A 72,089-nucleotide genomic window follows, 5' to 3' on the forward strand; every position below is an offset into this window, starting at 1 on the left:
CACAGAAGAGCAAATGTTCCACGGAACACTTCGAGCAAGTGACCAGAATGGTCTGGGCAAGGCGCACATACATCTTAATCGGAATAAAAGTGCCCAGACTGTCAAGCTGTCAAGTGCCAATCTCCATCAAAATCACAACTATGGATATTTTCACAAAGATATTGGCTTTCCAGTGCATTAGGGGTATGATAGGAATTGTGTGGGAAGTAATATTCTAAATTGAACGGCTCAAATAAAATTGGGTTGGGGATGATCGCTAATATAAATTTTATCAAAGCCAATTCAACTGGAGCAAAACATTGATGAATACTTCAGAGCAGACACATGACAAAATTTACAGATGTCATTCAGGATCATGAAACACATGAAGACAGGGTGTAATGGAGATGAACAGCACAGTGGAAGCTACTGTCTCCACAACCCAAGACCAGAGTAGAAGTGTAAAGAATCCTGTCATGTGAAAGGATGTGTTCTGGGCTGACTGTGAAAATAGCCAGCACACTAAATCTTAACAAGTGCTGAGACGTGTTTATACCATTCAGAGACATCATGTTAAAGATACTCGTTTCTCACATTTAGTGAGATGTGTCACAGTGCAAACCAATGTGCACTAATGTGTCCTCGCCAACTTCACCTTATCATCAAAGTACTCAATGACCCTCTGAAAGAATCAACATGGTGTGGTATCAATCAATACCAGTTAAAGTAATGTGTTAAACATTTTTTTCTTAGTACCAACACTGAGTTTTCATTTCCCAGAAATGACCCATTCATTTATTCACAATGATTACTACGGAACTCCTGTGTGTCAGCAGCGATTTTAGGTGCTGAGGTTCCAGTTATAAACAATACTAAGATAAAAATATGCCCTGTTGTCACAGAATTTACATCTCATGGGGCAGAAAAAGAGCAGACTGAAAAACGACTACAATCTATGATCTGTCTGATGGTGATGAATATTATATCAAAACTAGGGAAGGAGGTAAGAAATACTGAAAGACCGAGAGGGTTATCACAGAGCAGCAACACCTCAGTAAAGGTCTGAGGGAGGGATGAAGAGGCCAAGCTATGAGATTACAAGGAGAAAAGCATTCCAGACGTTTCAGGAGTGCAACGTCCCTAACATAAGAACAGATATAATTGGCAAGCCGTTGTTCTACAAAGGGACTGTGGCCATCACAGTCATCAGCGTACTCAAAAAATGTATGTTTAAAAGAATAATTTTACTTTTACTCACTGCAATGCACCCAGCAATAGGATTTGAAGATTTGAAGGTTTAAGTGAGAATGAAAAAAACAACAGTTACTGTGAATTGTGAATTATATATTTCTGCATCAACACTACTTATTCAATTTCTCCTACTAAATAAGCTGTATAAAAGAAGAAGAGCATGGGTTTTGGAATAGCATGCTGAGATTGTATGCTACAAAGTCATAATTCTGGGAGGAGACTCATTCAACTACTACCTACTTACAGAAGAAACTATATACTTGCGTCCCATAAAAGACAAGATGAAATCAGAACTCAAATCAAGAATATGCTTCCTCCTACCAATACTTTCCCTTATTTCACTGAAATTCAACACTAGGGAATACTATCTAGGAAAGGCATGAAAACTGAGTCTGCATCTTTAGAAAACGTACTTCAATCCATCGTTTTATTCAAATGTGGAAATGTATAGCTGTATGAGTGAGTTGGGTTTGAGATCATTACTTGTTTTCCACTAAACTGAAGCTGAAGTACAAATGAACAGAGGAGGGAATGTAAAAGCAAAATGTCCCTTTCATATACTTGACATGATTGCAGAATACTACAACATTCTTTTATAAAACACGTGTGATACACCCACCACACACTTCTGAGAAAGACCACCGTGATTACTTTATGATAAGAGAGCATTCCTGAATTACCCACATCCAGCTTTGCTACATACAGTTTAAGGCATTAGACATCAATACAATGTGTGCATTTCTCTCCAGCTTTCTCCCTGCTCCCTAGGGTGATGGCTTCCTATTTTATAATGCTTTGTTTGTAATTTTGTTTCAGAGTGTACTATCACTAGCCACCCGAGATATGTTGGTCTCTTATTAAATAATGCAAAGAATCAATGAGAAAATGAAGGATGAAGCAAAAACTCATCTTTAAGCACTCAACATCTATGATATTTTCAATGCAGTAATTAATTAACATTTGTTAAATTAATGAATTATATTTGTTCATTGTCAAGGGGAGGCAAATCTATTTTATTTCTCTTTCAATGATCTCATCCCACGAACTCTTTTGAGAAACTGAAAGTAGCAAGAGTGACACTCTGCATCTCTGAGGTCTGGGTGATAAGAGTTCATAGCTTTTGCCATCACCCTTGTTAGCACCTACCCGCCATTGTGCGAGGAAGCCCAAGTAGTGATGAGGAGATGCCAGTGTGGAGGACAAATGAAGTCCCTGCCTCAAAACTCCGAAAGTCAGGTATTTAAGTGTTGTTATTTGGACCCTGTAGGCATCTCAGTGCACAGTTCACAACGAAAAAGAAAAGTTCTCAATCAACCAACAGAATTATGAGGAATAATGAACTGTTTTTCCTGTTAGTTCTGAAGTTTGGGTCTGTTCTGTCATACACCGATGGATAACTGAAACAACATGACAGTGCTTGATTGTGCTGCTTCCAGAGCCTACCCGGGGTCAGGCCATGCCCTACACCTGCGCAAGTAAAACTGCCTATAAATAATTAACATATTCCTCATGACAATAACGAGAGGTATATTTTTTATCCTCACCCAAGGATGTGTTTTTTTACATTGATTTTAGAGACAGAGGATGGGAGAGAGAGAGAGAAACATAGATGTAAGAGAGAGAGATCGATCCGTTGCCTCCCATACACACCCTGACCAATAATCAAACCCACAACCTTTAGGTATAGAGGATAATGCTCCAACCAACTGAGCCACCCGGCCAGGGAACACAAGGTATTTATTTCTATAATGGAGTCAATAAACTTTCTAATTTGAATAAAACAGTCCAGGTACACCATAATAAGCTGAAACTATGAAGATAGCTTTTTGAAAAATGTCTCCCATAAAAGAAGACAGTAGCTATTGGGATTAATTATAGTTAACATCCACAGCATGTTGGAAGAATGTCATTTTAGAATTGATTGGAATTTCTCATTAATATTTTCATGCTGAAAAAACAATTTCTTAAGGCAAAGCAGTCCAAGAGGGGAGGAAAAGAGTAAGCGACATAAGAATTTCAGTCTGTTCCAGGTATACATGATTTTGCACTGCTTCCAATTATCCCTCAGAGAAACAGATCAAGGAAATGATCAGAGAACAATAATTCAATCAGCCACTATAGTTAGTACACTTTCCAAGTAGCCATATAAAAATATCAAGATAAAGCTGTTAATGATCACATCTATTTAAGACACAAAAGCTCTTAAGTTCATACCAGGAAAAGACATTTCAAATATTAATCTAATAAAAATATTACAGAAGAATGCAGAAGTAGCCCTAAAAAACAGTCTCAGGCTTTGAGTGAGCCCCAAGACCGAGCAATACTCAAATATTGTGGATACTCACCTCCAACTCTGTCCTCACCAATCTGAAAATGACTGGTAAATATCTGTAAGGGAGTACTGTGGCAAATTTTCACCCTGCTCTATGCAAATATCTGACACTGATCTGAAGCGCTAAGCATAAGAGGGCCACTGCACAGTTAGTGACAATAGTCAATCCTTTTTACAGAAAATTTTAAATTATAAAATTATATTATTTTAAACAATCTAATAATTATTATTTTAAGTGAGTTCTACCATCGTCAAAGACTTACATAAAACCAGATTAAGAGTTTAAACCAAGTGATTACATGATATAACACAGGTGAAAGTAGATAATAAATCATAACCCACTATAAAAAAACACATTTGAAAATCCTAGAATATGAGGTCAACAGTCATGTCTAACTCATCTCTTTAAGGCCCAGTGATTGGTCCATATTATAAATTCAATATATAGTTTCATCTTGTGTGAAAGTTCTCTCATAGGCAATATCTCTCTTTCTGAAAAAAAGACTCAGAAAAGTAAAGCTTTGCTAAACAGAATGAACAGTTTTAGAACTGAAATTGTATAGGGAAAATGGAGCAATCAGAAACTAAAAGAATAAATATAAATCTTTAAATAAAAATGAAAAGAAAGCAGTGCTTACTGTACTAGATATTTACCAACAAGTTTACTTTCTCAAAATAAAAATCAAGGGTACTAATCAAATTCAGGTTTATAACTGTTCCATCAGAAATACAAATAAAGATGAAATAATTCATCCAGACCAGTTGCATTGGTGAGAAAAATTTTATATGAACTGTTTTTCATGATAAGAAGAAAACATCAGTAACATGCTTTTTTATGTATTCTACTTGACTTTCAAATTAAATAAACACAGAAGACTGATTTTCACTTAAATGATCATTTTCAAAACAGTGACGTTGAAATTGTTAAAGTTTAATTCCTATTCCACCAAAATAAAATACTGTCTCAAAACAAATGCTAAGCATTATAAAAAAAAACGCCTCTTTTTATATTATTAACTTACCTATCAGTAATATTATCCCATGACAAAAGTAGCGATGGCCAACATGACAAGGAAGATGGAATGCAATTCATTTCATTGAGGGGAAAGGTCCCATTCATTGTTGGAATGAAGAAAGAGAAGAAGGAAGGAGCAAGTGAGGGAGAGATGGGCAAGAAACAGAGAATGAGAGAGAGACAGAGAAAGAAAAAGAAAGAAAAATACATTAGTATGTTATATTAATATATTATGCTAATAGGCTATGCAAAATAATTTCTTCATTAAAAATTAAAGTAATATAGGGTTTCATTTCACTTTACTGGCTTTAAATACATATGTATTAGATATGATAAATAATTTTTATAGACTATGGAATTAAAAGCAGCTCTAAATTCACTTACCATTATAATAATAAGAATTTGTCGCTCATGTGAAATGGTAAGCATTTCAAAGTTATTCAGTAAACCTCATCAATAAATATTTCTAAAACAGTTGATGAAAACCCTATGAAGGATATAATAAGAAGTTTCTACATAATCTATATAGTGATTCTGAAAAATCATAAATACAGATTTTGAGTCATAATCATATAGTAAGTGAAACCCATAAAGCAAACATGTAACTGATATAGTCACACAAATACAAAAGAAAAATAAAAAGGTTTAATAAATCTAAAGATGTTTTCCTCTTTAAAAAAGAAGAAGAAGAAAGGTGTTTAGGAGATACCTGCCATAATAGCTGCTGTAACATATCTGCTCTCTCTCTTAATGACGGGGTTGGCATTGTCTTTTCTGAATACATTAAAGCTTCGCCAATAAAATAATGGAAAATATGCTCAGTAAATAGGCATGGACACTTAATGCAAATTAGATATTTCTGTTTTGGTGCACTATTTAGATTTAGTAGGTAGGATTTTAATCGGAAAGATTTTATTTTCTAAGGCTTGTTATGGTTTCTTTGTTTTTCTTTCTGATCACCCCATCAATTAACAGCTCTGTAATCCTAAATCACAAATAACTAGTAAAGCAATTATCTAATACAGATAAATGTGGATTATACAAAAAAAAAATCATGTGCTATGCCTATTTTAATAAAAGTGTAGGTTACTATAATTTCATGATTGTATAAAATAGAAAATAAAGTATATTTTCATTTAGCAAAGAAAGGACCACAAAGGCTATAAATATATATTTAATATTTACAATTTCAAACCTTCTTCATGAAAAATAAAATTCTGAACAATTTAAGATATTTAAAATTTTTAAAATATTTTACATAAAAAGAATCATGTGTTATTTTTCTCCCTAAACATGTGTGCTTATATTTTGACTGTTTAAATCTTCTATTGTTAAAATATGACAATAGGCCCCAAATGGAGTCACTGATGCTATGCCTTATATCACCAAACTGAGACTTAATAGTTTTGGCTCTCCCCAAAATAGAATCTCAATTCAGGAATGTTCTGGTTACCAGTGGAAGTGTAGTATCCCTTTCCACACTTGGTGCTTGCGGTGGAGGTCCTTATGATATCTCAAGAAAAAGAATTTTCGCCCTGGCCGGTTTGGCTCAGCGGTTAGAGCGTCGGCCTGCGGTCCGGAGAGACCCGGGTTCGGTTCCCGCTAAGGGCATGTACCTCGGTTGCAGTTTGTCCCCGGCCCTGGTTGGTCGTGCGGGTGGCAGCCACTCGATGTGTCCCTTTCACATCGATGTTTCCCTCTCTCTCTCTTCCTCTCTCTCCCTCCCACTCTGTCTGTACAAAAAATGGAAAAATGTCCTCGAATGAGGATAAAAAAAAAAAAACAAAAAAACAAAAAAAAAGAAAAAGAATTTTCTAAGACTTGCATGGAAGGATGAGTGATTTTTATTTGCATGGAATTACATCCCTGCAAATGGGTTTCCAAAGACCCATTTCCCTTAATCCCTGAAAGAACTGCAGCTGGGGATTCAGTGGAGCTAAAAGCAAAGCCAGTGTCCAGAGTTTCTACTCCATGTTGGAATTGGGTCTGGTTTAGCAATAGGCTAGTTGCAGTCCATTAGTCCATTGTGTGGAGTCCACATGGCTGTGGGCCAATTCAGGGGAGCCAAGAGAGTGGCCCCCTGCAACAAGAGTCTCAAAAACACAGGAGAGCAGACCAAGAGCACCCAAACCGAGGGAGCCAGGAACCAAGAGAACAAACTCCTTCGTTTAGGAGATTAACTATTCTAAATCTTCCTGTGCTTGCAGTAGCCACCTACTCCGGCCAATGACCTGTTCCCAGGTGTGACTACCAGATAAGTATCTTCCCTATTTCACTCAGACTTTACCGGGCATGTGTCTATTCTCCCCCTGTTCAGTCCCTTCCCCCTGCGATCTGTGGGGAACAGACTGGTGGCATCACAGGGAGTGTTGAACTGCAGCTTCCTGGCAGAACTGGACAGATGGCATGCCTATACTATTTGGCCTTCCCTTTGCTCCTTTCCTGTTATTAATAACTAGGTTAATTACAATAATATCTGCTAAGCATTAGTTAGATAATCTGCCAGATAGACCCCTGCTGTGGGGGTGAGGAAACTTTTTTCTGCCAAGGACCATTTGGATATTTATAACAGTATTCCAAGGCCATACAAAATTATCAACTTAAAATTTAGCCCACTGTATTTGGTCCGGCTAACCTGGTGAGGCCTGTGATGTTAGATGGCACTGCTATTTCATGGGCCTTATACAGACCGCAAGCCAGAAGTTCCTCTTAGCTAAAATAACCTTATCACAGCCAACTCACTTTTCTTGTCTTGTATAACTTTCCACTTCAACTCCATTCTGCCTATAAAAGTCTTCACTTTGTACAGTTCCTTGGGGCTCCTTTCCATCTGCTAGATTGAATGCTGCCCAATTCAAATGGATTTCTGCTGAAGTAAACCCTTAATATTTTTAATATGCCTCAGTTTCTCTTTTAACACTTTATTACATCATCAAATTGTATTATGGCCATTTGCATTTTCTTAGAAAAAAATTCTAGATACAATGATTCTAAAGACCAGATTAATATTAGTCATGAATTCATTAGAAAATCAAATTAGCAAATGGATGTGAAAGATAGATGGTTAATAATAAAGTTCAATTATGATTATCCATCACCATTAGAAGATATTTCAACTATATATAGATGTTTGAAATGACACTTTCATTTCTCAATACTTAGGGTTATTGAACGTTCTCTGAATTATTCTGATATCTTTTGGTCAAATAAACTGGAAATGGCATTGGAGCTATCAATACAAACTTACAAAGTATGATTAATTTAAACTAAGAGCCTCAGTCAAGTGATTGAGAAAAGATAACAGAGTAATACAAATAATGCAGTTCTTTAAAATCACATAATTCACAGGTGTTATCTCTTAACTGGGAGAACCAGGTTTTTCAGAATGATTTCACAGCTACCTATTTTATTTTATTTATTTTTTTACTGCCTAGACATGCTTTCTGATTCTGAAATTTAATAGAAAGTTAACTCAGATATTTCAGCTTTAAACCAAACTTTCTACAGAGTTAGTCTTCTAGGAGATAAAGAAAAAAAGAGTTAAAACAGCTAATTTGTGAGTTGCTTTGAGTATTACATAGAAATGTTGGACTAATCCTTTCCAGGAATCAACCAAAAAATAATTATAATGGCTACCACAGCACAAATCTATTTGTCACTTATAAAAATTAACACCTGATTTTACTTCACAAATCCTTTCTTCCCACAAGCATCCTTCTCTGAGTAAAGGCACTGTTACTACTCCTTGCTAAAATGCTGTGTCATTCATTCTTAATTTGTATTAGTGGCAACAATGAGGCCCTAATCAGGTTTCACATGCCCCAATCCCTACTTACAAAGCAAACTTTCCATGTCTCCACCTCTTGCATCTTTTCTTTTTTTTAATCCTCACCTGAGGACATTTTTTCATTTTTTGTTCAGATAGAGCAGGGAGAGAGAGAGAGAGGAGAGAGAGGGAGAGAGAGGGAGAGAGAGGGAGAGAGAGGGAGAGAGAGGGAGAGAGAGAGAGAGAGAGAGAGAGAGAGAGAGAGAGAGAGAGAGAGACATCGACGTAAAAGGGACACATCAAGTGGCTGCCACCCACACAATCCAACCAGACCTGGGGACTAGGTATGTGCCCTTAGCGGGAACCGAACCCAGGTCTCTCTGGACCACAGGCTGACGCTCTAACTGCTGAGCCAAACTGGCCAGGGCACCTCTTGCATCTTTACTGCTATACTGCTCATGTTTCAAGTTTCCATTACCGCACCCCCATCCACCCACCTGGATTACTGCCTTTGCACTTAACTGTCTCAGTCCGTATTCATGCTCTTCTCCAATCTAATCTCCCTATGTTAATCAAACTCTTCTGTACATATAAATCAAATATTAGTTTTCTGATTCTAGCCATCCAATGGCTTTTGAATTGGGGAAGGAAAAGGGGGGGAAATCTCAATTCTTACTAAGTCTTGCAAGAATCTACTGAATTTTTCTGTGCAACTTCTCACTATGTTCCCCAAGTAATTTTCCCTTGCACCCCCTGGTTAGTCCTTTCTTGATTTAGGGCATTGTTATTTATAGCTTTCCACTGTTGGTGTAGGTGCCTAGCTAGTTCTTCATCAGGGAAGGGAGCAAATGGGATCAGACATTAAGCCTAATAAACAGGGACATTGGACCTGATCTGCCAGGAAGTTAAAGCATTCCCTGGGTCCCCGGGGGACTGCTGGATCCTCTACTGAAGGGACTTGATCTCTGAACACCACCAGACCTGGCAGGAGGATTCGGCTTTCCAATTGCCCCAAGGGGACAATCAGCCTGACAGCCCCAAGCACCCAGGACAGGAATAAAACAGTGGGGGAAACTCCTTTACTAGGCACATGCACAATAGAAACCAAAATGGCAAAGGGGGAGGTAAGCGCATGCACAGTAGAAACCATGGGACAAAGCAGAACGCTGAGGCATGAGCAGAAGCCAAAATGGTGACGTAAGGGGGCAGAGTCTAGCCAGGGAAAATCTGGGGAAAGGATCAGACTGGATAAGGGCCTAAACCCTGGAAGGTGCAGGAAATGGACTGGCTAGTGGGAGGGCCTGAGAAACCCAGGGAGTTGGTTGGATTGCTTGAATGACAAACTTGCTTATTTCCAAAAACCAAGAAAATACATGGAGAATTATCAGGGAACATGGGGCAGTTGCTGCTAGATCCTGCATGCTCTCTTCATCCTCAAGGTATCATTTCCCTTCACCCCAATAAATCGTGCCACTAAGCTTAAACTCCCCACGAGAGTGTGCCCTTTGAAACTCCTTTCTCCGGACACCACAAGCGCCCATTTTCACCGGCAACACTACTTCCTAGGGTGCTCTCATTTCAGGTTTTGGTATGACTAGCTCAGCTCACTCTTAATCTTTAGGCCTCAGTTCAAAGTTTATCTCCTCAGCTAGCCTTTTCCTAGTCTCTCTATATAAGATGGCCCTCCTTGCCTGGCTGGTGTGGCTCAGTGGTTATGCACCAAGAGGTCCCTGGTTTGATTCCCGGTCAGGGCACATGCCCAGGTTGTTGGCCTGATCTCCAGTGGGGAGCATGCAGGAGGCGGCCAATCCATGTTCTCTCTCATCCATGTTTCTATCTCTCTAAAAATCAATAAAGAAAAAAAAAATTTTATGATGGCCCTCTTTTCTCTCATATCACTGTTTCTTTTATTTTATAACATCTTTCTCCATTCATAATTATTTTATTGACTCATTTTGTTAATTATCTCTCTTCCAGCTAAACTGTTCTCTCCTTAAAGGCAGTGGTCAAATTTTCACTGCTAAGCATCCTGCAGAATTCCTTATACCCGGTGGGCGCTCAGTACATATTTGTTGAATTAATTGAATTAAAAAATAAAACCTATGCACATAGCCATCCTGAAATGAGAGAGTTTTTTGGGAAGTTCATTATCCCTCACAGAGTACTAGTCTTGTAGCAGAAATGATGCCCTTTCTCCTCTGTCCCTGGATGATTTAACATACGGTGACAGATTAAACGTAAGACACCCAGATAAACCTGCCTTTCAGAGAAAGCTGATTTTTTGCAGAGTATAAATATGTCCCAAATATTGCATGGAGATTCTTATACTAAGAAATTATTCATTGTTTATCTGAAATTCAACCCTAAGTCTAGTGACTTTTAATTCCTATGGGTAGGCTACTTATCAGCCACATGGATTCTTAGGATCAAGGCTTGCTAGAAAATATGACTATGCACAAAAGACCCTTGCTTAAATTTCATCGGAAGACTGGTCGATAAAAATGTTTGTGGCAGATAATTTGCAGGGTATCTGGTATATTTATTTATCTAAACATACACATTACTACTCCAAGGATTCAGAAAGATGCAGGATTCAGGATTTAATAAATCAGGATATTAGTATAATTGTGTCAAATTACCTAGGCTTCCAACAAAAGATGACTCATGGCATCGCCTTTGGAGTTATGTTTTGTTTTGTTTTTTTATTCTCACCCAAGGACTTTTTTTCCATTTTTTGTTCAGTTAAAGTGAGAGGAAGAGAGAGAGGGAGAGAGAGAAACATCAACATGAAAGGAACACATCGAGTGGCTGCCTCCTGCACAACCCAAACCGGGGCCGGGGACAAACTGTAACCAAGTTACATGCCCTTAATGGGGAACCGAACCCGGGTCTCTCTGAACCACGGGCTGACGCTCTAACGGCTGAGCCATACCGGCCAGGGCTGGAGTTATGTTTTTGCTTCACTCTAAGGAAAACTGCAGAAATAACTAAATAAAGCCAACTTAGCACGTTTCAGAACAACCCTCTGCAGGTCACCCTCTACTGCATTGTTCAATGGTCACTAAGTGAAGGTTCCCCTAATGTGCAATTTCTGACCCCGATGCCGTGGTAAACATCTAAGTGGATACCAGGCTGGCTGCCATGGAGAACCTTGGAATTGAAAGAAAAAATCCTATTAACATCTCTCTAAGCAAGTTTGCATTACTCTGATATGTAGCTACTGTGAAATATATATATAAAACTCTCCATTACATTGTCATATTTAATTCCATTATTTGTTCACTTTCTTTCCCATGAATAACAAAGAATGAGAACCTAAGGACAAATAGTTCCCCTCTGGGATGTTTTTTCTGTATCAGCACAGAAATGTTCTTGTATGTTAATAAATACAAAATGCCATCATTTTTACAATTCATTTGTACAACTTTGGAATACCCTCTCAGCCCCAGGCATTACTTTGCATTAATTATTTACATTGCTCCACACTCTCAAATCCCCATCCAAGAAAGCAGAGTGAAGATACATTTTACACTGAAACCATTAGTCATGTCCACTACTCTTGAGTCTCATGAATAATATTACAGGATAAAAACTTAAGGGAGCAGAGGATCAAATAGGAGGAGTAAATTAAACAAAGATATTTTATTTGTACTGTTTATTTATTCTGTATATCTTCGCAATAAAATATGCATTTGAAAAATAATCTAAGTTATAAGATATATATGAAAGGAGACTTCAAATGACTGTGAATTAAAAAATAATAATCTCAGCCAATAGCATGTTTGATGCATTTGTCTTCAGTTTTCAGTTAGATTAATATTTTAAATGTCATATATTCATCTGCTAAAGTATTAATGAAATACCTGCAGCTTTAGATGAAATTGATGGTGCATATAAACCAATGCACTTGCTTCTATATAATTATCCCAAACTTTATAAGTGGAAACCAACTGACTTTATATTTATATATAACTACAACTGTGTGATACGCAATGTACATGTAAATTATATACTAAGAAGAAATTATTTTAATGTGTCTTGTTACAGGGCAATTTTCAAGCTTATGAACAGAACAGGACTGAAAATAAAAACTTAAAAATGTTCTTCTTATTTAAATATTTCTCCTAAAGATTAAAGTTCAGTTAGAAAAAAAAGACATATATCTAAAAAGAAAATCATTTTGTTATTGGGTGATTTGTAAGACGTCACACACTATTATAATATTCATAAATAGGGTGCTATTTGCCTCTAAGAATTTTTTTAAATTTTAACCTGACACTTTATGGTGAGCAAAAAAAGTCAATAAATTAAAATGTGGAAAAGCCACCTTGTGTATTTTCTATGCTAATTTATTAAGGTGACTGAAAAATAAAAGACAGAAATCTTGATTCATTTGCTTACAATGATGAGGATGTTTGAAAATACAGAGAGTTGAGAGTTGAAGTTCTTGCAATATAGTAATACAACTTGTATATAAACCGGTTGCTACACTAATTAGCACAATTCTTCAGTTACCAAAATATTCTGCTTGTTTAATGTTGACCTTTCTCTAGACTCACATTAGCATGCTCATGTAAAATAATTTATCATGCATTTTATTTCAATGACTTCTACTCCACACACTTCAAGCTATGGAAAATATTTCTGAGATATTCCTTGGTTTATTTCTCTTTACCTATCAATTTTCTAAGATGCCTACTGATGCAGACGTTCAAATATTTTCCTGAGAGTGCACGGCTCCTACCTTCCCAGCAGCGGCCAGCAGGGGCAGCAGAGGAAGGTGGGCAAGGGGACGGTGACATAGCCACATGGACCCTTACCATCTAGGCTTGCCAGAGAACATGACTGTGAACAGACCCTTGCTTAATTGTCGTCCGAAGTCTGATAGCTAAAAATGACACCCTCTGGAGGCAAAGCCATTGTCACCTGACTTGACCATATTCTATCTGTGACCTGGAGCAATTTACTGGACTTCTGGATGCCTCAGAGCAAAAATGGGGGGAAAATGACCCCAATCAAACAGGGGTAATTGAAAGATCAAATAAGATTTTTCCCGTGGGTCTTTCACTACCAGTGCCTGGGACACATAGAGTGTTCATTACAGTTTAGTTTTTATCCCTATTTTACTATTACCAACGCCTCACCATTTACTAGGTATTTAAAGTAGTTACCTAAGAAAACATACTCAAGTCCTTTTCTTCCTCCAATTGAGAACCCTGCTCAAATAGTAATAACCTCATGATCATTATCCAGTGAGATTTCTCAGCCAGTGTTTAATGCATGGTTATTAATCACACCAAAGGCCAAAAGTGTTACATTATAAATGTATTACCACACCCTTGTCTAACTGACCAGGTAATCTATTACAACATCAAATTTTAAAGCGGAAATACGTGTCCAAGTACCTTTTACATAAAAGAAAGAAGTTTGTAACTGATCTCTTAAGATTTTCGTAAATAAATAAACTTTATTTTAGAGCAGTTTTAGGGTGATGGGGAAACTGAGTGGAAAGCATGGGATCCCATCTACCCCATTCTCACACCCCTGCAACCTCCCCCAATGTTAACACCCCCACCACAGGGGTATATTTGTACCAGTGAACCGACACTGACACATCATCACCCAAAGTCCACAGTTTACTTCCAAGTTCACGCTTGGGAATTGAGAAATGTATAATGACATGTATCCATCACTGCAGTATTATACTAAATAGTTTCACTGCCCTAAAAATTCTCTGTACCTTGCCTATTCATGCCTCTCTTCCCTGGGACCTCAAGCAATCACTGATCTTTTGACTGTCTCCACGTTTTGCTTTGTCCAAAATATCATATAATTGGAATAACGCAGTATATTGCCTTTTCAGATTGCCTTCTTTCACTTGGTAATATGCATTTAAGTTTACTCCTTGTCTTTCGATGACTTGAGAGTTCATTTATTTTAACACTGAATAATACTCCACTGTCTGCATATACCACAGTTTACTTATCCACTCACCTAATGAAGAAAATCTTGGAGGCTTCTAGGCTTTGGCAATTACAAATAAAGCCTCCATAAACACCCATGTCTAGATTCTTGTGTGGACAAACATTTTCAATTAATTTGTGTAAACATCAAGGAGTGTGATTGTTGGAACATCCTCACCAGTGTTTGCTGTTGTTAGTATTTTGATTTGGGGCTACTCTAATAGGTGTGTAATGGTATCTCATTGTTTTAATTTGCAATTCCCTAGTGATAGTGAGCTCATAGACATACTAAGCATCCGTATATCTTCTTTGGTGAGGTTTCTATTCATCCCTTCTTCCCATTATTTTTCCATCGGATTGTTCATTTTCTTTTTGTTGACTTCTAAAAATTCTTTGCACATTTTAGATAATATCCATGGTCAATTGTGCCTTTGCAAATATTTTCTCCAAGTGTGTGCCTTGCCCTCTCACTATCTTGACAGTGTCTTTTGTAGAACAAAGGTTTTTTGTTTTGTTTTTTTTATTTATTTTATTTTAATGATGTCTAGCTTATTAATTCTTCCTGTCATGGATTATGTCTTTGGTGTGTGTCCAGTCACTGTCATAACCAAAGCCACACCAGTTTTCTCCTGTTTTATCTTTTAGGAGTTTTATAGTTTTGCCTTTGACATTTATGTCTATGTTTCACTTTGAGTTAATATTTCTTTAGGGTATAAAGTCTGTTTCTACATTCACTTTTTGTATGTCGATGTCCGGTTGTTCGACTATTTGTGGAAAAGGCTGTATTTGCTCAACTGTATTGCTTCTGCACCTGTTTTACAGAGCAGCTGACTCCTATTTATGTGGATCAAGCTTTGGTCTCTTTATTCTGTTTCAGTAATCTCTTTGTGTATTTTTTCACCAAATACCACATTGTTTTGATTACTGTAGTTTTATGGAACTTTTTTTTCCCTTTATTGATTTTAGAGAAAGGAAGTGAGAGGGAGAGAAAGATAGAAACATCGATGAGAGAGAACATCAACTGGCTATGTCCTGCATGTCTCCAGTGGGGATCAGGCCCACAGCCTGGGCATGTGCTCTCACTGGGAATCAAACCGGCGACCTTTTGGTGCATGGGCCGATGCTCAACCACTGAGCCATGCTGTGTTAGTCCTCCAACTTTGTTCTTTTCCTTCAATACTGAGTTGGTAATTCCAAGTGTTTAGCCTCACCATATAAACTGTAAAACCAGTTTGTCAGAATTCACAAAGGAACTTTCTAGGATTTTCATTGGCACTGCATTGACTCTACAGATCAAGTTGCAAAGAACTGACATCTTGTATTGAGACTTGCCATCCATGAACATAGAATATCTTCATTTATTTATTTCTTCTTCTGTCTTTCATTAGTGTTTTGTAGTTTTCCTCATATAGACTTGCACATCTTTTATTAGATTTATATCTAAGTATTTCATTTCTTGTTACTATTGTAAATGTAATGTGTTTGTAATTTCAGATTCCACTTGTTCATTGTTGGTATAGGAAAGTAATTGACTTCTGTACTTTAACTTTGTATCCTACAACCTATTATCAATGATTAGTTTCAAGAATTTTTTTGTCAGTTCTTTTGGATTTTTACATAGATGATCATATAATCTGAGAACAGTTGTTTCCTCCTTTCCAAACTGTGTAATTTTTACTCCCCATTGTGTGTTATTAAATTAGACAGGACTTCTAGTATAATGTCAAAAAGCAGTGATAAGAAGGGGCACCCTTGCCTTGTTCCTGATGTTGGCGGGAAAGTTCACGTTTCCTACCATTCTGTATGATGTTAGCTGTAGGTTTTCTGTAGGCATTCTTTACCAAGCGGAAGAAGTCCCCCTCTATTACCAGTAGGCAGAGAGTTTTAAATCATTAGTGGGGGTTGCCTGGCCGGTGTGGCTCAGTGGTTGAGCATCAACCCATGCACCAAGAGGTCCCCGGTTCAATTCCCAGTCAGGGCACATGCCCAGGTTGTGGGCTAAATCTCGTCAGGGGGCATGCAGGAGGCAGCCAATCGATGTTCTCTCTCCTCAATGTTTATATCTCTCCCTCTCCCTTCTCTCTCTCTCAAATCAATAAAGAAAAAAATTTTTTAAATAAATCATTAGTGGGGGTTAAATTTTGTCAAATACTTTTCTATATCTGGATTTGATCATGTAATATTCTGTTTTAGCTGGTGATATGATAAACTGCATAAATTCCTTTTCTAAAAATTGAATATCTTAGGATAACATATCTAGGATAAACCCCACTTGACCAAGGTGTATAATTTCATTTACACATTGTTGGATTCAATTTGCTAATATATTATTGAAAATTGCATTGATGTTAATAAAATATATTGGTCAGAAGTTTTCTTGGAATGATTTGGTTGGTTCTATAAATGCAGACCAAATAGAATGAGACAGGAGGCACGGCCTGTTTCTATACTCTAGAAGAGAATGCTCAGAATTGGTATAAATGCCTCCTTAAGTGTTTCGCAGAATTCACCAGTGAACCCATCTGGGTCTGGTGCTTTCTGTTCTGGGTCGTAATACATTTTGATTCAATGTCTTCAATAAATGTATGCCTACGCAGACTGTCTATTCCTTCTTATGTGACTTTTGGCAGATTGTATCTTTCAAGGAAGTGGTCCATTTCATCTAGGTTATCAAACTTGTGATTATGAGTTGCTCACAGAATTCCCTTATTATCATTTCAATGTCCCTAGGATCTGTAGTGATAATACTAATTTGTGTTTTCTCTTCTTTTTTTGTAGCTTGACCACAGGCTTATCAATTTTTCTTTAATATTTACAAAAACAGCTTTTGATTTTGTTGATCATCTCTACTGATTCCTTGTTTTCCGTTTCTTTGATTCCTACTCCATGGTTTACTATTTCTTCTGCTTACTTTGGATACATTTATCCTTTTTTCCTAATTGTTAAAAGTGGAAGCTCACAAGATTTTTAAGGACAATATACTGCATATGTGGTATCTTTTATTTTATTTTTGATCCTCTCCCAAGGACATTTTTCCATTTTTGTTCAGATAGAGTGGGAGGAAGAGAGAGAGAGAGAGAGAGAGAGAGAGAGAGAGAGAGAGAGAGACATTGACGTGAAAGGGACACATAGAGTGGCTGCCACCTGCACAACCAACCAGGGCCGGGGAAAACTGCAACCGAGGTACGAGCCCTTAGTGGGAACCGAACCCGGGTCTCTCTGAACCGCAGGCCGACGCTTTAACCGCTGAGCCAAACCAGCCAGGGCCATATGTGGTATCTTTTAAATTACTCAAACTAAAAACAAAGAATAACGTGTTGGGTAAAACCATATCCTACCTCCTTTGGCATCTGCCCTTTTTCCATTTCAAAAGCTATTGTCTGATCATGACTGAAGGTTTTCATTGCTGTCTTAGGTATATTTGCAGGTTTCTCTGAAAACTAGACAAGAACATTCACTTTCCAAAATTCCCTGGATATTTAGGATATTCCCCTTCCTTGGGAACTTCACACAGGGTACCCCCTCGTCTGAAGTGCCCTCCATTCCATCTTTCCATGGTTAGCTCCTTTTCACCCCTCAGAGCCTTCTTTGACCAACCTTTCTAAAGTTGCATCTTGGACTTGAATTTGGACATGTCCAAATTCTTTGTCAGTTGAGGGACACAAACAGACACTACCTGGGCCGTAAATGATGAGCTGCAGGCCTGGGTTGTTCAAACTCTGAGCATTCATTCCAAAGAAAGGCCTCTTAGCACAGCTATGGCAGAAGCCCAAAAGGTAAAGCCGAAGACAACTTCTGGAACCTGACAAATTCAGATGAAAACCTATAAACCTGGGTGGCATCATTCCAGGAAACATTTTCATCACACACTATGATGGTGATCTGGACCAACTGCTCGTGACTGAGTGGAACGCTAACGCTAGCAATGTACCAGTAACTTGTGAGTCTTGCTTTTCTGGTTCCATCTACTACCAAAGACATCATTTCAGAAGAAATTTCTAGAAACTACTCCCCACTCGGCCACCAGGTTGTGAGGTTGTATACAATTCCTGGCAGACTAATCACTGCACAACTTGACATTATGATGACCAAATGCTTAGACAAGTCTCTAGCAACTGCAAGTCCAATAGGCCACGACGCGCTACACAAATACATACACCTTTGCTTTTGAGGACAAAGGCTATTAAACAGAATTGAAACAGACAATAGTTTTTGTCTCTGAGGAAAACAGAGCAGTTGGCATCCCAGAGTGGATCTAAAAATGCCCTATGAAATGACCATCTTAAGACAAGAAAGGTTACAGGTCTTTGGGATACTCAGACTAAATTATGTCTAAGTGTGACTACCATTAACCAGTCTCAGTACCAGCCTGTGACTAAGAGAGACGAACTGGCTTTGTCCCCAACTGTCTTTAAACCCAAAAATAAGTGAATCACAGCCAAATTTCATGATGCTTATCTATAGTATGTGTAGTATTTGCGTAAAGGCTGATTCTTTTGGGAAGGCATCGCAAAGACTTCTGTAGTTCGAGCTAATTTGTGTGATGGAAATATAAATACTACACTAAATGTAGATGCTCATAAAAATATATTGTTTTACGGTAAGAGAGCCTAGTGCGGAGCAGGCAGGTAGACTGAGAAGTAACAGTTTAACTCAGCAGGCCTGGGTTGTGCCCACCTTTCACATTCCATGGTTCTCCTAGCCCACGGAATAATCTGTCTAAGAGGGTTTCTGCAAGCCTGGGGCCTTTGGCCAGTGGTGCCAATTTGGAAAAGCCATGTGATTTATGGTGAAAGTCTGTTTTACTCTAGAAGGGGGCTAAAGCCAGTCATGAGGATGCTGCGTGCCCTAATAAAATCCCTAGACACCATGGCTTGGATGAACTTCCATCACTGATAGCACTTTGCGTGTGTTGGAACACATCTTCGCAGAGAAGTACATGTGTCCTGTGTGACCCCCCATGAGGGGAGACATGTTGAAGCTTAGACCTGGCTTCTCCTGAGTTAGCCCCTTGCATCATTTCCCTTTGCCGGTTTCGGTCCATATCCTTCCAGTCTAATGACCTATGACACGAGTAGAAAGCTTTTCTGAGTCATCCTAGTCCTTCGACTGAATGATGAGGCCTGAGAGTTTACGTGACACATAACACACTAAATAACAAGGCTGTTATCAGAATTAAATAAAGGAGTACATTAGGGTTATTTAAAATAGTGCCTGACATATGATAGAGGCCAATATTTTACTCTCATGATTACGACATCAAGTCTTTATCTGTTGCATCCAGAGAATTTATAATCTATAATCACGATGTTTATTTATCTGAAAATAGTCCTTTCCTCCCATCAGAGAGAAGGGACACAATGACAGGGTTTTCATGGGTTTGACTGGCCATCGGATCCCTCACATTCTCACAGTGCCAGACAGAGAGACAGTGGTCACATAATTAATATTTCCTCAATAAGTGAACTAACAAACATAACATCACTAAGAAGCAAAGAAATTGTGATGTAGCTCCAGAAATATCTCTAAAAGATAAGTTTTCTTTAAACATCTGAAGTTAAATTTGAAAGGCCTCACTTGGTTTTACCGTACACTCCAAATTAGAACTAGGAACAGTATAAACAAAAACAAAAAACAAAGTTATAAAAATAAAGATTTTGGCTTACTTTTAGAAAAGCACTCTCTAACCGTCATTTGACCAAAGATGGCACAGGTGGTCCTTGGGGGTTGTGCTTCTCATTAGAGAGGTCCAGGCAACATATCTTTTTAAAATTTTTTTACAGAGATATTATAAAAGGAATTCAATCATTCCATGTGTTTAAAGTTAATAGCTTTTAAATTTCCTTTCAAGTCTCAGATTCTGTTTCAATAGGCCAAATCCAGTTTTTCTTAAAAGAATTTGTAATCATCCATAACATCGAATATTCTCCTTCTAGCATTTTTTTTCCAATTTCAACCCACAGTATAGGAAACTCCATCATAACAAGATACGTGACTCCAGAAAAAATCTCAATACTGTAAGTTAACAAATGGCAAACCTGATAAAGCTAAACTCGCCTAGAGGACTCTAGCTGATTCCTCCATTTTAGGTTGTGTTTGGTGCCACCTGGTGGCCACTGCCCTCTGTAGCTTAAACAGAAGTGGAGTTCTGGGTCCTGGGGTGCTGGTGGGATGAGACTTCCAGTACACTGGCAGTGCTCCCAGAAAACATTTTTAGTTTTCATTCATTGCATTAGTCCAATCCGGGGCAATTGGGCCAGGAGAAAACAGGAGTCATTAGGACTCTATCTGGCACCACTGCTAATTAAGAGCCAGGCCACAAGACCGAGCAGAAAGTCAGGTTCATAAGTCAGTCCTATCACTTACTAGATGGGAAGCCTTTTATTTACCTAAATTTGTTTGGTCTCAGTTTGTTCATTAATTAAGAGCTAGACCGCAAGACTCCAGGAGCAGAACGTCAGGTTCATGTCTCGGTCCTAACATTTACTAGATGTGCAATCTTTTAATTACCTAAATTCATTTGCCCTCAGTGTTTTTTGAATCTGTACAGTACAAGTAATATTAATGTCTCCATAATGTTTTATAATGATTACAGAGATAATCCATATGAGTTCTTACAAGCATTCCTGACACTCAGCAACCAAATATATATATATACACACATACACATACGTATATATGTCATGTGTATCATGTCATGTTGGTCACACTACAGAAAGACACTTTAAAAAAAATCTAAACACTGATGCTTCATACATGTATATTATATCAAGCAACACACACAAAACAACAACTAATGGAGCATAACAGTGAAATGATTTGAATATAAGAATAAATAATATCCTAAACAAACAAACAAAAAAGAAAGCAAACTAAATCTATCTGAAGATGTTGGGTTTATGGAATACGTGTGTGTGTGTGTGTGTGTGATTTCTTGAGAATGGAATGTGTGCGAGAAAAAATTTAAAACCTTAATCTATCACTTTTCAAGACAAAACATCTTCAAGAGAAAAGTGCGATTAATCCAAAACACTTGTCTAGTGAAAGCAGCCAGAGGGGCTGCATTCTTCACAAGGGAGGAGCCTGCCTGCCCCTCCTGTCCAGGCGCCTGGGTTTCAGGGAGCTGCCTTGAAGTGCTTTGGTCGTGCTCCCTCTACAGGTAACCGCTGACCTCCATTCTGGCTGTCACCATGGAAAATAATGCATGTATCTTTCTTTCCACTGGAGTGTAAGCTTCTTCGGGGGAACTGCTGAGTTTATTTCTTAGTCTGGATCTCAGGACATCATTAATTCAACGCCACACATCAAGGACAGAAATATATGATTCCATAAATGTCTCTCTTTGCTTCAACATCACTATTTAAGAACGAGGATGAAAGAGTATGCTAATTGGAGACTTCATTATTTTAAGGACAAGGACTGAGTAAGCAATCGGGACTTTACTTTTTTATCTCTTCATGAAAGCAGTTTAATCTCCTCACAGGCACTGCCAAATTTTTTTTCAGGACATAAAGTTAAAACTACTTATTCACGACTCTTTTAGACAGTTTAAACTTCAACCTGGTTTCTTCACAAATAAAAGATACTTTTTCAGAACAGCATCAATGCTGGCAACATTTAGAAATAACAATTACTTCCTGCCTAGTGTTTTAGGTAATCTGACAGTTTTTTGTTTGTTTCTTTGGGTTTTTTCTGTTTTTGGTTTTTTTTTTTTTAAAACAGGCTTTCCACTGTATCTTAGCACATGTCAACCAATACCAAGAACTTTTTTTCTTCTTTTTCATGCCTGTACATTATGTCAAGTGCAAGGATGGAATACAGTAATGAAAATTTAGGGTGTTTTCACTAAATGTGAAGAGAGAAAGTGATACCATTATAATAACCTGGTTATTATTTAATAGGAAAGGAGTAAAGGGAAGACTAAATAACACAAGCATGCCATTTAGGTAGCTTTGCCAGGAAGCCGCACCCACCACTCTCCCAGTCTGTTTCCCACAGATCGATGGGGGGAGGGAATGAACAAAGGCAGTTTAGACACATGCCCAATAAGATCTGGGTGATGGGTGGGAAGATGATTGCCTGTCAATCACACCTGAAAACGGGTATGTGGCCAGAATAGGTGTGGCCACTGCAAGGGGGCAAACTCTGAGCTATTTAAACTCCTGAACAAAGGGAGTCCCCTCTCTGAGCTCTTGGCCCTCTTGCTCTCTTGGATTCCTGCTGCAGGGGGCTCACTCCCCTGCATTTGCCCATGGGACCCACACAAGGGGCTGAATCTAGCCTGCTGCTCTGCCAGACTCAATTCCACCATGGAACGGAAGCTCTGGACACTGGCCCTGCTTCTAGCTCTGCTGCACCCACAGCTGCATATTTTCCAAGACTGCTTTTATAGGAACGAGGACTTTACAAACTGAAGGCTGTAACTCTACACAAATAAAAATCACTCATTCTCTCATTCGAGTCTTAGAAAAATCCTTTTCTCAAGATATTGCAAGAACCCCACTCCCACTAATGATAAAAAAAAATGTCCACCCACTCAATTCTCCAGCAACAAAAGCACATGAATTGAGAAGACCTTTCTTTTTCATACATATTTCTTCTGGTCTAACTATACTCCAGTCCCCTTAACAGTCTATAGTTATATGTAAATTGTGATATTTTATATAAGTAATTTGCTAAACTGATATTTAAACAAAGTTTTAAGCACAACTGCTCATGAAAATTTACAATCTGGTGAATCAGCAAACATTCATCTCTTTGTTTTATGTATATTTTGAAGACACATGACCCATTTTATTTTTCTATTTCACAGGAAATATATTTGTCTTAACTTATGTGTAGAACTGTCATTCAATATATGTAATGGCTCTGAAATCATGTCCTAGAATTTAATTTTGTGAAAATACGATTACATTTCAAATGTGTTACTGATGAATATATATATATATGTAAAATAAATCATTTTCTGCATTTGCTTCATAATTGGATGTGGAGTAATAGTTTTCTTAAAGTAATATACGGTACATCTGAAGATGCAAATATGAATATGGTAAAGTATATCCAAATACATTATCATAAGTTCAGTGAGACACACAATGAGATTCTAGTCATAGATTTCCTCAGGCCCAAATCCAGAGAGGGATAATGCAGAGCGTGAACAAAAAACAAATGAGAAATGAAATACTTTTAACTCATTATATTCCATCATGATATCTTATGAAGCATATTATTCCAAAATTGTCTAAACTGTACCAAAGAACTACATATTTCTAATCTTCATACATATGGCTTTGAATTCAAATAAGATACAAATGGTGAGCGGGCGTTGGTGGTATAGTGGTGAGCATAGCTGCCTTCCAAATGGTGGCTTTTGTGCAACTGTTAGACTAGCCTTCCTCCCGGCACCTGGAGGAAAACTCTAACTCTTGGAATTTCACAAGTACTGGGAGTGTCCGTCATTCATGAGTTCCTTCTACCTCATCTGATAGTTTATGCTAATGGGCTTATTATGGTAAATCTCTGAAAAGCTGTAGGATGGGGATGGTAATACTAAAGAGACCAACCATGTGCTTAGAGAACAGGGACTTTGAGCCTGTCCAATCACCAAGGAAGGGAGAGAGGCTAAATAGTAAGTTCTTTCCCACGGCCAATGATTTAACCAATTATGCCCATGTAATGAAACCCCAATACACACCCTGGACCTCAACTTTAGGGAAGCTTCCTGGCTCATGAGCACACTGATCTGTCAGGAGAGTGACGAGCCCTGATTCCACTAGAAGAGGCACCAAAACTCTTCCGCTCCTTGACCTCACTCTATGGGTCTCCTTATAGAGCTCTTTGTGAGCTGTATCTATTAAAATAAAATTATAAGCATTGTGTAGGGTACTTTTCTAAGTTCTGAGTTATTCTAGCAAATTATCAAAACTGTGGGAGTCATGGGAATGAATCTTTAAACTTGAATCTAGTCACTCACTGGGTTCGGGGACCCTTTAATGGCTGGTGTCTCAGTGAGTGGTGTCTTGTGAAGTTTTGTGGCCTTAACTTGTGGGGTTTGCAGGACTTCCCATTGGAGCTGAACCAGAATAGTGGCCAGCAATTTAAAACTATGTATCCTAAATATATGTTTCATATAGTAAATTTTAAGTTTTTCCAAACTTATTAACATATTTGCTTATCCTAAAGGGAAAAAGATTTTTGTGTGCACTTAAGTTGACTAACTTGGTAGAAACTTCTCAAACTGACTATAAAATCCAAACTAGTTTTAAAGTATTATTTAAACTAAAAATCAAATACAATTGCACAATGCATCTGCTGTACAGACCTAGACTGTTACTTGATTTATACTACTGAAAAATCTTTGTTCGTTTGGCCTTCCCTGGACCTATATACATACATCGATTACCAATTATTTAATGGGTACATATCTAGCTCTCCATGTTTATATTTGGCTCTTACAGTAACGTATATATTATATGTTGTTATACACGTGTGTGTGTGTGTGTGTGTGTGTATGCACTGCAATTGCTCAGCTCACTCAACACCCCAATTATGAGACTGCTATAAATCCAGCATAGTGGAATTTCTCTGTGTGTTTTGAACAAATATGTGAAAAAACACTGAGGTCAAATTTGCAAAGATGACATGGCTACTAAATTTCAGAGCTGAGATTCAACCCAGATCAAGCTGAGTTCAGGGTCCAAAGCTTTCACCTCAGTGGCTCCTTTGTATTAAGTATCTTCAGTGTCAAGAGAATGAGGTGCACATTCAGGCTCTATTTTACTGCAATCGGATGAAGAAGCTGCTATACAGGATGTTCAATTTCACTAGAAATCAAACATGAACAACAACAAAACTTCAAACACTTTGCCGCTTTGCCTAAAGTGGGTGCTTCGAACCTTCACCTGCTCCCGTGCAAGTAGGAACTGTACAGAAATAGTTCTGTCTTGCAGCTGCAGTACTGGCAGCTGCTCTGTGCATGTTTTATAAGAATCCTTTTTAAAAACGCAGAGGATTGCATATGAAGGAAGTTCTCATTCTCAAGATTTTATAACAGGGAACACATCATAAAGTGCAAGGCACTTAATTCTCTCCCTTCACAAGGTGAACATGCCTACCTTATAAAATGTAAACATATAATTGCTTTATGATCATAAACCTACATGGCATTCTCAAGACTACCAATTATCCTGTGTCCAAAATAACGTGTGAAGGTACAAAAACAGAATTGTCACCAGTTCTTAGAGCTATTGAAATCCATGATGTGGTATGTAAAATCTGGTTAATGCCAAACCTCACTGCGTGGCATCAAGGGAAAATATTCAATGCTACGGCACAAGCCATAAGAAGGTATTCATATTTCTAACCAATGTGGAAGCTAATTTTAGCTCAGATTCAAACAGTAAATTACTCTTCCTGCCAAAATTCAGGGTAGAATGCAATTCCTTTCTGTTAATGCAGAAGTGCGTAACACATCAGTTGGGTAAAAAGTGTAACCATGATCCACAGATGAACACAGAAGCCATGCCATGCGAATAAGTAACATGGGGCAGGCATGTTACAGAGCCTATTAGAGAAAAGTGAAATCAAACAAACAAACAAAAAACTATGGGAATATAGTTGCTCCTTTGCAGGGAATTGAAAAACTGTAGGTACAGAAACTTAGATCTTTCTCCCAGTAATAATTTGGCTGTCTATACAAACAAGAGATATCAGGCAACCTTGAAAGAAGAGAGCAAGGTAGACTTAAGACAATGAAGGAAGAGACATTAAGTCCCTTATGAGAACAGATGCAATTTTCTTCACCAACTCTGGATCTGATTTTCTCGTGCTTTTCGTGAGGATATAAATTACAACAACATCATATTCAGAGTTTTGTATACAGCTATGATTACGGTTTCTGGAAGAAATTTTTCATTCATTCTTATAAGTTCAATTGTTCTCAACTCATGTTTGTTGTTGTTTCTGAAAAATATCAATGAAAGAGTGCCATCTAGATAACGTGAAATATATCAATAATCATAGACATATCTACATTTATACCTATATCTATGTATCTATGCATACCTATCTATCATCTATTTATCTATCTATCCCTAACTTCCATAGTTATGATCTGGTGTTTATTACAGGAAAAGAAACAAACAACATCACTTTCTTAGGATCATCAAGCAAATACTGACGAGCTCTACTACAACTGTATTGTTATATATACTCCACATAGCCAGACCCAATATGGAAGGCAAATATTAACTATGAAATGATTTCATGTCAAAATATTATTCTCGCTGAATACATTATACACTGTCTAGTGTTTTCGTGTTCTCAGAATACATTTACTTCTTTGATTGTAAACACTACGAATTTTGAATTTACCTTATTTTGGTTTGTTTCTGTTGTTAAACAGAAGAAAAATGCTTTATTCTTCACAATGAGAGACAAAATATTACAGAACAAGCATGCCATAATAGCAATCACATTTTTATTTTAACATTCTTGTGTATGGGTGCCGCAGAGGCGAATGGAGACCGAATATGAAAGGGATGGTCTCTGAACATTTTCCAGATACTGAATCAAGGGCAGGAAGCAGAGTGTACTGCTTACTCCAGCTCACTAATGAGGACCTAACTAAAGCACCAAGGACCTTTACACGTGGAAATGAAGACATGTGATAGTGGCTCTATATGCCAAATTAAACTTGACTAATTATTAAGTGTTTCTGAACTAATTTTAAAGGGCGTTTTCCAAGGTTTTCTTAGTTATTCCATGCATCTTCACTTGGGTTTAAAATAATTTTTTAAATCTTATGAGAAAAAAAATGTCCCTGTCATTGCACAGGATAGAATCAGTACCTGATTTAATCTTGGAAGAAGATAATCAAACTAAATTGTGTTGCAATGATAAGATTCCTGTTTGAATGGTCTGAAATTGCTGGAAAAATTTGCATATTATTATTATTTCTATTACAATTTTATTGATTTAAAGATCTCATTTCAAAAAAGGAGCTCATGCCACATATTAAAGCCAAAGTAATGTTCCAGATTTAATATCACAAATAAATCATTTATTTAACCAGGACTGGAAAAAATAAAAAACAGAGAGAGTAAAATGCAGTATGATAGTCATAGCGATGTGAGGAATTACCTTGGTTAACTAGTTAGAACACAAGACCAGACTAGTTTTAGTCTGGTCTTGTACTAAGTTAAAGAAAAATATATAAAGTGTAAAAGATCAACAAGACATTAATACATATAAATCATTTTAACATTTTAATAAGTTGTTATGGAAATGTCAAAATTTAAATAAATGTAATTTTTAACTATAATCAAATCAAAACATTTAAATAGTGCCATTTAACAGTCTCACATATCAGAGTGAGTGAGGAGATACTGGGGTGTTACTCGCCTTTGTGAGGGCTCACATGGCAAACATTTTCTTTTTTTTTTTTTTTATCCTCACCCGAGGATATTTTTTCATTTTTTGTACAGATAGAGTGGGAGGGAGAGAGAGGAAGGGAGAGAGAGTGGGAAACATCGATGTGAAAGGACACATCGAGTGGCTGCCACCCGCATGACCAACCAGAGCCGGGGACAAACTGCAACCGAGGTACATGCCCTTAGCGGGAACCAAACCCGGGTCTCTCCAGACCGCAGGCCGACGCTCTAACCGCTGAGCCAAACTGGCCAGGGCATATTTTCTAAAGTGCCTTTTCTTTCTTTGGTGTAACTTACCATGAGATCACCCACTATATTTCCTCCAAAGCCAACACTCCTTTTTCTCTGTTTGTTATTTTGGTTGATGGCCATCACTATCCACCTCTCCTTTTGGTTGAGAACAAAACCCTGACTTTTAAGTTGCATTTGATACTCTCAATTCCTCTTAAATTTGAACTGGTTGCCAACAATTTGGATTTTACAAAAACAAACAAAAAAAATGGTGCACCTTGCATCCCTCATACTTTCTAGTTTCATTATCTGAGGGAAAGACTCACCACTAACACCACCACTACTTTCTCAGGGGTTTTTGTTTGTTGTTTTATCTTCATCCGAGGATACTTTTCCATTTATTTTCAGACAGAGTGGGAGGGAGAGAGGGACAGAGAGAGACAGAGAGAGAAACCAAGGCACATGCTCTTGACCGGAATCGAACCCTATGACTCTATGTCCAAGGGCGGATGCTCCAACCGACGAGCCAAAGTGGCCAGGGCCCTTCCTCAGATGTTTGAATGGCTTCTCAGCTAGTCCTTTCCAACCACCTTAATTGCTGTGAGCTGCAAAACCTCTGCTTTTGGTCTTCTAATTCCAGCTTCCATCCTACAGCTATTTTACACAATTTATAACCGAACGTATCATCTACAATATATGCATTCGTGTGTAAATCTCCAATCTATAACTTTTTTGGAATAGCACACTTTATTTTTAACATCCTAGAAATTGTCCAACACAAAGTTAAAAAATGTAGCTGCAAGAATGATATTTTTCCACTTTTGTTATACCTCTTTCCTTCAGTAACTTTGGTACAGCATTTTAAAGCCAATCTCATATACCATTCCATTTGCTCTATAAAGTCATTATGTATCTCTTACTAATACAAAACCTCTTTTTTAATGAAATCACTATGCCATCCTTATACTTACTTTAGTTACATACTGCTTCTTTAATATCATATATTATGCCATCAATATTTAATTTTCCTAAAAAATATCCTTGAGGGTTAGTCTGTGCAAATCGTTACCAAACAACATCCACACTTGGTATCATTGTTAAAGTACATAAACTTTTTATTAAATAACAAGTTTCCTTTTTTGTCATATAATTGACATGTTAGGCAAAATGGATCATTTTATCCATATAAATCCCTCACATAAAATTGACTGATTACTTCTTTGTGGTGTTATCCACCTTGTTTTTCTATCTCCTATATATTTTGTTATCTGGAGAATCCAGATCCAAGTGCAAAACAGACATATCTACCTGAACTTGGAGCAGGAATCTCCAGCCATACATGCTAAAAATGATATAATCTCATCCTCTCAACTTCTTAGTGTTATCTCAGTTAAAAGTATAACAAGATATTTAGCCCAGCCGGTGTGGTCATCATCCCATGGACTGGGAGGTTACATTCCTGGTTAGAACACATGCCTGGGTTTGGGGCTCAATCCCCAGCAGGGGGCGTGCAGGAGGCAACTTATGGATGTTTCTCTCTCACATTGATGTTTCTATCTCTTGCTCTCTAAAATATTAATAAAAAAAAAAATTTTTTAAAGATATTCAGGTAAAAAATTAAATAAAATTAAGAACACACAGTATTATGCTAAGTGAAGTAAGACAGTCAGAAAAAGACAAGTATCACATGATTTCACTTATTTGAGAAGCCTAATGAACAAATTAAACTGATGAACAAAACGATCCAGAGACATGGAAGTAGGGAATAGAGTGACAACGCTCATAGGAGAGGGAGGAGGGGGCGGGAAGAGGGGAAGAGATAAACCAAAGAACTTTTATGCATATATTCATAAGCAATGGACGCAGACAATAGTGCAGTGAAGGCGGGGGTGGAGGAAGGAGGGAGGTGTCAATGTGGGGAGAGAAAGGAGGGACATCTATAATACTTTGAATGGCGATAATATTAATAATGAAAAGAATACCCTTGGACCACTCCACCTTCCTCAGTGTCAGACACCCATTGGGCATTACAGCTTGACCTTGTACTCAAACAGCTTCCATCAAGTTTGCTTCCTTTACCTTCACACTACTGCCCAAAGTATGTGAACCTGTCAGTTGCTAAATGAACAGCTTGTGATGGGTTGGATATAAGTTTTCAATTATCACCATATGGTTCAATATCCTTCAGTTTTTGTCAAAGTTATATTTATATTCACTTAGTTATTTTCAAATTTCTGTACTTTTTTTCATATGATCCCCCATGCCCACAAGGTCGCTCCCTTCCATTCCAAATTGCTTACATTCAGTCCTGTCTTAAAAGGGTCAAACTTTTCTTCCCCTTCTTGAAATTGATTTCTTTCTCCCCCAAACTTGAACTTAATTATTTATGGAGATAAATGTTCCATACGTTTCGGCATACTCTCCAGTGGTGTGTACAAACAAGTCAATGGCAAATAAACACAGTATAGTATAGTAAAGCACACAAGCAGAAAGCACAGAATACTGTAGCAGCAAATAAAGAGGACATATGAACAGGCAGATCTCAGAAAGTTCCCTTGAAAAATAAAGTGACATTTAAACTGAGATCTGAGAGTGTCATAAAAAGTGATAAGGAAACTGCTAAAGAGTAAAAGAATGAGGATTTGTAAAGGCTTCCAATAAAGAGTATACTATTTGTAATAAAAAGAAAGAATGGTAGACTTTCCATTGCTGGCCATGACTGGTGCAATTAGTTCTAGATAAACCCTCCTATTTAAAAAATAAAAATTAAAAAGAAAACATTAAGATTTTCATAACTGGACAGAAAGAACATTAAAACTTGAAAAATGGTTATTAATTATATGAGACCTAAAATCACTTTGCCTTTTGGCCTGGAGGAATTTCCTAGACACCGGGACAGAGAAAGAGTAGAGCACATGGTTTCTATGAGCTATGGAGACAGACAGTCAAGTTCAGAGGAGGTAAGTTAGCTGAAATTTGTGTCTGAGTACGGGTGAATGAATAGGAGGCTACATCGATACAGAGCTCCAGAAATCTACATAAGTGTCCCCTTGAGTCTTTTATTTGATACTAAGATAACCTTTCAGAGGGACAGAATAACTACTGGGAAATGATAAGCTCAAAACCACCACAACTCACAGGCTGAGGGATGCCAGGTGTGAACAAAGCAGAGTAATCTGTCGAATAACGAGAATTCAGTAGGGAGCTCATAAAGGTCAAGACTTTGAAGTTGAGTTATACTAGTTCTAGATTACTGCTTCCTTAAACTCTGCCCTAACATACCTTAATATAGAGTTTGAATAGATCAACGTAATCCTCAAATATATTGATTTTCTTCCTAGCAAAACACAATCTCTTTTAGGGTAAAACAGTAACACCCAGAAACTCAACAATGTGCTTTCACAATGACCAATATAGAATAACAACAACAAATTAGTAGACTTATAAAAAATCATGGGACTGTGACCTATAACCAGAATAAAAATATATCAATAGAAATAGATATAAATGACAAACAAAAAGAATTAGCTGACATGTTCCAAACTTTAAAGAAAAAATATAAATTAAAGGAAAAAACATGGAATCACAGAAAAAAATCAAATGGAACTCTAGAGTTATAAGTAAAATATCTAAAACCAAATGTTCACTGGATGTGTTTAACACCTTAGATGGAAACCTCAGGAAAAAAGATTAAGGGACTTGAAAATTTGGCAGTAGAGATTACTCAAACTGAATCACAGAGAAGAAAGAAAAGAAAGAAGAGAAAGAAAAGAAAAGAAAAAAAGGAGGGAGGAAAGAAAGAAAGAGAGAGAGAGGAAGGAAGGAAGGAAGGAAGGAAGGAAGGAAGGAAGGAAGGAAGGAAGGAAGGAAGGAAGGAGAAAGAAAGGTGGGGGGAGGGAGGAAAAATAAACAGAAAAACAAAGAAAAAGAAAAGTATCAGTGGTCTATGGGTTACCATCAAGAAGACCAACTTATATGAAGTTCAAGTCCCAGAAAAGAGGACACAATATTTCTTTTTTATCCTCATCCGAGGACATTTTTCCATTTTTTGTACAGACAGAGTGGGAGGGAGAGAGAAGGAGAGAGAGAGGAAAACATCGATGTGAAAGGGCCACATCGAGTGGCTGCCACCCGCACAACCAACCAGGGCCGGGGACAAACTGCAACCGAGGTACATGCCCTTAGCGGGAACCGAACCCGGGTCTCTCCGGACCGCAGGCGGACGCTCTAACCACTGAGCCAAACCGGCCAGGGCAGGACACAATATTTTTGAAAAAATAATGGAAATGTTCTAAATTTAATGGAAAATAAAATAAAATACAAGTCCACTAATTCAAAAAGCTCAGCAAACTCTAATTAGAATGAACACTCAAAATCACACTGAGGTACATCATCACAATGCTATGGAAAATCAATGATAAAGATAAGATATTAAGAGGAGCTAGAGAAAAAAGTCACTTTCATATACAAAGAAACAAATACAAGAGTATTACTGATATTATACAAAAAAATAATGCTAACCAGAAAAGAGAGAAAACCCGTATTTTAAAATATAAACATGGGTAAAAATATCACACAAACATTTTAAAAAGCAGAAAAAGACAGGAAAGGATTTAGAACATGGGAATGACACCGTTAACAAAGTTGACCTAATCAATTTATACATTTATAGTTCTCTACAACTGAACTTTATTGAATAGATATTCTTTCCAAGTACACAATGAATATTTTCCCAGATAGATAATATATTAAGCCATAAAACAAGTTTTAATAAGTTTAATATAACTAAATCATGCAAAGTATAGTCTCTAAATCAGCGGTTCTCAACCTGTGGGTCGCGACCCTTTTGTGGGTCAAACGACCCTTTCATAGGGGTCGCTAAGACATAACTGTTGCAAAATTACAGTTATGAAGTAGCAATGAAAATAATTTTATGATTGGGGGTCACCACAACATGAGGAGCTGTATTAAAGGGTCACGGCATTAGGAAGGCTGAGAACCACTGCTCTAAATAAAAGGAAATTGAACTAGATATAGGGAAAAGATATTTAGCAATATCCAAATATTTTAAAATTAAGTAACCACTTCTAAATATCCCATAGATTCTAAAAATTTGGAAAATATATTGAGTTAATTAAACATATCAAGGTTTTTCAGATGTAAAATTATTTTAAACATTTTACTTTAAGTGTTACTATTAGAAAATAATGATATAAACTTAATAATCCTAGTTTCTTTAAAAGTCAAAATCTACCAAAACTGGCACAAAATAATATTAATTATAATATAACTATTAAAGAAATAATAATTTTTAAATCTTCAGAAAAAACTCCAGATAAAATGACTCCGCTGGTGAATTTTGTCAACTATTTAAGAAAAAAATAAGATCAAATTTACATAAACTCTTTCAGAAAACAAACACAGAGTGAACTCATTTCAACTAATTTATAAAGATAGCATGACTCCTATACAAAATGCAGGAGATATTACTAGGAAACAATAGGGTAGTCATGAACACAGACATGACAATGAAAACAAAATATTACCACATCAAATCCAACAATATATAAAACAGGTAGTATGTCATGCCAAGTTGGATTTAGCCCATCAATGGACACCAAAAAATATAAATTGCCACATTGTAAAATAAAAGAGGAAAATCACATGATCATCTGTATAGATGCCTAAAAGCATTTTACAAAATTCAACATCCATTAATGATAAAGTATCTAGGGATAGAAGAAAACTCCCTCAATCTGATAAAGGGCATCTACAGAGGACCTAAATGTAACATATTTAATGGAGAAAATCTGAATGATTTCTCCATAAAATCATGAACAAAACATGACTCGTCTGTTCTCACCATTTCTATTTGTGGTGGATTTTCCAAGCAGTTGAATAGGCAAAAAATAAATAAATGAACAAAGAAAACACTATAAATATTGGTAAAACTTCTAATTTACAGATTATTTTTTAAAAATGAACTACATAAAATAAGAGAAATAATAAGTAAATATGTTTTCAGCGTACAGAGCAACAGGCAAACATTAACTGTATTTCTATATATCAGCAAAGAATTATACCTTTGCTGTTATAACAATGCCTTCTATAATTATATAACACTTAAAACTTGAAATATTTAGGGAGACAGTTAACAAAATATATGTAACACCCAAACATTTAAGAGTAGAAAAAACACCTGAGAGAAATTAAAGATCCAAATAAATGGAGAAATATTCTACCTTTGATTAGAAGAATCAATATTACTAAGATATTAATTCTTTACAAATTGACCTTTAGCCTTAATGTAATCCCTCCAAATTCTCTCTAGACATTTTTTTGAAAGAAATTTTCAAGCAGTTTCTAAATTGAAATGGAAAAGGAAGACCTAGAATAGCCACAACAATTTTGAAAAAGAACAAAGTAAGACAATTTCAAGAATTTATGTAAAGCGATGGAAATCAAGGTAGTTTGGTGCTGAAATAATAACAGAAATATAGATCAGTAGAACACAACAGAGTCCAGAAATAGACCCACAATTTCTTTCTACAAAGGTCCTATTATACTAAATCTGGAAATTCAGACTTTCAATAAATATTGCTGGAAGAATTGAATGCCCATTTGAAAAAAGAAGAAGAAGAAGGTAGCTATGCACACCTTGGTAACAAATAATACAGTAAGTACTTATGATATAGAGCTTTAGAATCATTGTTTCTTTTATTTCTACTTTAATACTTATTTGTAGATTAGTAAATAAATTCAAGTCTACTTGTATTCAAAGATCTGAACATCAATTGAATATACTGGAAAGTCTAGGAAATTCACAGAACCATTCATAACTAAGACGACTTAAGCTCAAGTAAATATTTCTCCCTGCAGGTACTAGAAAAGCCTTAAAGTAGCTTCCCACTAAGTGTAGCTTCTTAGTGTAGCTTCCCACTAAGAAAACTGCAGATCAGAATTCTCTAGTTTTAAAATTCCAAAAGAAAAGTAAAGATTTTTGATGTTAAATATGGTATAGTTTCCTTCTTTAGGATTTGTTTAAAAATCTCCGTTTTAAAAGTATCTTCTTACAGGAGAAGTTTTTCCAGAAAGTCTGATTAGAAAGCAAGCAAAGAAAGGTGACACTAACGATGAAGACTCCCACAGTGAAAGCTATTTGGTAGCCTGCTTTCTTGCCAAACCATGATGTACATCACTTCCTGTTCAAAAATACTTAAGATAAGAAAAGTCTTCATTTCTGTGGTCCTAATATTTAAGCACAGACCCTCTAAGAAATTTCCATCCATACAGGGTACTAAAATCACCACAGAAGGCAAACATGCTCAAAGGAATCGGATCCAATACATAGAAAGACAATTAGTCCTTTATAACATTTCATAGTGCAAAAAAAACGAAAACAAAAACAAAACCCAGAATATAAACTAAAGGAAAATGTGTAAATTAAGGCTGTGATACTACCTATAGAAATAACTTCTCTTCCTCAAATATATTTGTATAAACGATAAAAATTAAGCATATTTCATTCAGAAAAATATGAATATTTTAATCACATATTCTTATATCTTAAGTTGTGTTATCACAGAATATAGTGATATAAATTATTCCATTCATATTCCCACTTTATCCATTAGTACTTTTGAAAACTATAGAAAAATGAGCCTCTCTGTTGCAAATGTTTTGAGGCACAAGGGCAATTTGAAGATTGCCATCTTTGCTCTCTACACAACAATTTTACTAAGTCCCTCTGTGAAGCTTTGCTTCCTTCAGGCAAATTCAATCACTCTCTTCACTATTTCACCAAGCTCGTTAAGTACACTGCTATTATTAAAAGTATCACAGTCCTCCTGAGTCACTGCCTATCTTTCCTACTAGACTGTGAAATCCCTAAGTTAAAAAGAGAATCTTATTTATTCATCTTTTTATTCTCAGTGTCTTGGATTGTTCCATGCATATTAGAGATCATAAACCTCTTATGGATAAATCTTTAATTTATGGACTCTCTTGGCTATATTTTACTATCCATATTTCCCTGTTGCAATAATCCTCTTACCTTCTATTTCGACTTCGGCTTTTTTGAAGCACACAGAATTATTCATATACTACCCTAAAGTATTGGAGAATTACAAAAGACTAAAATTATATTACATAACAAAACCATTATGCATCGTCATCTGTCATGAGTACCTAGTAGTTTTCACCAATATTTAATTCTGTGTAAGACACGTTGCTTAGTTACATGGGGGAGGGGAGGAACTCGTGAAGATTACCTTCATCATAGTGATTACACATATACATTTCAGTAAGTTATTATTAATTTATACTCATATCATTTGAACTATTCATTTTTAAAACATGTAAATGGTCAAGATGGTAAAAAATATTACAAATAAAAGCAAATACAATTTAAGATTTGTGTTGTTGTTTTCTTATATTGAATGGATTCATTGTAAAAATAATTTGCAATGTATATTAGCATGGGCTTCAAAACCTTCCATTCTGCTTTTGTTTCACCATTATCAAAGGTTTTCTTGTTTTTGTATGATAAGGAACATTGAAAAAAGTTGGCACAGTAATAATACAATAGGACTTTTATGCACCAAACTGCACTGGTGACCAACCTTAATTCTCTATTAGGAATTCATTCTCCTAGAAAGTAATACTGCTTGAAAAATATTCACATCAGTGGCAATAAAGTTTTTCAGTCCTTAGTAATCTTTCTTTCAGTTTTTCATATATTGGTTTGCTTTTCATATACATAGTGATCTTTGACTTTACAAAGAGAAATTCCACTAGTGTTGGCATGATTTCTGCCTGTGTTTCTCTATATTTCCCTATATTCCATTTATTAATTAAACATTTTGTTAATCAAGGTGTCTTCGATTTCCTAGTCTCGCTTCTTTTCTCTATAGTTAAATCTATGAATGTAGAAAGAGGGAAGAAGAGATGATGGAGGCCCATGTGAATCACTTGGGAGCAGGGGTGTCCCGAGTTCAGCTGTATAAGACTTCCGTGGCGTTGTACACGATGATAGGGCAAAAAATTCAAAGATGTGTCATGAACAGAAATGCTACATTTAAATATATATGTTTATAATAGTGGAATATTGGGATTGAATGAAATGTAATGATCAATCTCAGAACTGCTGCCTTGGCCCTGCTCAGTCCTCCCATCCGCGACCGCGCTGTGTCTCCAGGTGTCTGGGTCTTACTTGATTGCTCATCGTGTTCTTAGGTGTTCTCTGCACAGGTCTTAAACTCGTTCGTGAATATATCATTTTCAAATGTTACTTTAAATGCCTTTTCCAAATTTTTTATTTTGATTCTTTTGCTCTTTATTTGTATAATGATGGTACATAATGAAACAATTTTACTTCAAAATATTGAAAAATGATCCCAGTTTGCCATAAAAATAGACAGAGAACTAGAAGACACATATCACACCCTTGAACAGGAAGACCCCGTATCATAAAGATGTGATTTCTCATAAGCTAATTTAAGTCTTTATGGCAATACCAATAAAATAACATTTAAAAAAATTTTGAGGCATGCAAATATGATTAAAACCTTTATTTAAAAAAACAAACCAGTATAAGTAATTAGCCAAAAACATTCTAAAGAAAATCAAAATCAGTTAAAAAAAAATTACAAGGTACCAAACATTTTACATACTTTAACACATATTTTGTATACAAGAGTAGATTTTTTAAAAAGGGGATGGGGGGTCAAAAAGAAAAATGTCTTAGAAAAGTGAGGAAACATGTATTTTTATATAAGTGGTGTTAGAATAACTAGAGACCATATGGAAAAGAGATAAAATTGGATCTGTTCATAGCATATATGAAGACAAGTTACAAAATGGTCAGAGATTTAAATATAAAAGGATAAAACCATACATATAGTAGACGAAAACTTGGTTGCCTATTCTATAAGTGAGAGACAAAACCTCTTTAAGCTGTAATTTAAAATTGAGAAGTAATAAGGAAAAAGATAAATTTGATCACATTAGAAATAAAAACTTCCATGGCAAAAGATAGCATCAGTAAACAAATCTCAAACTGGGAAAGATATTTGCAACTTAAAATATCAAATGGTAATATACTTAATAAAGAGCATCTAAAATTAGAAGAAATTTTCAACAACACTACAAAATAGAGAAATGAACATATACTTCATACATAAAAGTATGAAAATCATACAGAAAGTGAAATGTCATTTCTCACTTATTTCACTGGCAAGAAGTCAAAAGCTTCATGATCTATTGGGCTAGCTGGGGGGTGGCTAAATATGAACCTGCATACGTGGTGGGTAGGTATATATATCTAGAAATATATACAAAATATATACCAGCAAAAGTATTTGTAAAGGAATATTCATTTAAAACTAAGCAAATAATTACAGCACCCTATGTGATGAAGAGGGACCCAAAAATACTAGTAAAAATTTAAGCTGCTGTCAATTAAAATCTGGTCAAATGTGCTACACCTACAAAGTCATCACAGTTCTAAAAATAAATGAACTGTAATCTTTTCTATAGCTATGGTTTGATCCCTATGGATTACAAGTGAAAAAAAAAAAGTATAGAAAAGTATGTGTATTTTACATACATGTGCATATACCCATCTATACTATACAAACATCTACATAATACACACTATCCTTTATTTTGGTTTTTGATCTGCAAACCATGCAAAATAATTTACATAAATATAAAGAAAAAGGGAACAGAAGTATCAAAAAAAATCATGAACTTAAATATGCATCTAGTTATTAAACACATACACCCAGAGAGAAATGAATGATTCCAAGTAGCTATAAAACAGTAATTTGACTCGATGTTTATAGCAAGATATAACCTCAGGATAGAAAAAATGATCAAAAAATAACCTTCAAGTTTTTCAGTACTCATTATTGGTTGTTCTTTTATATCGTTATCACAGGCTGTTTTATGTGCACTGCGGAGTAAAGCAGATGTTAATAAAATTCGATCGTTTCCCATGTGTTAAAAAGGAAAGAAAGGAGGTGAAGATGAGCAACTTAAACCTGGAATGCTGTCATGCCAGACAGTGCGAAGCTACCAGACTCTTAGGCTGAGTCAAAGGAGTTAGCTAGACTGGAAGGCTCCTATGAGTTGAAGTGCAGAACATTTGAGCAACAGTAGAAAAATAATTTAAGTGGGTTGATAGCCATCAAATTCGTGCAGAACATTTGAGCAACAGTAGAAAAATAACTTAAGTGGGTTGATAGCCATCAAATTCATTTATATCAATGAGTTAATCATGTTCATAAAAACTAACTGTTCACTGATGAACGTTCTAGGAAAACAAGTCTTTATTTTAGAAACTACTAGTTTATTCTGCTTTTTCTGATACCACTGGTACAACATAACTGAGAGGGGTATGTTTTTCTTTACCATAATATCTGCTCATATATAAGGAATGAAGGATGAAATTCCAATAGAAGCATTTTAACCACAGGTCTCCTGGTGACCGATCCCCTCACCCTTGGTTCATCTCAGAAGTCTTATTTCCTCTTCACTGTTGAAGGGAAATTTTTCAGGGCACAGAATTCTGCATTGATTTTTTTTGTTTATTTTTTTTCTCTCTACACTTTAAATACAGCATTCTACTATCTTCTTTTTGTATGGTTTCTGCAGAGAAGTTGAATGCAATTATTATATTTGTTCCTCTAAAGGTAAAATATTTCTCCCTCTGGCTTCTGTCAGAATTTTTTCTTGATCTTTGTTTTTTTGTAGTTTGAATTGCCTAGGTGTAGTTTTGCTTTGTGTTCTCTGAGCTTCCTGGTTCTGGGGTTTGGTGTCTGATATTACCTTGGGGAAATTCAGTCATTGTTTGAAACATTTCTCCTGTCCTTTTCTCTGTTCTCCTTCTGACATTGTCCGTACATGTATGTTACACTTTTTGTAGTTGTTCCCCAGGTCTTGATTATTCTACTCCATTTTTGTCCAGCTATTTTCACTTTGCTTTTCAATTTTAGAAGTTCCAATAGAGATATCCTCAAGCTCATTCTTTCCCAGCACTTTCCAGACAGTTAATATAACCAGCAAAGGCTTTCTTTTCTCTTTTTTTTTTTAAGATTCAGTATTTATTAATATCCCCACTGATTCTATTTTCCACTCCAAATCTAATGCAAATGCTATTTTTATAAACATATTTTCTTTATTGATTTTAGACAAAGCGGGAAAGAGAGATAGAAACATCAATGAGAGAGAACATCAATTGGCCGCCTTCTGCATACCCCCACTGGAGATCGGGCCCACAACCTGGGCATGTGCCCTGAGCAGGAATTGAACCAGCGACCTCTTGGTGCATGGGTCAACCCTCAACCACGGAGTCACACCAGCCGGGCCAAAGGCTCTCTTCATCTCTGTTACAGTGTTCTTTATCTTTAACATTGGGGGTGGGGGGTATTCCCCATTAGGATTTCTATCTCTCTCCCGACATTGTCCATAGTTCTCACAGGCCATCTACTTTATCCATTAAGCCCACTGCATAGTAATCGAATTGTTTTACATCTCCAGGGAGTCTATTTCTGATGCTTACTGTAGTTTTTAATTTTAATTTTTTTTTTTTTTACTTTTAGTATGCCTTGTAATTTTTTCTTGATGACATAATGTACACCGGCTCAAAGGAACTGCCGTCTATAGGTTTTCAGTAATGTCACAGTAAGGTGAGTGTGTTGGCGGGGGGGTGGGGGTGGGGTGGGGGTGGCATTTTTTCATCCCATATTACCAGTGGTTCTCAACCTTCCTAATGCCATGGCCCTTTAATACAGTTCATGTTGTGGTGACCCCCAACCATGAAATTATTTTCGTTGCTACTTCATAACTGTAATTTTGCTACTGTTATGTCTTAGGCGACCCCTGTGAAAGGGTCGTTCGACCCCCAAAGGGGTCACGACCCACAGGTTGAGAACCGCTGCTATAGTTCAATCTTGGTCTTTCAGTGATCCTCTGCCTGTAGATTATGAATGTCACATGTGCTTCCCAGCACCCCTCCCTGGGGTGGGAAAGGACAGCCAGAATGGGTATTTTCCTTCTCCCATGTGGGAGGGAGCCGGGAACAGGGCTGGATATTTCTCATCTCAAGTCAGGTAGGTTCTGATAAAACCCAGCAGATCAAGCTCTGTTTCAATCCTTTCTCCTGAGGGCAGATCTTGTTAAGAAGTATAAAATACTATGGCTTACTTCAAAATGATTCCTTTTACCCTCCCTTTGCTGGAGGAATCATTCTCTGACATTTGCAGTGAGACCATAAGAAGAACTTGTAGAACTTCAGGAAGTAAAACTCACAAAAGCGTAGACCTCCCTGGTGACTGGCTTCACCTGGAGATTTCTTCTGCAGACGTGTCTACCCCGAGCCTCCAGAAATTCTTCAATTATAATCCAGGTTTCTCACCCAGACACTGGCGTCCAATAAAGTTTCAGCCCTGTTCAGGTGTGTTTGCCTGTTGGTCTCTGCAGTTTGAGGGGCAATGGTTTATCCTGTGATCCCATGTTTCTTACGGATCTAAGAAGAGTTGTTGAGTTGATTTTTTTCAGTTCATTCAGCTTTTTACTTGTTAGGGTGGAGTGACAACTTCCAAGCTTCTTACATGCAAGACTGAAACCTTGACTCTTGTTTTTGTTTTTCAGTTTTGTATTGTTCATAGTAGATTTTTCAACTGATAGATATTCACTAGCCCTGGCCGGTTTGGCTCAGCAGTTAGAGTGTTGGCCTGCAGACCAAAGAGTCTTGGGTTCAATTCCCGCCAAGGGCACATACCTCGGTTGCAGTTCATCCCCAGTCCCGGTTGGGGTTGTGCAGGTAGCAACCAGTCGATGTGACTCTCTCACATCAATGTTCCTCTCTCTCCCTCCCTCCCACTCTATCTGAAGATAAATGTAAAAAAAATGTATAAAAAAATTCACTAAATATTTATAAGTTTACTTATATTTGTGTAACTTTGTTTTCAAGGACAATAAATATCCTGCTTACAGATGTGTTTATTTGACACTGAGTTGCTATTTCAATAATGGAGAAGTCAGCTGAGGAAAATTCAATTGAGGACAATGACCTGACTTGATTTGCTTCTCAAAAGTGTAGAGAAGACTGTGGTTAATGGTTTGAATGCAGCTTTGCAACATCCCCTGTCAAGAGTTGGAGGCTATTGGTCTCTCTCTTAATTAAGGTTCAGTCTTTAATAACTTGCCTGGGTTACTAGAATGTGGCTGAAGTCACAATGTGTCAGCTCTGATCCTAGAGGTCAATAGGTCTGACGTGCTCTCAAAAACTCTTGGACTCCTGCCTATGATTTGAGAACATGAGGCTATCTTGCTGAAAGATGTGAGTTCATGTGAAGGAGAATAAATTGGACCCAGTAAGACCTAGTAAGCTTCCATTCAGCCCTACTGTAGATGCCTGACCAAGCTCAGCCAAGATTAGCCAATGTGAGCTCCTATCAAAGAGACCACTCTACACACAGAATTGTAAAAACGAGTAAGTAGTTTTGTACTGGTAATTATTGAATAGCACTTTGCATAGCATTATGTGGAAATTCACAACTCATATGAGCAGAAAGGATGTATCATGAGAAAAAGTACTCAAAACTATCTTTCTTCAATCTGTTTATTAAAATTGGGGCTCTAGATGGCATATTTTATGACATTCTGGCATTACTTAGTATATAGAGTACCTGGGTCTTTTTTTTAAATTTTGAACTGTTTGTCATTTCATACAATCACCTTATTAGATTATGGTAAGAAACTAATGAATAATAAAATGTATTATTATGTATTAAATCATTATAAATTATGCATAGACAGGACAGAATTCCTCTTGCCTTTAAAAGGCTGCCTCTAGTTTCTTATCCCAGCCCTAACAGTGTTTGTTTGCTGCTTCTGATCTTACTTCAGAGCTTCAAGGCATCACTAGACCTCCATCAACGATACTGATTGATTTTAGTTTTTTCTAAAACCCAAGAGGGCCAAATTCTCATCAGAGTGTACCTTCCTTAAAATTCATACTTGCCATTTCATAATTGTTTTTGGAAAAAGGTATAACTCTTTTGGATTCGATTCAATGAAATGTTCTCCTCCCTTCAATCTCATCACTTCTGAAACAATGTGGACATGCAGCCTGCAGCTGTAGGATTAGCTTTCCGATTTATCACATACCCTATCAGGACCTAGGCTGAAGACCCACCTGCCACTTCAACAGCACAGTTCAGGCAGGATTCCTGAGGGCTCCGCCTACACAGGCCTTCCTATCAGCTTTCCAAACACTTCACTGAGAAGCTACAATCTATGATAAATCATCTTCCAGTTAAACTGGCTAGATTGGATTCTATCAACTTTCACTAAGAGCTTTGGGTTTAAAAGAAGGATCATGAGGACTGTGTATCCTTGGTCATATCTGAAAACATCTTAATTGCTTAATAAATACAGCAGAATAAACTCTGATAATTTTCCCATTCATTGTTAAATCCCAATTCAAAGTTATTCAAATTTTGATGCAACCAAATGTAAAATTTCTTCCATTCTTTGAAGCTTATACCAAATAGCAAACATTAAGTAGGATTACTCATTTCACCTACTCTCTCCTTGACATCAATTAATGTACTGGGAAGAGTACAGCACTATCTATTTATTTTTATTTTTTTGTAAAATTTATTTTTATTTTATTATTATTTTTTTTTTAATCCTCACCCGAGGACATTTTTCCATTTTTTGTTCAGGTAGAGTGGGAGGGAGAGAGAGGAACAGAGAGAGAGAGAGAAACATCGATGTGAAAGGAACACATCGAGTGGCTGCCACCCGCACAACCGACCAGGGCCGGGGATAAACTGCAACCGAGGTACGTGCCCTTAGCGGGAACCGAACCCGGGTCTCTCAGGACCGCAGGCCGACGCTCTAACCGCTGAGCCAAACTGGCCAGGGCTCTTAAGTAAAATTTAAAGAATAATCCTTAATAAATAGCTTAAAGAAAAAAAAAGGAGGAAGAATCTATAAAGTCTATTGTACTAATCAGGAGCTGTTTAAATGAACATTTTCAGAGTGTAATTATTCACCTTGTTATAAAAAGAAACGTCAATGTATCTGAGTAACTTCTGAAATATTAAAAAATAATTAAAAACAATAATCGTATTAAATATCAAAGAACTACAGAGAAATCCAACAGGCATATCAAAATTTTAAGCTCAGTAAAGTCCTTCCCAGCACACAAATAAACATCAATTTCTTTTAAATTTTCAGTTGCCTTTTCAAAGGCCATTTTGGCCACTCTCCATGTTGGACCAAGGTGGACTTTTTCCCATCCTGTTAAACAAGGTATATTTTATTCCAAGGGTTCTACATAAGGAATTTCAACTGCTTGTAAATATATACCTCCTAATTGACACCTACTTTGACCTCATACTTACATCACCTTAAAACCATGTCCTAGGGACACACACACACACACACACACACACACATACAAACACATACACATGCACACACGTCACTATAGCAATGCATTTTTCATCCCCCAAATAATATTATTTTCTTTTTCATTGATAATCAATTGAATTTTAATCACAATATAATGACTACCAACAGTCGTGATATTTTCTTTTCCCAATTTTCTCTTATACAAAATTCTTGAAATTCCTGAATGTATCTGTGTCATCATCCTTACAAATAATTGACAAAGCTGTTCATGTCAACAAAATCCATATAATTAGAAAGTGCATCATTATCCCCCCTAATAAAATAATAAACCCTAAAATGTAGTTCTCACCCTCTATAGCATCCAAGGAACAAATATAACAAAGAAAACATTCTAACTAAATGCACCACATTAGAGAAATTATCAAAATAACAATGAGCCTCCAATATAATTATCACCACCAACCTGGCAACAAATCAAACACTGAGGTAATGGAGAAAAATCAATGCTTAGGGACATTGCAGGTTAAGGTCACAACGGGATTTTGCAAAAAATTAAATCAAAGCAGAAAGATTACATCTGAACACAAATGAAAGAGTTTATTTTATTATGCAGCTATTTATTTATGTTTTGAGATTCAAAATTTTCAGTAGACTAAATATAAAAAATACTTATTTCTATACTGTAAGCTGCATTTGGAATTACTTTTTTTTCTAAAAGTTCAGAGTGTTAATAAGATGTCTCTAGAGAATTTATTTTTCTTTTGTTCCTAGATGTTATTTTCAAAGAAAGAAATGAGTTCATAAACAAGTCATCAGGTTGCTATGAAACTTACATTACTTTCTATATTGGCTTATTAACTATGATAATAAAATGAACAGTTATTTTAAAACACATCTGACTACGTTCTGTACATTTTCTGCCTTTTTATAAACTATGAATGACTCTAGCAATAACAAAAATATACTAGCTGCACAGCAATTATTGCTTCCTTTGCAACTTAAAGCCATGAAGCAATACTACAGTTTTTAAAATCAAATACCTAAGAGATTAGCGAAAATCCTTCATTAAAACACTAATTTCTTCTTATTGATGGGGACACAAAATTGCTGTATAACTATCATAACCACCCAAAATCTAAGCTTATATTCGGCTAATTTAAAAAATAAGATATGAAATTAGTACCCTGGGGCTGAAAACAGGCACTGAGAATTGAGATGTGACATTAATTAAAGTAAGAAAAGGACTCTAATGTTCCTGTGAAATAATCACTATGCTAAGGAGAACATATAAATTAGAACTGAAGGAAATGCCCAATTATTTTGCTCTGAATGAAGTTCAAATGCAATATTCATGATATTCTATATAAAATATTACAGAACTTCTGAAAAATAATCCTCAGAAAAGTAAAAAACAAAAACAGAAACCATAAAACAAAAAGCAAAAACGAAAGAGTGATAAGAATGATTATAGCTACACTTATATTAGTATTCACTAATAAAAAGCTAGGAGTGGACTAAAATTAAGACCCTTCATATCAAACACAATTGTGTTCTTGCCAACACTGTCACAGAGAACATTTGGGGAAAGGGTGCTGATCTTTTTATTTTATAAATTAAGGAGAGTGGGCGAGTTCAAGCAAGCTATATCAAACATACTAAAGCCACTGTTAAAAAAGAGTGGGTGCTGGGGCTGGAGATGGAAAAGGGAATATGAATGAGTGAAAATGGTGGGAAGAGAAAGAGAAAAAAATGAGATGGAAAATTAAAAAAAAAAAAAAAGAGAGAAGATACAGAAAGAGAGAAGGAGAGAATGAATAAAAGAAAGAAGGGAGAAAAAGAAGAAAAAATAAAGAAAATGCCTTTGTTTGAGGCTTACACTAATCAGCTGTTGATCAGTTCAGATTGCACACATTAATCGAGTAGAGAGCATTCTTTCTTACTGCTCCTCTACCTCCAATGTCCCTCACCCCTTCTTAGTTTGTCTGAATTGGCTAAGTCTTTATGGTCCAGCTCAGATCATCTATCCTGCAGAAAGACAGATGACTTCTACATTCCTGGACTACCGACATACTTGTGTTTTAACTGGTTTTTATATTGAATCAAATTCTACCTCCCTATATGTTGGTGGTTGCTTGTAATAAATTATTATAACAGATGGCTAGGCATATGCAATAATGACTTAAACTCCTTTCCTTCTAATAAAGTGATCCATTTAACCAATCAAGTTTATTGAGCAAGTGAAAGGAAGGTGACAGATTCTCATTTTGAAGAACATCAAAAGTTATCAAATAGCTTCATCACAAGAACTTACTATTTGTTGTTGAAAGTCTTCATCTATTTGTTGCCGAGAGTCAGACAGACACTTTAACAAGAGGAAATTTAGCAGTCATATCTTTCATCTAAGACCTGAAAAACTATTCTTAAACAGATACATTCATTTCTACTTCTCTCAGTATAATTAAAAGTCATGAATACCACACAACTAAATTTCTTTCATCCATTCATTAGTCCAATCATTAAACATAACTGGATTGAGTTTTCAGTATGTGCCGAATACTGAGCCATGTCTGTGTGTAAACTGTCCATCCAGTGAGACACAGGCTCCACCTTCATAGAACATGGAATCAAGTGAGGGAAACCATCTTCAACGAGGAAACACAGATATAAATGTGGAATCACAAACTGTGATACATTCTTTGAAGAAAAAGGATCAGCTCCCTTAATTCTCAATAAGCCTTCAAAGGTTGAATAAAATGATTAAAGGAAGAAAGAGTCTACCTACAGAGTGGTTTTCTGCATTTCTTCAAAGATGACTGCCTTGCCGTTTTAATTATTTCTGTGATTCATTCATTTATTCATGTATTGGTTGAGTTAGTCAGTGAACAACTATTTCTTGAGCACACACAACATTAAATTGGCCAGGCAGGTGCTAACGATAGTAAACAAAACCAACATGAACTTAAATTTAACTTATAGTCCAATAAATTTAATTTAATTTATAGTCCAAATTTAATTATGACCCAATTAATGCTTAAGTCATACACAAAAATACAGAGGGACCTGAAGCACTTGGAAGATCTAGTACAATACTTTGAGATTCCCTGAAGAAGTGATCTGGGAAGTGATCGAGTGAAAACAGCAGTATCCCAGATAAGTAGGTTCAACCTATGAAAAGTCTTAACATTGAAAGAAACTGAATAAAGGCCAGTATGTCCAAACAAATTCAGCAGCCCCACTAGTGATCGTGTATCACATACATGGACAGACTTCATTTTATATTATCTCCCACACAACTGAACTCTGTGCTAGAAAACAACTGTTATTTTCCCCTTCAATAGTGCACTAGTCAGAGTGGTGGTTTCCCTAGATGATTCGGTAAGAGCAATCATAACCAGTGTGTGGGACTCACTTCTGACTAAGGAGATGCTTGTTGAAAGCATCTGAAAATTAAGTCATTGATCCTATAAAGAGAAATGCAAAAAAAAATATTATTTCTTCTCTTCCTTTGGACATTGTTGGTCTGTACATGATGCCTGGAACTGCGACATCCAAACTGGAAACTGAGGAAAAACTCAACCCATTAAAAAAGACAAAGAGGAGCTCAGAGAAACAGAGCTGAACTCCTGAACTCCTTCCTACTCATGAGCAACTTGCTATCCCAGAAAATTCAGTTCAACATATTTGAGCCAAGTTTAATTGATTTCACTCCTTTCCATATAATACACACACACACACACACACACACACACACACACACACACAAACACACACAATTTCCATGGTTCTACACCTATCTTTAAACATTACCCAGGAAAATAATGTATAATTATTGGGAATATTTTTAGAATCATGAGTACCATTAGAATGAAGGCACTAACACAGAATACAGACGTATATAAACTAGCAGTCTGGGAAAAGTCATGGGAGGAAAGATTTCCTGGAAAGACTGTAAGCTGAAAACAGGACTTAGTTATCTATGAGGACAGCAGTTTTAACCACTGACCTGCCAAGTAGGCACGAATGAACCCGATATTCTCATTGCTGAAAACAGAGGTGGTAAAGGGTTCAATGAAGAGAAGAATTAAAAATAAATGTGAAGTTCTCAATGCTTCCTTTTTACTTAACTAATTCCTTTAGACTGTGTACCTTGCGTCTCCATTTTACGGTAATTGGACAACGAGGACGCTCAGTGGTGCCTAAGCATCCAGAGCACAGGAACAGCGATGGGCTAAAAGAGCTTCCTGCAATTTTTTTTCCATGCTAGTTAATAGTAGTTGACATTTTCCCAAGCAAACATAAAATGGACTTGCAGGAGTCCTTAGTCATTAATTGGGACTTCCTTGCATCTTTTTCACACTTTATCATGCAGAAAATTTTTGTCATCAAATGAAAGCAACAGACAAAATGAGTAAACCAGATTATTAACAAAGAAGAGAGAGAGAGACTCTAAGCCTGTTTGATTTGTCATTCAGTCTCCCACCCTTGCCCTAGGAAGTCACTGTTCAGTAGTTCATTGTGACAGCTTTTGACAAACCACTTCTTCAGTACTCTTGACATCATTAAAATAGCCTAAGCCACATCCTCTGTCATGATCTTTAGATTTATGAAACAGCTTTTGTCACAGAAGACACCTGCACCCTTGTTACTAACTTGTTCCTATGGTAGAGCATTGACGTTGACCCTTGGCCACTAAGGGTTATATCCCAGGAGATCCATTAGTACATGATCACACTTTTATTTCCAGACAATGCCAAAAACACAGTCATGCTAAAGTACTTGTAAATTACAAGTAATATTTTTAAATGCACCATATAGGAAAACTATATTGTTTATAGTAACCCACATTCTGTTTAAAGAACAAGGTTTTGTACAGAAGAAAGGACTTTTACATAATAATATTAGGTTAAGAATACGATATTGAGTGTTTTACATTAATTTCAAGTGTGTATATGCCTGGAGATTCTCAAGGGAAGCTTGTCACACTCTTCTTCCAAAACAAGGGTGGAGAATCAGGATCTTGGGAGCAAGGTGCAAAGTGCAATTTAAAGGCATATTCAGAGTGTTATCTTTTTTCTAATAAATACTATGGGATTTAAATTTGGAGGATTTTCTTTTGGTTCATAAGACTTCATAGACTACACAGTAAAAATACACTTTACAAAACAGAGAAAAATGAGGCCTAAAAAAGGCATAGTGAAATTAGATAACTCACGGGTCTGATTATAACTCAGTGGTAAAGTCAGACAATGATATGTCATCTTTGGACTGTCTTAACTCTAAAATAAATAAATATGAAGTTGAGGTCATACAAACTGAAACAGAAACTAACAATATTATTATCCACAGTAAAGACCAACATTAATTTTGTATTGCCAGAAGGCCAATTAGAGCCAGAGAGGCTCGAATTTAAGTCTTAAAATCTTAGATAATAACTGGAGGAAAAGTCACATCAAGTATTCATAACGCAGTACAGTTCTCACTATTTAGGATCTATTGATTAAAATCACACATTTTATGAATGACAACAAATATGATCAGTAGTTTCTTGAAGAGACGGGCTCACTTATGCCTTTAACAAAACAAAAATCTGTGGAATACCCAAATCTGAATAACAATATTTGGTCTGTCGTTTTTCAAATAAGAATAACTGTCCATGTTAAAAATTTAAAAAGCTAGTTTAGTTCACAAGTCAAATAATCCACACTTGCTTTTTCCTCAAGATAATTACATCTTAATTTGTAGCAGAACTGCTTTCTCTGTCATTTCAATTTTGTCACACTAAACACTGAAAAAATGTGTAAAGTGTTGATGCATAATATAATACTACATTTTATTGCTTCTTGAAGGACATTCTTAAATGCAATTGGCTTTCCCTCCCCATGACTGTGTGATAGTGAACAAGTTCATACCACTCTTGGATTCTCGCTGAGGGGCAGCAGTTTCGCCCAGAAATGCTTTTGCACCATTAGTATAAAGGTCAGCACACTAAAAAAGTCCAATTACTGTCTTAGCCTTATTATGAAAACAGCTTATTTAAAAGTCACAGATCCCTTGTAAGTTGTAGTCCACGGATCTGAGCGCTACTCTCACTCTGAGAACCACTGGTATGGGTTTTAAATTCCAACAGCCGACACCTTACGCTAACTCTTAGCGAAGACGCTCTGTGGGCAGATGGCCTGTGCAGAAAAGCCACACCTGTGCCCGTGTTCAGGACCACGTGTAGGGAAGCAACGGAACACACTGCATTCTTTCTAATCCTAGGAAACCAACTCTAAACCTAAGTAGTTTAAGGCGGCCTCCAGATATGCTTTTACTAATACCTGTTATTGATTCCAGGGTGAAGAGATGAATCCTGTGCACTGGTCCAACCTCACTGGCCAGTCTCCTGCAGTGATCTGCTGAGGCATTCTTTACGACCTGCACGGCTCTGTGAGCCACACTCGCCTGTGGGTGATCAGGCCTGATACAAGTTTTCCCTTCCTACCTTCTTAAATGGAGTTACCAGGACAGATACCATCTGGCCTCACTGTGTTACAAAATAACGTCCAGAACACAGCGACTGCAGCCCTTCAAGGGAGAGCAGGAAAGGAGACTTTTCAATTCACTTCCAGGTGTGTTCAAAGTACATTCAGGTCACCTGTTGTGATTCAAGTTTATTTCAAATAGGAAATCAACACCCTTGATAGAAATGGTAATAGAAGTAGGTGAGGAAGAGGAAAAACTAAACAGGATGGGTCAGGCCTTTAGAAAACCAGTTGCTTTAACCAGCTGCCTCTCTATCCTCCAAGAGCAAAAAGTTTTTCTAAACACAAAATTCAGAGCAGAATTTTTAAAAAAATAAAGAAAAAGAAAGCATATTTAGGTGGTTAGGGAAGTATAGAAAAAGGGAGAAATCAGTGGCAAGGTAAAAAAAAAAAGCCACAAAAAAACAGAAGTAACACACAACGCTGAATCATTATAAAATATCTTTTAAAAGAGCGAAAGAAACTAAAATGTTAAAAACAAAGTATTTTGTTTCAATGGAGAAAGTTAAAAGAAAGATTAAATTTGTTGTATGATATAGAATCATGGTAAATAAAAAGATAATTGAATGTTTACACTAAAGTAAAGTAACTTTGTTTATTCAAAATATAACAGGCTTTAATGTGATCATGATAGGATTCATTTATGGGTCAGTAATTCATACAATGAACATTAATCTACTATGCCAGTCATCTAGAGCATTTTATCTCTGATGATCATGATGAGACTCAATTTTGCTCTGAAAAAAGCACAGGCCAGTGAGAGCCGAGAACCCCCTTAGCGAATGTGAGCCCAGAATCCTCCAATGGGCTGGAGTGCCCGATACCTTCTCCAATTCCCTCAAACCTCAAACATCCTCCCCACCTCCTCTCGTTCATCAGATGAATGGGACTCCGATGTTGAAAAAAGAAACAGTAAAATCAGAACTTTTCCTTCCCCACCCACCCAACCTACCAAGCTTCTGCTCTTGTAACTCCTCACTTTGCCTTTCTTCTTGTTCCCATGTGGATTATCCCTCTTCTTACCTGATCAGCCCTGATCTGCATAACACGATTTACAGTGGATTATCCCCTTTCTGAATCACTCTCCCCACTTGGCTTTTGGAGCAATTCTCTCCCTTCTGCCCCATCTCTGTCTTCAATCTTCCTGTGAGATTCAGCGAATCTTCCAGGTCTCCAAAGGCTGGACTGTCCTGAAGCTTAGCCTGGGCCTCTCTTGCCATCCACTCCCCCTCTCTACCGAATCACATTCAGTCTCACAGCTTTAAAGAACATCCTTGTGTTTTCAATTCTCAATGAAAAACAGTAGTCCTGACCTCCGTTGAAATATGGATTCATATTTAAGAAGAGCAGTAGTGTTTGCATAACAAAATAAAATAGAATAATCAACACTTGTAAAAACCCAGTTACTGCAATTTATTTCATTTAGGTTTGAGTTTCTTTGAAACGTAGAAAGATTCATTAGAAAGGAAAACATGATGAATATTATAATTTCCTTTTTCAGATGAAAGGAAACATACCCTTTTGTTTGAAGAACAATCCTCCGCCTGGAACTGTCTTCTGGAAAATTGATTTTGTTGCCATTTAAACAAAGGATAGTAGACAAATAAGATGTTTCCGGAAATAATATTTACATGATACTTTTCTTTTTTGTGTGGTACTTGGATATATTCCTTTATTCAACTGTTATTAAACACACACTGTACCTAGACACTTTTTTCTTCTAGCTTTTTAGTAATCTCTCCAATTCTGTGATTATTATGTGTATTTATACAAACAAGAGCTGAGGTTACTAGTTTGAGGGACTAAACTTTCTCCATCTGTGAACAGTAGAGCAGTCCTCAGTCACATATCCTCTCTCCTCCCACAAAGGACAGTGTTCAGTGAAAGTCTACAGTAAAGAAACACGCAATCTCCAGATAAGTATTTTATTAAAGTCCTAGAATAGAAGGCTTTCAAAAAAATAACTCAGAGAAGGCATTCTCTGGTACTTTCACAAAAAGTCCAGACTCATGATAATTTAGTATGTTAATATGATACATCATAGTTCATAAAACACAGAGAACATTATTTTTTTTTCATTACATATGTGAACCTAAAGAATTATTGTGGGTATGTGATATTTCACAATTAATTTGAATTTTAGGCAGGAAATATATTCCCTAAGGAATATATTCTTATATTCAGTGAGATGTTGCTACATGCCAAATATTTTGTTAACAGGAATAAACAGATAAATTAGATACTGTTTCTGTCCTCAAAAAGTTAACACAAATGAAAAATAAAATGATACTATGAATGAATCACCAAACCGATGACATATTTATAGAAAATTCAAGCTTAAATAAGCTCTTAGAGATTCAACAAGTTGTCCAAGTCTTACAGCTCTGAAAAAAATTAAAGAAATCATTCAGTGAAAAAAGAACTTCACTGAACTTTAACAAATTTTTCAATTTCAAGTTACTCTAAAATGAAATTAAAAAGACAAGAAATACTCATACAACCCAACAAAAGGAAGACAAAAAGTTCAATTAAAACACGGGCAGAGGACCTAAACAGACATCTCTCCAAATAGGACACACAAATGGCCAAGAGACATAAGAAAAATTGTTCAATATCACTAATCATGAGAGAGATGCAAATTAAAAGGACTATGAGGTATCACCTCACACCTGCCAGAATGGCCGCCATCAACGAATCATCAAACAACGAGTGTTCGTGAGGGTGTGGAGAAAAGGGGACTCTAGTGCACTGCTGGTGGGAATGCAGACTGGTGGAAAACAATATAGCGTTTCATCAAAAAATTAAAAATTGAACTGCCATTTGATGCAGTGATCCCACTTCTAGGCATATAACACAAGAAGCCTGAAACACCAATCACAAAGAATAGATGTACCCCCATGTTCATTCCAGCACTATTTACAATAGCTAAGTTCTGGAAACAGCCCAAGTGTCCATCAGTGAAATAAGCCAATCAAAGAGAGACAAGTATTACATGATCTCACTTATTTTTGGAATATAATGAACAAAATAAGCTCATGAACAAAATTGACCCAGAGACATGGAAGTAGGAATCAGAGGGACAAAACTCGGGGGTGGGGGTGGGGCAGGAAGAGATAAACCAAAGAAGTTATACATACATATGCAGAACCAATGGATACAGACAACAATACTGTGACGTGCGGGTGGGAGCAAGGAGGATGTTATCAATGGAGGAAAAAAAAGAAACATCTATAACAATAATTAATTAATTGTCTTAAAAGATAAGAACAAGATGTCAGAAATAGTAACAGAAAATTGTTATTGAAATTTGCAGGAAAATGTTCACTTTTGTCATATGAAAATTAACTCATATATTAGTAAACTTTGATATTAAAATATCTATGATATGTGCATCTATATTTGAAACAATGTACCTAAATATGCAAATTTCAATTTCCAAGAGTGTTCAGTATATGCCAAAACATATTTAACAAGACCATTCATATTATTAATCCTAAATAATAGAATCATGCCCCACTTATACCAGGCTTATCTTTAGAAAAAGATTATAAACAAAAAAAATTTTAAAAAGATGTTTTCTTTTCAAATAAATATATACATATATGTGTATATGTGTGTGTGTGCATATATATAGATATAGATATAGATATATATCAGCCACTCAGAAAAAGGTATTATTGATTATATTTCATAGCAGATATGACCCTTTGCACACATATTATGCGATCTTCACAGTTATTTGGGCACTAGGAAAGAAAGAAAAAACTAGAAACCATTAGAATAACTAAAGTCAAAGACATTAAACTTTCACCCTGAAGCACAACCTTTAGTGATATCTGAGTGTTAGTAAATAGTGAGGTTGATTTATCCCATATTTTTTGATGCATGATCTGATTTGGAGAACAACAGTGTATGATTTCTGAGTTTGATTACAAAATCTTAAACTTTAATTTTTTTTTCTTGTACTAGATAGTCCTTCAAGTCCAACCAAAAGCAAGGAGAAGATTCCTGAGCTATGCCAGGGAATAATTTTAGGTCCAGGTAGAAATGTCCTTATTGCAAATTCCATGCAGTCTTTCTAACAGGTGAGAAATTTTAAATACATTTACTATAGGATTTTCAAATTGTGGCCCACTCTTATAATTTGATCATTTTTTTCACCTTAAAAAAAATCCATGTTTTATATAGAGTTCTTATCTCTGCTTGATAAAATTGCAACACTCCATTTCATAGCTAGAGCTTTTCAATTAGCACACTCATTTGACAACCAACTGGATAGTGGTGTGACAGCTTCAGTGTAGCTTCCAAATTAAAAGTGCCATCGATGGCTAAATGTATTCTGGACTGCTATTTCACAACAGAAATTGAACTGTGAAAGAAATTCAGTTGTCTGAAAATATAGCTTCACTTTGCAGAATTCCTGACTGAGACTTACAGGCCAGACACAGTACATTTTACTGTGTTCATTGGGGAAAAAAATCAAGAACTTATGAACTAAACTACCTTTTAAAACTGTTTATGATTCAGTTCAACAATTTAGCTTTTCAAACATAAGGTCATTTTGGGGGACAATACAAACAAAAAGAGAACAAAGTTAGAATACAGGATTTTATATAATTAATATATAATAGACTGGCTGACTATGTATGATATAATGCAGGCACTTAGGGGAAATATATTTCCACATTCCATGTGCAATGTAGGGATGATGTATATTGGGAATACTCAAATGCTGGTTAAAATATTAGTAAACTGTAGAGAATACTAGATTATATTCAAGTACTGTATTATGAATAAGTTTATGAAGTGACCAGATTAAAGAAGAGAAATATACAATTCTTATTCCAATAATGTATTTTAAATCTTAGCAATGGCATCGAGTTAAAATAGGGTCAGTTCCTAACATGTCCACTGGGCAGTGTGAACAGATAAAGCCCACATTGTCAATAATGCGTGCATTTGATTAGGTGTTGCTCTACTTCGCTGGTTAATGATTTCTGTAAAACGCCTCATATCCCCAAATTACCTTCATAAGTTCCTTTAGGATTATAGTCTTGCCTTAAATGTTTAGATGCAGTAAATGCACCCTATTAGGGCTGACATAAAATTATTTTTTAAATTTAATGAAACAAGTGTACTCACAAGAGAAATTAAATAGAAGATATAGCTACTGAGATAGTTACTATGCAGACAGAAAAGTGTAGGCTGAAAAACTGAGGGGGAGGGAGACATTTTTCAGAAAGAATTTCCTGTCCCTAGTCAACAGTAAACTCCAGTGAGACTTTTTGGAAGCTGTGTGGTGATAACTACATAAGCCTTGGGAGGTGAGGGGGGAACCTGATTTACTTTTACTTTTTGGAGACATCATGTCACTGTGGCTCTGGAGTAATTTTCTTCCTCCGCTACTTATTAGACTGGTAATGCTGAACAAGGCACTTAACATCTCTGAGCCTCAGTTGTCTTATTTCTCTAATGGAAGCCATTAATCAAAGTCACCCAAGTCGTGGTAAGGATAACATGAAACACTGCATGCCAAGCAGCAATGAGACTAACAGTTACAAAAGGAACACACTGCCATACAGCTAATATTGCCGGATATTTTAAGACCTCAAATAAACCCTAAATAAGATGAATTAGCATCAGTTAAATATGGAAAGCAGAACTTGCTCTGAATCCTTAGTCACTCTCAAAAGCCGAAACTAAAAAGCAGCATTTCAATGGATACGATTATTTTAGAGTTGCTACCTCAGATCTTAAATAAACTGAAATTCAATGTGAGAATAGTTTTTGAAAAAATAGTTTTAGCCAACTAAATTATTTGGCAAACACTAACTCAGAACAAAAACATTTTAGCAATGTTAACAACACATTTGTGAATGGCCTATGATTTACATGAAAACCAGGAAATTTAATATCTATAATAGATATATAGTGGATATATATCTTTATCAATTTTTAACATGTCCTAATGTTTCATTTTCTCTGAAATGATCAATCCTGTTTTAACTTTCCTTATTATTCCTGTATTTTTTTTCTGCTCTATTTAAAAAAAATATATAAAAACAAAGTTTTCTAAAGACCGAAATATGTAAATAGAAATAGACTACTGCCCAGCCAGTGTTGCTCAGTGGACTGAGAGGTCCTGGTTTGATTCCCGGTCAGGGCACGTGCCCAGGTTGTGGGCCCAGTGGGGGGCGTGCAGGAGGCGGCCAATCACTGTTTGCTCTTGTCGATGTTTCTCTCTCTCACCCTCCCCTTTCCTCACTCTCTAAAATCAATAAAGAAAAAATATTAAAAAAAAAATAGACTACTGAGAATCTGAATTATCACTATAAATAACTGAATGGATAAAATAACTAATGCAATCAAGTTACTTCATAGTTATTTGTTTTACTAAAAAACATCAAAAATGTAAATAAGATTTTAAGTAACATTTTCTTCAGTATTTTTTCTACATTTTATAATTTTTCAATAGTTTTGGGTTAGTTTTATTTGTAAAAGTATAAATTGGACCTAAGACATGTTCCACAAAAGAAAGAATTGGTAAGCTAGACTTCATTAACATTAAAACTTCTGTTCATCAAAGACACTGTCAAGAGAATGAGAAGGATATCCATAGACTGGTAAAAAAAAAATATATGCTTGCAAAAAAAACACACATTTGATAAGGATTACACAAACTATGCAAAGAACATTTAAATGTCAACAATAAGGAAATATGTAACAACTCAAAAAATGGGTCAAACACCTTAACAGACACCTCACTAAAGAAGATATATGAATGGCAAATAAGCATATAAAAAGATATCCCACATCATATGTTACCAGGGAAAGGCAAATTAAAACAACAATGAGACACCACTACACAACTATTACAATAGTCAAAATCCAGAACACTGACAACACCAGAGGCTTGAGGACGTGGAGCAACGGGAACTCTTCTCATTCATTGCTGGTGGGAACGCAAAATGGTGCAGCCACTTTGGAAAACATTTTGGAAGTGTCTTAAAGAACTAAACATACTCTTAGCATACAATCCCGCAATTAAATAAATATCTTGGTATTTATCCAAAGGAGTTGAAAACTTATGTCCACACACAAACCTGCACACCGATGTTTATAGCAGCTTCATTTATAATTGCCAAAATTGGAAGCAACCGAGACGTCCTTCAGCAGGTGTATAAATAAACTGTGGCACAGCCATAAAATAGAATATTATTCATGCTAAAAAGGATTGAGCTATCAAGCCAGGAAAAGTCACGGAGGACATTTAATGCATATCATTAAGTGAAAGAGGCAACGTGCAAGGGCCACATGTTGTAGGATTCCAACTGAATGACATTCTAGGCAAAACTATGGAGACGCTAAAAAGATCAGTGGTTGCCAGGGATGAGGAGGGGAGACTGGGATGAGTAAGCAGAGCCCAGAGGATTTTTAGGGGAGTGAAAATACTTTCTGTGATACTATAAGTATGGATGCGTGTTATTATACATTTGTCCAAACCCAGAGTGTACACCACCAAAAGTGAACCAGAAGGTAAATTATTGACATTGGGTGATAACGTTGTGACCGTGTAGGTTGAACAGTTGTAACAAACGCACCGCTCCAGTGGGGATGCTGATAATGGAGGAGGCTACGCAAGTGTGGGTGGGGTTATATGGGAAATCTCTCTACCTTTTCCTGAATATTGCCATGAACTTAAACTTCTCTAAAAAATAAAGTCTATAAAAATATTAAAAATGGCATGCTGGCAAAAATAATAATAATAATATAACCCTCTAAATACAGGGGAAAAATGACAGAAATAAAAATCATTTCCAAATCCACTACCCAGAATTATTCATGATTGCTGAACATTCTTCCAAATCCTCCTTCCTTCTTTCTCTTTCCTTCCCTTCCCGCCACCCTTCCCCCTCCCTCTCCTGCCCCCCCCGACACACACACACACACACACACACACAGACCATGAGTGCAAGGTGTGAATGTGTATAGTTTTACATAACATGGATGCATTAAAAATATACCATCTTAAAACCTCTATTTTACTCAACATTATGCTGCTATAAGCACGATTCATTACCTATAACATGATGAGTTTATAAATTCCAAATATCCACCAATATGAACAGTCTTGCATGAACAGTGAGTGTTCCAATACTGCAAATATTTCATTAGGGTAAATTTCTAGAAGTGGAATCCCTGGGGCAAATAGGCACTTTGCAGTCCAGTTTCAGACAGTTCACATCCATTTACACTTGTACCTACCACAAGTGAGAGCGTACACTTTTCCAGTCCTGCTAATGAATAGCTTTAACAGTCTTTTTAAATCAGCATACAAATGTCATTATTATTGATTTTTTGGCCCAAAATAATGAGAATAAGCATCTTTTTAGATGCATTTTTGTCATTTGCAAATCCATTAGCTACTTGCTTTTTATTTTTCTTATTGACTTTAAGTGCTTGTGTGTACGGAGAATATCCCCATCTTTAGTATCCCTTGCCAGTTCTATCTCCATCTGTACCCCACTCGTCTCTGTTTTTCCTGACCTACTCTAATCACTGTCTCGCCCACATGCGGATTACTCCTATTAATTCGACATTTGCCTAATTATTATGGACCTCAAACTATGTGTCCCCAAGAGTAAATTAATTTTTATTTATAACAAAGTCAAATCATGTTATGTGTATATCTCATAATTTCAAACTACTTAATAACTTAAGTGTGTTTAATAATTTAAACACAATTCAAACTCTACCAAGGTCTGTGAAGTCCTATGCCATTTCACTTCATTTCTAGACCACTCTTCTTTTTTGTATTCTTCATTTAGTGCTGCACAAAAATCATCCCTCATTGCGGGCACTTCAGACAATAAGCAGTTATTGTTCCATACTATTTCCGAGGGAGCTCTGGCTCAAGTCTTTAATGAAGCTTCAGTCAAAATGTTGACTTGCCCTGCAACCTCGACAAACGCATTCGGGCTGAGGGATCCACCCAGAGCTCACTCATGTCGTTGTTGCCAGGAGTCTTTAGTTCTTCATCGCACAAGCATCGCACGTGAGCTGCTCACAACATGGTCTCTCCCAGAGCAAGGGATCCAAGAGAACAAAAAGAGCAACTAAGAAGGAACTCAGTGTCTCCTGTAACTTAATCTCAGAAGTAGGGTACCGGCAATTCTGCCGTATTCTATGGGTCATACAAACCAACCTCTGCTCAATGGGGAAGCAGATGAAATAGGCAGGATTGTTAAGAGCCCACTGGTGACCAGTTTCCACACCTTGCAAACTATAATCCTGTCACAGGCCCGTCTTGCTATTCCTTACATGTCCCAAGTTCTTTCTCTTCTTAGGAACTGAGCATGAGCTATTCTTTTTGGCTGGAACAATTTTCCCTGGATCATAATATGGTTAATCCTAAAGCATCATTCAGTTCTTAGTTCAAATGCAACCTGATTGAAAAATGTTTTAATCACTGTAATCTTTGTTTACTTATTAGCTTCCTAATTTTCTCTTCGTCACTAGAATATATGCTTCATGAGAGCAAATACTACTGGCCTTGTTCAAGTTCGTGGTCATGCCTGTCACAAATGCTTATAAACAATATCGCCATAACATACACACACACACACACACACACACACACACACACACACAAAAGTACCTACCTATAAGAAAAGAATGAATAGATGACAGGAAACCTTTCTCTGTAATATATATTATAAATATCTCCCTTGCTTCATTTCCCTATCTTACTTTATTTATCATTTGACATGCAGATATACAATATATGTATGTATGTCAGCTTATAAGTTGAAAAGGACTTACTTCGGATGATAACATTCACTGAAAACCTAAGATAACTCATTAAAAAATAATCCTAAACCCTTCAGAGGTAATTATAATATCTGTATTTTTCATATAAAGAAACAGTTTCAGGGAAGTTAACAAACATGCCCAAAGTCCCCCAAATAAGACTGAAAACAAACACTTTTAGACTTAAATCTGCCAAACGTCAATGACATACCTCTTTGTTTTTCCACTCCATCGTGGCTAATATTGAATCAACATGCTGATAATTCTACAAGCATGTGGTTATATTTTTTTGGTCAGGGAAATGATGCTAAAATTTATTTTTTCATTCTTAAACCTATCTTGTCTCATCAAGACATATTGCTAATAAAGGAGTCATTCACACACACACACACTCACACACAAGGCACTGTTCAGTTAGTTACAAAAACTCAATTTTCCCATGAAAGCAAAACACATGACCATTTCCAGAGCAGAACAGGAATGTCAAGCAGGGGCACAGGTCCCTAAGGGCAGTCTCCCACTGCACTGCTCCCGACACCCCCAAGAGAACATAACCTACAAACCGGACATGCCGACACAAGAAGCATCATTGCATTCCTCTTGATAGCAATTCTGAAGCTCGGTTAGCTCAAGTTCCTACTTCATGGAGAGAAACTGGCTATTTCATATATTGTTAATTTTTATTTTTTATATTTTGAAATGCATCGTTCTCCTAGATGTATATACCGTTTTCCTAAACAATTGCTATTATACGTCCCCATTAATTATTCTGTTTGTGCCTACTGGGTTTGTTTCTTTTTTTCCAGTGTTGACTCAACGAACACTCCCTTCAAATAATCAGCATTTTGTTAAGTTTTCCGAGTTTAATTGCAGTTCCACACAGATCAAAAGTGAAAGTGTACAAATCTGAGTTTTGTTCACTTTTTTTCCGCCTTGCAGCGAGTGGCTGACCATAAATACTGTGGAAGGATTTCTTAGACTAAATTTTAAAATAAGGTGCCATTGCAGGGAGCGCTTCCTTGGAAGATTTACCCCCAATAATAGCTGTTTTGTAAAACTTGGACTTTCTACAGCTGCTGAATTTTTGAGTTTCCTAGGAGACTGGAAGCTAGCGTCACCTTCTTAAAAACGATGAAAGCTCTCTTTGGTCTGGGTCTATGCCTTGTTGATTCACAAGAATGAGTCCTTTGATAAAAAGACTAGACAAGAATGTAAGCATTAGATGACGAGATTTAAAAATATTTATGACAGAATTATATAAAGAGGTAAAATCACAAAAGTAAAAGATATGAAGATATATTACATAATCATACACAAGAAATATTTTTTGTGCATTTTGCCTTAATCAACACCTTTTAGGACAATAACAACATAGTGATGCCTTCCTCTCTCTCTCTCTCTCTCTCTCTCTTTCTCATTTTAAATAAATTCCCAAACCAAAAATAGGTTGAGTCACAGAAAAACTTTTAAAAACTGCTTTACATTAATGATACTTTCTATTGGAATTTTTGTAACAGCATCATTAGCTTAGAAAATCTTCATACATATCTCATTTCAAGTATTTTCTTTCTTTCTTTCTTTTTTTTCCCAAAAACCCATTACAGTGCTTTACACATACTTAGCACTTAATGAATGTTCTTGAATTTCTTCAACTTGCATTGTAATTGTTGTGACTCATACCCGTAGGTAATTACAATGCCAAATAATCTTATTAATTGTCCAATTCAACTCCCTAAAACATGCTGCTATGCTTAAATCTTTTGTACTACACCAGAACCCTACTATACATGAACTACCACCTGAAAAGTACTATATTTTCAGTAGTAAAAAATTAAACTGTCATGATCCACTACCTTTTAAAATGAACATTTATAGGTAGTGTTTCTAATGAAAAGTTTTGTATTATTATAGTATAGTATACATTTTTATCATTTTAAAAGTAAAAATAAGTATAAGCAGCGATTCAAAATAGATATAAATGTTGTGACACTCAGGAGATAGTTTTGCCTGTGTTCTAGTTACCTCCAGTCCCAAAGTGTCATATTTTTAACACAAGGGTTTGTCTTTCTCTTGCTTCATCTCCAGGGATGGTCAGCAGGGGGCGCTCTCGTCATGGTCACACAGAGAGTTGGGAACCTTCACTTTGGCGCTTCAATAATCATCAGAGTAGTTAAAAAAAAAAAAAGTGGCAACAGCCAGGCCTTGAACTTCACTGGCCAAGATTTGTAACATTCCAGGCCTAACTTCAGAGGCAGGCAATTCAAATCCTAGCACCTATCCAAACAGGTCAGAGCTGAAAATGTTTGACAAACACCACTAATAATCATCAAAGCTGTGTTTTCAGGTAGCAGCCTATGTAAATTTAAAATCATCATAACATGTATCACATATCACTATTAGTTAGTGCATCATAGATAACTCTTCTTTTACATGTCCAACAACTGTAGCATGGTTTACTCTAAGTCAGAATTAAAGATTAGGGGGAAAAAAAGGCTTTACAATTATGAGCATCTATAACCACAATAATCATAAATATCAATTATTTAGTTCTTACTGTGCACTTCATGCTATCCTGTTTAATTTTCACAACATGATATATTATATATTTTATGGTAATTTTTCAGATTAGAAAATGAGGCATGGAGAATTATATATTATATATATATTATATATATTATATATATATATATTTTATATATATGTATATATATTATATATAGTGTATCCTCACAACCACTATGTTATTTAGATTTTACTGAGGATTATTGTTGTGAACATTCAGGGCATAGTCCATAAGTCAGGGTCACAGACCAAATTCATCAGAATCCAAGGAACTAGCAAACTGGAACTTAGGAAAGAACATCCGAACGTTAAAACAGATGCCGTGGCAAAGAGACTGCTGAAAGAAATGTGCCCCCAAGGAAACAGATCTGTACCTATGTCTCGGCCCCTCACAGTGAGCAGGAGGACAAAAGCGAAGTTGTTGGGAGAAGTCACAGGCTAGAGAAACTAAACAAGAACGGGGAACAGAGGGCAGTCTACACAGAATGAGACGCCGTGTATCAAAAGTCCATATTCAGGGGAATGAGACTTAAGTTCGAGAAATGCCAAAACATTTTCTATTACTAATGGTGTTCTCTTTTGTGAGACTCCGTTCTGGCTCATAACTATAGGTAAACAGTTTAACCCACTCACGTCCATATTCCTTCATTCCTATCAGAAGTGCCCCTTCTGTTTCTCCATGGCATCATAGTTTGGGGGGTAAATACCTTGCTCTGGGCTCGTCAGTCAATGCTGGCATCCACTGCGATAAGCCTGGTCTTGGCTTGGAGGGTCACAGACATCCATCCTTGCTGCTTCTAGGGACATTCCTACAGCTCCTGTGGTTTCCGGTCTTCAGGGGATTCGTACTGCAAACTCCTGGCCGTCTTCATACATTCTCATAAACTGAACACCCAGATTTGTTTCAGGGCTTCTCTTTTGTTGATCAAATATAAAACACACAAACTCTTCCTGTCGCATGGCCTTATAACTCAGAAACCTTTGAACCTATGGTCTCTGCCATGAATTTTTAAAATCTTATTTTACACTTCAAAGCTAACAATTTCATAATATTTTGTTCTTTGAATTCGGCTATACAAGGCCCCATCCTGGGGTAAGAAAAAGAATTGGTCAGCTTTGATGTGGAAAGGTTGAAAGGGTAAAATAAAGAAAAGAAAGAAAGAAAAAGAAGGAAAGACTGAAGGAAGGAAGAAAGAAAATGGAAGGAAGGGAGGGAGGGAGGGAGGGAGGGAGGAAGGAAGGAAGGGAGGGAGGAAGGGAAGAAGAGAGGGAGGGAAGAAGAGAGGGAGGGAGGGAGGGAGGGAGGGAGGAAGAAAGGAAGGAAGGAAGGGAGGGAGGGAGGAAGGGAGGGAGGGAGGAAGGAAGGAAGGAAGGAAGGGAGGGAGGGAGGGAGGGAGGGAGGGAGGGAGGAAGGGAAGGGAGGGAGGGAGGAAGAGAGGAAGGGAAGAAGAGAGGGAGGGAGGGAGGGAGGGGAGGGAGGGAGGGAGGGAGGGAGGGAGAAAGGAAATTCAAAATAGAATAAATAAAATGTTGCTTCATTCCTTAATCTGTGTTGGTCAGCAGAAAGCACGGGGTGCTCAGATCCCAGCAAGTCACAGCCAAGGTCAAGGAGTCCAGCTGGAACATAGGTGGCTAGAGGCTACATTTTTTTAAAAAAGTAAGTAAAGAAAACAAGGTAAAACATGACAAGATAAGCACACGGGTCCTTCCAGGTTTTGGCCAGGAGCACCGGCGTGAGACGGCAGGCAGGCTGCTGGATGTCCACGGCACATTCGGTTCGGGACAGAAGGGAAAGGGAGGAACACTGACACATGGCTCGGGAGCTTGATAACAATCGAACACCAGCAACCTCCGGATGTTTAGAGCCCATCTCGTTCCCCTCGCTTTATACATTCAACACAGATGGTCTGAGCCAGGTTAGCCCAAACCGAGTGCTCAATAAGGCAAAACCTATGTGCTTCGCCACTCAAGGCATCATCCAGAATTCACCTTTCTGCGCCTTAAAGATCTGATACTGTGCGGCCCATGTGGCTCAGTGGATTGAGCATGGTCCCACGGACTGGGAGGTTCTGGTTCGATTCCCCGTCAGGGCACGTGCCCAGGTTTTAGGATCCATCCCAAATAGGGGGCGTGCAGGAGGCAGCCAATTGAAAATAAAAATCTGATCACTGATCTCAAGTGTTTTTTGTTGTTTTTTTTTAATTATTATTTTTTAACCTCATTGGAGGACATTTTTCCATTTTTTGTTCAGATAGAGTAGGGGAGAGAGAGAGAGAGAGAGAGAGAGAGAGAGAGAGACATAGATGTGAAAGGGACACATCGAGTTGGGTTGTCACCCACACAACCCAACCAGGGTCAGGGACAAACTGCAACCAAGGTACGTGCCCATAGCGGGAACCGAAACGGGGTTCTCTGGACCGCAGGCCGCATCTCTAACCGCTGAGCCAAACCAGCCAGGGCTGATCCTCTGGTTTTTTTTTCTCACTTTGGTTTGTTTTATTTTTTCCTCCCATCTATGAGCCTTTGGATAATGTCTAACACATCGTATGAAAGACAGTGGCTCATCAATACACACTTATTGACATATGAGTGAACAAATGCTTCGTGGATGGTTACTCTACCTTGGCTTGGGTTCCCTATTTGATTCTTACCATTCTCTAAGTACCAGCACCAAACCTCATCCCCCAGACATCTCCCGATGTCCGGCCATTCCAGGCATGAATTCTTTCCTTTCATCAGCCTCTGGAAACTGCTTGCTTAAAATTAGTGCCCTAGATGAGTTCACATTAGGTCTCAGAGCAACAAAGGATTTTTTTTAAAAAGGTTTCAATATCGATGAGAATTTCTAAGGCACTTCTTTTTTTTTTGCCAATCTTTGCACCCCTGCTAATTACAGTTAATGAATGTTCACAGAGAGTTACGAAGGTCATTCCTTCACATTTCAGAGCACATCATAGAAAATACTTTGGCTTTAAAAACTGAATGGAACTAATTCCTTAGCCCAATCCACTGAGACTCAATTTACTTGTCTGTAAAATGGGTATAATGATACTTCCCTAATAGTTAATCTGAGTGGTAAATGGGATACAGGTTTAAAGTGTTTAGCACAGAACCTAACATATGGTAACATATTAAACAATGATCCAGTCCCTTCTGTTCTAGAATACACCTGAGTATTTTAAATATAAGATCAGATGTAAGAATATTACTAGTTCTATAAAAATACACACAGAAATGCATTACATTAAAAAATAGGTCTATTATGAAGATAGACATAAAAAATAAGCTAATAGACTCTAGTAGTTGAAAAACAGTGAGATATTTTAATTATGACTTTATATGTCTTTAAACAATTCACTATCAATGCACATCTTTATAGATACTATGTTCCCCAAAACTGACTTTGATATTACCAAAGCCAAAGAAATGATAAAATCCAAAAATACACAATGAAAATATTCAGCAAAAATTTTATCCACATAATACTATCAAATTAAAGATAGTTTAGAACTATATAATAGAATGTGTACTTTCACTTTTATAAAATTAAACTCTAAAGGTTTATATTGTAGAAACTAAGCCACTTTCGCTATATTTATAGATTTGCATATCTAAGAGAAATTAGAATAACCACATATTGCCATAGTAAGAGGGGAAATCTAAAATAGGTCACTAATATTTACATGTTCTTTGTCATGTGAACACACTAGACCTAAAAATGGTATTCCAGTAAATATAAAAATGAGTATAAATTTATATAAATTATAATGATTACTCTCATATTTGTGTGGTATCATATTCTTATGAGGTAAATATCATAGACAAAAATATCTATGTTGAGCTTAGCAAAAAAAACAACAACACAGTTACGATTCCAATCAGAACTATATTCTATTTTTATTGACTAAATTTTTCTATCAAGTAATGCCTAATACTGTGCATTCAGTTGATAAAGTAACTACTATCTCCTGCACATAAATAAGAATTCAAGAAAAACTCCCATTTTAGAACTGTCAGGGAAATAAAGGAACATTTAACAACTCAAGTGTCAGTTTTCATTTAAAAATTCCCTTTATTTACATTTAGACTTGACCATTTACTTATCCAATATCTTATTAATTAAATCTTAATAAATATTTTGATGTAATAAACTTAGTGTCAGAAATACTTTGTATGCTGTTTAAAAATGCTTAACGCCACATTTTGTTTTCATTCCATCATATGTACCTGTGCAATTATAATAGTTTGTAAACAGACAATTATTTTGCATTGTATTTAAAATTACCAACTAAAGGGGGTATTGTTTTCCCTGCTCTTTACTGTTTCCATGCTGCAAAGCCAAATAACAATAATCTTTTGCACTATTAAAGATTGATTGCATATGTCATAGTGCCATCTGTCTAGCTGAATATAAATATCTTAAATTATTTTCTTTATTTTTAGAATTAGGCACGTTTTAAGATCCACTATAATTGTGATAATTTCCCATTACCTGCATGCCCCATTACATAGTTCAGAGATAAAATATGTTCCTCCTGGGATTGATTATAACATTTCTCCATTTGGATAAATGTTACTACAGACACTCTCATTTCCTTTGTCCACATGATTAAAAACAATAAGAAAGTTGAAAAAAAATTGTAAAATGGCTTTTTAAAACTTGAAATATACTATATACTATATTTTACATAACTATTTCCCAAATACCTGTTGATTACAAGAATATAAAGTTTAAGGATATTGTTAAGATTAAAAACCTTTGCGCAGCAGAATTTTCACTGATACAACTCCCAAGGCAAGAGAAACACAGGAGAAAATGACCACATGAGACTACATCAAACTAAAAAGCTTCTGCACAGCAAAAGAAACAACCATCAAAATGGAAAGGGAAACCACTATATGGGAGATCATAATTGCCAACGAACATCAGATAAGGGGTTAATTTACAAAATGTATAGAGTGCTCATACAACTCAACAAAAGAAAGACAAAGAACCCAACTAAAAAATGGGCAGAGGACCTAAACAGACACCTCTCCAAACAGGACATACAAATGGCCAAGAGGCATATGAAAAAATGCTCAACGTCACTAATCGTCAGAGAGATGCAAATTAAAACAACAATGAAGTATCAAATCACACCTGTCACAATGGCCGCCATCAGCAAATCATCAAACAACAAGTGTTGGCGAGGGTGTGGAGAAAAGGGGACTCTAATACACTGCTGGTGGAAATGCAGACTGGTGCAGCCACTATGGAAAACAATATAGTGTGTCCTCAAAAAATTAAAACTTGAACTGCCATTTGACCCAGTAATTCACTTCTAGGAATATACCCTAAGAAGCCTAAAACACCAATCAGAAATAATATATGTACCCTCATGTTTGTAGCAGCACTATATACAATAGCTAAGATCTGGAAATAGCCCAAGTGTCCATCAGTAGATGAATGGATAAAAAAGCTGTGGTACATATACACAATGGAACACTAAGCAGCTATAAGAAAGAAAGATCTTTTATCCTTTGAGAGACATGGAGGGACCTGGAGAGTATTATGCTAAGCAAAATAAGCCAGTCAGAAAAAGACAAATACCACATGATCTCACTTATTTGTGGAATATAATGAACAAGTTGGGCTGATAAACAAAATAGATCCAGAGACATAGAAAGGAGTATGTTTAGACTGACAGATCTCAGAGTAGGGGGATAGAGGGAGGAATGAGATAAACCAAAGAACCTATATGCATGTATGTGTAACCAATGGACATAGCCAGTAAGGCTGGGGTGGGTGTGGCATGGGATTGGGAGGAGGGTATCTAGGGGGAAAAAGGAGAAACATCTGTAACAAACAAATTAATTAAAAATTTAAAAATTAAATTCCTTTAGAATTTATAATAACTTGTTAATTCAACTGAAATAAATATTCCATTATTGAATGAGTATTATTACTTCATTGAACGGATACTTACATCACATAATGTATCATACAATGAAAAACAGAAGATGAATGAAGAGTGACAAATGTGAACATCTGCTGTAGCATTACACACATGGAAACGTATTTAGGGAGCACGGCAAATGCACACCTGGTAAGGTATGATTTGATTAATTACAGGCAACATAAATTCAGGCAGCGGAGGTCATGCTTAACAAACCTATTACAATTCTTTGAGGTTATCACTGCCACAATACATTCAAATTCAATTCATAAAGTACAGGCAGACTTTACGAAAACTCTAGATGAAATGTAGCATCTGATATTAACAGATTATTAAATAACCATATAATGGGAAGTAAAATGAGTTAGGATAGAAAGTTATTACAAGAGAAAGCAATAACATCAGGATGGAAATATTTCAAACTAAAAAAAAATTTATAAATGAGGAAAAATTCTACTAAAATCTTGGGTTCTCACTGACCATAAGAAAAGATGAATGGGCTTAAATATAAAAATAAGTTATTATGAACATATCAAAAGCCCAGAACATTGGGAAAATTAGAAGAGTATAAAAATACTAGAGTCATATACTTGGAAGTGTATATTTTGAAGAACAGCTATTTCAGATTATGATTATTCCAGTTATAGGAATACTGCTCATTAAATAAAAGAAAACAGATATACTGTTCATCACTCATGCTGAAGAAATGCAAAATTTTATTACAGATATCTAAAAGAACTACAATTAGAAATCATTTCCAAACTAACAATATATCAATGAGCCTATAACTGTGGTTATTTTTCACTGTAATAAAAATCCTAAAATCATACACCGGTATTAAACCTTAATTCTTGTATACAAAAATCTATTTAAGATTTCTATATTAGACTTTAACTTTATATTAAATGTAAACACTACATTATTTTCATACTAAATAAAATGGTTTAATCATTTCTTAGTTATCAAAGAAAAGAGCTCCCATTATTTAAGAGAAAAGCTACCATTTAGTAGAGATATTAATAATTAAAACACATACACACACACACAATGGATACAGTTAGCCATCTATAAAAGTAAACCAAAAAGATACAGTATGTACCTATGTTTGTGGTGAATTATAAACACCGTGGTGATGAAATTGGCCTGTGTTTCAACTCTCCATCAATAGTCCTGTGTGTATTCTTGGAAAACGTGTCTGGATATGGATGATGTAAAAAAAGTGTAATCTGACCCAATTATACAGCAACATGTCTGGAAAGAGTAAACAATGCTGCTTGTAAGAAAACAAAAATACAAAGAGTTTAAGCGAAAATACGTTAAGGTATTTCCTATACTGATCAACAGTAACAGCTAACAGCTCTATGTGACTCACACTGTGTTGTCGTGGTCACTGCTCCAGAGACATGATGCCCAGGTTCAAGTCCCAGTGTCACAGTTTACATGCTGTGTGACACTGGAATTGACACTTGGCCCCTTAGTGCTTCACTAATTCTCAGGCTGATATCTACTAACTTATTTAAATTTAACTTGATCCTTGTTTTAGAAACTGTTATTTTCTCCATTTGACAGATAAGGAAACTAAGGAACAAAGGGGCCAAGTGTCAATTCCAGTGTCACACAGCATGTAAACTGTGAAGCTGGGACTTGAACCTGGGCACTATGTCTCTGGAGCAGTGACCACGAACAACACAGTGTGAGTCACATAGAGCAATTTTTACATTTCTGCAGCCACACTGAAAAATCCCAAAGAACTACATCAAATTACTACTAAGAATATATTTTATTTAAATCAATATAGCCAAATAATGTCATTTCAACATATGATCAGTACAAATTTTTTTATTGTTGAAATTATTACAGATGTCCCTCTTTTTCCTGACTGACCCTTCCTTCCTGCTCCCACCCCTCTCCTGCCTTCCCCAGAGGAGCGTCCATGTTGATTGGTTGTGCATATATGCATATAAGTTCTTTGGTTTATCTCTTCCCACCTCTCCCACCCCCATTCTTCTGAGGTTTGTCAGTCTGTTTCCTTCTTCCATGATTCTGGATCTCTGTTGGTAGATAGCTTATTTTGTGCATTATGTTCCACAAATAAGTGAGATCATGTGGCACTTATCTTTCTCTGACTGGCTTATTTCGCTTAGCATAATACTCTCCAGGTCCCTCATGTGGTCTCAAAGGGTAAGAGATCTCTATTTCCTACAGATGCATAGTGTTCCATTGTGTACATGTACCACAGCTGATACAAAAATTATTAATGATATGTTAACATTATTTTTCATTACAGTCTTCAAAATTCAACAGGTATTTTACACTTACAACATGTCTCAATTTGGACTAGGCACATTTCAAGTGCTCCATGGCCCTAGGTGGCTAATGGCTACCATACTGTATACACTGATCTAGAATATGTGCTTTTAGGTATTAGGCATACTGCCTTTCAAGGGGCCGAGTCACTGGGAACCTGCCCTCACTTTCTCTTTGAAGGTAGAGACCTCTAATTCTAGCTCTTGGTAGCCCAACAAGTGATCAACTGAAAGTAGGGTTGGGACTCCTATCTGGACTAAAATCTATTATTAAACCCACAGTGACAATGTCATCTAATTCACGGTTAAATGTGTTATTATCAATTCAAAATCTGTATTTGGCTTATAATTGCTTTTTTGTTCTTTTGGTTGGATTGAATCATCCCTGAAGGTCTGGTAAACAATGAATGTTCTGGCATAACAGTATGTCTGTCCCTACAAAGCTACAGACTTTCTTGCAGACACTGGCAAACATTGGCCTTGGTATGCTTGGAACAATAGCCAGATTGGTTTTTTACTCTTCATTCAAGAGATATCCCCTATGTATCCAAGTTAG

Source organism: Molossus molossus, unplaced genomic scaffold, assembly GCF_014108415.1.
Source record: "Molossus molossus isolate mMolMol1 unplaced genomic scaffold, mMolMol1.p scaffold_m16_p_5, whole genome shotgun sequence".
NCBI classification, from domain to species: Eukaryota; Metazoa; Chordata; class Mammalia; order Chiroptera; family Molossidae; genus Molossus; species Molossus molossus.